Source organism: Amblyomma maculatum, chromosome 1, assembly GCF_055883805.1.
Source record: "Amblyomma maculatum isolate TAMU_Amacu chromosome 1, ASM5588380v1, whole genome shotgun sequence".
NCBI lineage: Eukaryota > Metazoa > Arthropoda > Arachnida > Ixodida > Ixodidae > Amblyomma > Amblyomma maculatum.
The window spans coordinates 465,495,176-465,567,264 of NC_139344.1; positions in this window are offsets into that span (position 1 = coordinate 465,495,176).

Consider the following 72,089-nt stretch of genomic DNA (forward strand, 5'->3'; position numbering starts at 1 on the left):
CAAAAAAGTGGTGGAGAGATAGGAATTGAAGCAATGAAAGGCGGTTGCTTTCTGCAAAAAGGCAATAGCAAGAGGTCCACCGTCTATAAGAATAGGCAATAAAAATAAGGCATATTTAAAGGTGCATGCAGCAGTTACAGTGATGCAGTGCTACCTTTTTTTAGGCAGGCTTTTCCGCTGATGTTCTTCTTCTTTATTGCCCTTCCAACCACAGGACACACATCTTCTGGGGGTTGTCGGTTTTCGCACCAGTGATACCACTCAATCGATCCATTTCTACGTAGAAAACGCTCCCGATGCGCATCTAAAAAAATGAAAGCATGTATGTGCAGGCTAAATCATTCACACATGATAAAACAATATGATTTGAACAATGAAATCAAATGATCACACCCAGAGCAACAAGAAAGCGGTGGAGAGACAGAAATTGAAGCAATGAAAGACGGTTGCTTACTGAACAAAGCCTATAGCAAGAGGTCCTGCGTCTATAAGAATAGGCAATAAATTAAGGCACGTTTATAGGTGCATGCAGCAGTTAAAGCGATGCAGTGTTACCTTTCTTTTTCACTGCAGTGATTGGTATAAATATTACAGCAATTGCTAGGCATCTCAGGTAACCCCATTGAAAACTTCGTCCAAGGTACCGAGGAGCAGTGGCGTGTTATTTGCAGCTGTTAACGGAAAAACAGGCTATCCTATGAGTGCATGCGCATTTCCTCCTTTTTGTACCTTGAATAAAAGCGACTGAACAGTGAGTGTTGTAAGAGGTGCAGCGTACCTAGGAATGGGGAACAAAATTAAGTTTTAGTAAACAGAGGTACAAAAAGAAGCAAATATGCCTTCAATAATAGCATGATGGCCTACCTTTTGATCAACAGCTGTAAACAACCTGTCACTGCCAGTCGGTTCTTTAGATATGCTTATCAATGCCAGAGCTTAAACCTAAGAGCAATATGAGTAATATTTATTGCGGTCACGGCCGTAAACAATTCTAGCGCAACACTCCATTACTGTAACTATTCAACAGTCCATTTATACATATCGTTCATTAAAGAACCATGCACATCATATTAAGTTGCTCTTTTCTACTCCCAAATGATTTCCTATAGAATTAGAATACGTGGATCGCTGCTTCGGTTTCAACACTCTTGCACGATGGCTATGGCGTGCACTTCATGCATACGGTACGGTACGTGAGGTACAAAGAGCTGTAATTGCCGAACAGGCGGACCTGACGGCCTGTCCCATTTCGCCTGAAAGTGCGCGCCGTGATCGAGCGCTTCGCGAGCAACATATTTCGGACGATATGGTTGCCTCATACCGGCCGTCAATGTTTTGCACAATGTGCCCCGCGTGCACGTTGTTTACTTTGCAGTGACAGGGACGCAGTGCACACACTGCTTATGTGCCTTTTTGTTTGTATTGTTATTTTCCCCCGCCTTCGAAGCGCGTCTGCGAAATCGCTCTCCTATTGTCGCCGCTTTCTGATAACGCCCTCACATGAAGGCGCGTGCTCAGAAGGGGGGCGTCGATAAGAATATTTTGAAAAGGGGCTCACTTGCGCTGTTCACGGCTTTCAATTCCTCAATATGATATTAACCATTATAAAAGTCGAGGTTCATTATGACTTGATTATAGCCTAATCATCAAGCGGCATCACGCACACAATGTCCGCCCCACTGTAAAATTCGCTTGTACAGACGGCACGGACAGTTTTCAAAACTTCGTCTGTACATCTGAAAACAAAAAAACTGCCCTTAACTCTTCACAAAATCCAAAAACTGTGCGAACATGGCTTCCTGCGCGCAGAAGAGAGGCTGTCCAAAATATATGTACAAAGCCGGGCGCATAGTATCTGGTTACTAATTGATTGCGGCGCGCTGCACAGTCAAAAAACTTCGCAAATGGCTGCCTGCAGTGTTCTGTCACGTGTTGGTGGCATACACACCTGTTACGCACGGCTCCTCCATTTTCGGCGCAAATGCTATTCATATCGCAGCCAGCAAATAAGTCCACGCACTTGGTTGCATGTAACCCGGACGAAAATTCGCTTAGTTCTTGAAGTCATGCTTCGCGCAGTTGTTTCGAGGAGAATACGGAAAGAGAACATTTGGGACTGGCGGGAGGTTATATAGAACCAATTATGAAGCAATGGCATGCTGCAAAGGTATATACTCACGTTCTAAGATGACGGCGTTCACTGAGTCCGATAATGCCGATGGTATTCCGCCATTGCTGTAATCCGTACTCCGGCGACATATCACAGCTCAGCTATTCACTGATATGTAGCAAGCACAAACCGGAGCACATGGACATGTATAGGCGCAAGAGAAAATTATGCACAGCGCAATGAAAAAGAAAATTAATGAGGGAAGAAATTAAAGAAAGGTTTAAGAAGCTGTCACAAGTTTTGTAGCGTCTTCAACAAGCTCTGAAATGAACGCTTCGGGAGGAGGCCGCACAGCAGCGCCGCTGGGGATGCTTTCTGTTGTGTCTTGCACGTAGACGCGTAGGCGAGGGGCAACAGCGAACCGCTCAACCAGTGCGCGATTCCCGCCGCGGTGTTGTGTTCGCATGGGCTGCGCGTGGGAACGAAGGACCAACGACCCTCTCAACATTCCGTTCCTCCCAGCCCTCTTCTGCTTGCACCGGCCAGCAGTGACTTCGGACCGTGCCGATGAGCGGCCGCCAGCGCGCACCGCTCGAGTCGAGTTCTAAAAAATAGTTTTGTTTTGTGTGTTCGCAAACGCATTGTTTCTTCAAGCCAACCCCGTACATAACATTTTCTAAAAAAAATAGAAAGCCTCCCCATCTACCATCCACATTCTTGCGTAAATCCATACAGTTGGTGCATTGACAAATGCGCGCGTCATTTTTCCCCTCCCGTTCGCCACCTATGATCGAACAAAGGATTGTCGTTCGACTTCTGATATTTACTTCAAAATATTATATATTGTTGCGTGATGACTGATTAATAATGTCGAAGAGGCGGAGTTCCGAGCTTCTCTTCTATTCTGGCCAACTTTGGTTATAGATTAACCAAATTATGTTCAAGTTATCTAGCTGAAAATTATCTGACTAAATATATACGTTTTTATTTGTATTCAGTTGTTCGGTTTTCAGGTATGAGTAGATGTTTTTATAAAAATTTTCAACATCGGCCCAGGAAATGAAAATTTCCTAATTTGCAGGCCTTTATTTCAGAAAAGGTTCATGGTAGAGCAGCAATAATTCCACAATATGTTCTCAGCATAATTATCCGCAAACAGCTAAAACTTATATTTTTATGACATTTGAATACAAAGATACGATCGCGCTAATTTACAGAAAACAGCGAATATTGAAAATTTTTAGGAAAAAAAAAACAGTTTTAAGATTGTTCAAACTTTTTCTACCCATTCTACACTACCTCAGCTTTCAAAACCATTAAAAAACACCTTGCATAATTTTGTAGCGCAAGTAATTATGGCCACTTCGATAAAGCCTTTGTCCAATTATAGCGCACCGCGCAGTTCTGAAGATTCTACGGAATTTGTGAATTGTTCAAGGTTTTTAAATTTTGGCATATAATTTTGTAACAGGGAGAAATATATTTACAAAAGAGGATTAAATATATATACATTGAGGAACAGCCAAGGAGCCAGGCTACGAGGGCCCCCGTTCGACGCACTTCTTTTTCTTAATCTTCCACAAACGAGCGCGCCACTTCGTCCTCATCATTCTCCAGCTATAACAATATTTCTTCGGTCATGTTTTGTCTCGACTTCGCGAATCGACGATGACAGACACAGCAATGAATGATTCAGAATCAATTTTGTGCGCGTCGAGGTTCTGATTCGCTGTAGCATCAGGCAACACACAGACGTTTTTCGCAATCACCTTCACCTTAACGCGGATTGCACAAAAAGACGATAACGTTCAATGAGCAAGCAACGTATTCCAAATCATTTTAGTAGAATGAAAGAATTGGAAAGGGCATGGAAACCTGCCTCATTAAAACAACGTTTCTGGGCTGCATTCGTTTTTTCGAATGACTCGACAGCGCACATTATTTTCATTCCTGTACAGTTTTTTTATTCCTTTGCCACCGCCTAGCGCGGCTGGAATGGTCAAACTCTAAACTAATAGGCGGAACAAACTATTTTTGTTGTTTATTGCCGATATATATGTTGTGCGCCATATAACTGTACCGGGGCCTTCATGCTCGCCGTCTGCGCGAAAAACTGTCATTTTTTTACCACCATGTGAATGCCCAAAACTAAAATGGTAACCTCGCGAGTCTTTCGGCTTTTCATTTCCATGAAAGTGATTGCCAGTGATTGCGTCCAGAAAGTACACACATCATATTCGGTCCTTTCTCCAGGTAAACAGACGATGCTGCGCGTAGTTCCTTATGGATAATACAAAAGCACTAGAACAAAAACATCGCTGAGAAAATGGTCATTTGTTCCTTCAACTTGAGGCAACGTTTCCCTTCTCGGCAATGAAAACGCTACCTTCTAATCACTAATTTAATGTCACATGATCATGCTATGGCGACACGGTTTCGTTTTGTATGCGCGTTCTCACTGACAACTAGATTTGTACTAGAGGTTAAGTAGATGCAGGGATGTAATCGGCGTCCAATACAGGCATATTGGTCGTGAGTGCTAGCCGGCCTGGGGTATACATATGTGGTCGCACGGTCGTGCTATCATCAGATATAATTGTGCGACAAACGTATGCGCCTGCGACAAAATCTGCATGCATGCCAATAGCCTAAAACCGTAAACACATTTAGCTGACCCCCAAAAATGCGCCGCATATGAGCGCACCGAACAGACGAATCCAGACAGCTGCAGCGGTACGTGCTTGAATGCGTTATAGTAATTGTCGTCCCGTACGTGGTACTCTGTGAGGTCTGAACGATCGGCTGAAATGTCGGAATTAAATGCCGCGGTTTGGCGTCCAGCGCACGTGTATTCAACCATAAAAATGTAGAATTTGTTTTAATTGAATGGTCAACGGAAAATATTCACTTCGGTAGCCCATTAAAGCTCCGTTTTTAGGATGGCCATGACAATCGGGAGATCAGGGTGCAAAGTGGTCCATCGTGGGCAGTTTTCATACAGGGATAGCTAATATTGCAAAAACACAAGACAAATTGGTTCACTACAGCCAGTTTAAAGAAAACGGGGCGGTCAACGTCGGAAGAACACAGGACACCTTGTTCCATTGTAGCCAGTTTTAAAAACTGAACGGGCAACGCTGGAAGAACACAGGACAGCATGGTCCATTGTAGCCAGTTTTAAAAAAGGAATGGCCAACGACGGCGGAACAAAGGACAACTTGGTCCATTGTAGCCAGCTTTAAAAAACTGAACTTCCAATACTGGAAGAACAGAGGATAACATTGTCCATTGTAGCCATGTTTAAAAACCGGAACATCCAATGCTGGAACAACGCAGGACAACTTGGTCCATTGTAGCCAGTTTTAAAAAACGGAAAACCCAACGACGGAGGAACGCAGGACAACTTGGCCCATTATAGCCAGTTTTAAAACCCGGTGCGACCATATTGGAGAAACAATGGCAATCTCGGTCCGATATAGACATTCTATATGTACGGCAGCGCCAATATCGGGAACTCACTGTACATCTTGGCCCAAGCTAGCCAGTGCTGGCTATTGGCAGTGCCAACACTGGGAGAGCATTGGCTAGCCTGGGCCATTGTTGGACATGGTGTTGACTGGCATGTCCTATGTTGGGAGCATGCTGGTTAGGCTGGCCCACTGTGGGGCCACTGTTTGCCATCGTACTTACAACATTGGCCCAATGCTTTGTGCTGCCTGGGTAAGTCTCTCTAGCTGAGACATGCGAACTGCCTCTGCGCATTCTTCCCAGTTTTTAACGCGATAGCGTTAAGGAGCTCGTGTCGCAGAAAAGCCCATGTCGTCGGCGTCGGCGGCGTTGGGCGTGAGCGGTAAATCCCGGCATGCACTTCATAAATAAAAAGCAACTTCCAAGATGGGCTGGGTGGGAATCGAACCAGGGTCTCCGGAGTGTGAGCCGGAGACGCTACCACTCAGCCACGAGTTTTTTTTTCTTTATTTCCTGACCGAGGACGTACAGAAAAAAGACACGTGACATCAATAACATGACAAAATAAAAGATCAAGCATTGACTTAAAGCTTCAGCTTTCCTTAGCTGAAGTTGTCGGATTAAAAATCCCTCATATGTGACAACCCTTAAAAACTAACTAACCATTCTGGCTCTAGTTTTAAAGCTTTCTGTTCGTCCACATATGCCCGTATGCTCTCTCTAAAGAGCTGTCTCGCTGAACGTGCATCGACGTCACCGTGCTCTACAGCCATTCTGCTTTTCCATATGCTGTGGAGAGCCAGTAGCATCAAAAGATCCAACGGTGCATCATTGTTCGCTTCTACTGGCAAGAATCGGATACCATGTGGGCTTATGGGTAGTTTCTTTTTAAGCGTCCTCTGGAGCACGTCCCATAAAAATACGGCATCCCAGCATTCGAGAAACACGTGTTCAATCGTCTCCCCTTTCCTGCATATTATGCAGTGGACACCCCAGGGTACAAAAAGCCCTTTCTGTTCCTTCCATTTCTTTATCTCCAATGTTCCAGTGTGCAGCTTAAAAAAGAACGTTTTCACCCCTGCCGGCACCATCATCCTCTTCACTCCTTTAAGAACATTTTTGCCCCCTGTGGACGAGTACACAGCTCTGTACAACGGTTCTGGAAGCACCACATCGCACAAGTCTTTATACAGTTTTTTCCGGTTTACACGCCACAAATAGTCTAAAGTAAACCGCACCATCAAGAACCTGTACGCCAAGACCACTTCCCTTAGATACCCGTGGACATCTCCTGACATGCGGTCAGAAGAAACGACAATTCCCGGGAGAGCTTGACCCAGGCGTAACTGACAGACCGTACGAAGAAATGGATTTTTCACATTCCTCAAAAACATGAAATGATTGACTAACTGGCGCAGAAACAGATGTGCCAAACCAAGCCCGCCGTCCTTCACCCGGCGGAAGAGATTTATCCGACTTGTCCGTTCCCACGAAGACCCCCACACAAAGACGGCAAAGATACGATGCATCTTTTGGACATTAGCTCTTGAACAATATAACACGTGAAGCACATACCAAACTTTTGTCACTAAAAGCAAATTACAAATCGTGGCCTTAGCAAACACCGACCACTGCCATCCATTCCATTTGTCCACTCTATCTTTCAATTTACCGACTTGGTTTTTCCAGTATGGGTCACTGTCCCGATACGATTCAAGAGGGGCACCAAGGTAGCTGACAGGGTTGGTAACAAATTTCATGTTAGCAAAAATGCCTGGGGTCGCTGGCCAGTCACTGTGCCAGAAGCCCAGGCACTTGCCCCAGTTAACAGCAGTGCCGCTTACAGCGCAAAAATCTTTTACAGTTTTCACAACTTCTACGATGCTTTCGTAGTCTACCCAAAACATCGCTACATCATCGGCATAAGCCAAAAGCTTCACTTCTGCTTGATGCAGCTTGAAGCCCCGCATTTTCTCATGCTTGATAATGCTTAAACATAAAGGTTCAAGATAGATACAAAAGAGAAGAGGTGAAAGGGGGCAACCTTGACGAACTGAGCGTTGGACAGCAATACTGTCACCGACAGATTTGTTCACAATTAGCCTAGTTGTACAAGCACTGTAAGCCATAGCCACTCCTTCTCTGATGACGCATCCGACCTTGACATAGTCTAATATACACAAAAGCAAGTCGTGGGGCACTCTATCAAAAGCCTTTTCAAGATCTATTTGGAGCATTGCTACTCCAAGTCCACCAGCATCGCAACATTCAAGAATGGCCCTCGCGATGTGAATGTTCGTAAAAATGGACCTGTCTTTAATACCGCATGTTTGGTGGTCTCCAACAATATCTTTAATAACTGTTTGCAGTCTTTTAGCTAGTATTTTCATAAAAGTTTTATAGCCGACATTGGTTAAACTAATCGACCGGTAAGAGGTAACACTGCGTAATTGACCTCGGTCCTCCGTTTTGGGAATTAGCACAGTATGAGAAGATGCAAAGGACGGCGGCAGCACATTAAGCTCATATGCTTCATTATACACTTTTTCCAGTACCGGCGAGAGGAAATCCTGGAAAGCTTTATAAAATGCGGCGCTAAGTCCATCAGGCCCAGGCGATTTGCCGGGGTTCAAATTCCCAATAGCGCATTTCACTTCGTCCTCCGTGATGGGGGTCTCTAGCACACGTGTCGTCTATTCAAGTTGTGGCATTAAAGGTAAATAAACTCTCTTGAAACTCTCGATATCAACTGCACGCCGTGCGAACTGCTGACGATAATGCTCGAAGAAAGCTTGCTGGATTTCTTTCTTTTCGTTGGTAATGGTCCCTTGGTATTCAATTTCATCTATCTGATTCCTTCGAGCGTGCCACTTTTCTGTGCCTAACGCCCTTTTTGTCGGACCTTCCCCCCTTATCAGCCGCTCGGCTCTAGCTCTGACAAGGGCACCGCGATATCGGTCAGCGTCAAGTAGTTCAAGCTTGCCCTTAAGGGCACCACTCAGCCACGAGTTCGATGCTTGATAGCGGTACAAAAGCGCTTTTAGTGAATGCGGTGTTGCCTTAGAAACGTGCCGTAGAACGTTATACTGCGATGTATATCGGTAATTATGAGCATGTTAATTACAGAAGTCGCAGTTACACGAGTAGCGAAGTACGTTTCCGCTACATTTCTTCTGCGCTCTGCGCACATGCAGAGCCATCTTGCGGCAAACACAGAAGAACCCCTCCTCGCAATGTACGGCGCTGCCCCGACACGTGGCGCGCCACTCGCCCCTGACGTTTCGCCGTGCACCCTCACGGGTTGTGGAATCAAGCGTCTTTCCTTTCTTTAGATCACTATCTTCGCTCACCCGCTTCTCCCCTTCGGGCCGCGCGGGTACCGGTGCGAGGATGCCCGAATACCATTGCGTTTATAAGTTTTCTCGCTCTCTCCCCTTCCAACATCCAGCGTGCGTCACTCGAACAGTAGTGTTTAGGCGACGCGGCTCCTCTTTCCGCTCACAGCGCGATTGCTAGGTGCAGCGTCTTTGTGTGACTCAAGAGCATACCGAGCGAATGAGTGGGCGGTGCGAACGAGGTGCAATAACACTATCGCGTTTCACTCTTGAAGGCGAAGCTTAAGCGTCCTCCAAATTTTTTATGCACCCCCATGTAGAGGCGTTTATCCGTAGAGGTGCACACCGAGAGTCCCCGGGCTCTCTTGATACATCTTTGGATGAGAGTATAATTTCCTCTTTTCATCCTTTCTAAGATTCAGGAAGGGTGTATATGCATGAATCGCCTGGTGACGTCATGACCTGTCGTGATGGCGCTCTTATATTGGGTCAGGTTGACCGGGTGCGAGAAGAGCGCAGGGTATTTGTTGACGCCAAAGTGGTTGAGCAGGTTTTGTTGAACGTGTCCAACTTGGCCAACTGTACCTGCGTGTGCCGCCGCATCAACGTGTCGGCCGCACCGGCGTGCTCAGGCTTCATGGCGTGTAGAAGTTTAGGAGCTTGTAGTGCATGCTGCTGACCACCTGCTCGAAGTTGGACTGATTGAGCTAGAAGACGTTCAGCTGGACAATGACACATATGGCCTCAATCTTCACTCCTGTTAGCGTGGGCGCCGTGTCCGGCACAACCTTTGGCTTCTTGCTCTTGTCCTCGTCCTCCTCTTTACCCTCCTTGCTCGATGAGGAGTCCTCACCCTGGGTCTCCCCTTTCATGGTCTGATCTCCCTGGTCACTCTCACCATTGCTGCCCACTGGGGCCTTTGTCTCGTCCTCGGTCTCTCTCTCTCGGCGCCTTCAGTTTTCGTGTGGTCCTGCATCTAGAGTCGATTCTTTCATCCCGATGGATTCATTGAGCGCCTGGTCTATGTCAGCATATGATACCTTCCATGCGCCACTAGGACGAGAACCAAAACTGCGAACCAAGCCTTCAACGTGAGTACATCGATTCGTTCCAAGCTTCGCTCTCTAGCCACACATCTGTCGAGCCGAATGTTATCTCGGTGAGCAGCTGCAAGCGCTCCACATCTGCAGGGGAGGAACCATCCTCCTGTGCGGAGGGACCGCTAATGTCATTCTGTAGCTGTTGCTTATTGAGCCATTCCCACAGATCCTTCTCAAAGCACACCAGCCAATCTGAGTGGGCCAAACCCCCTGCAGGTTTGTTACCTTCGCTACAGGTAACAAACTCTTCAGCAGCTCCCGCGCCTTCCGCTCAACCTTTGCCAACAACCTCTCTTCCAAGCTCTTGATTTCCTGCGCGTGATGGGTCTTCAGCGTCTCCAGTTTCATGCTCAATGCCTTGGCTTGGGCTTCAGTTTTTCGTTCGTGTGCTCGCATGGCCTCTTTCTTAGCCTTGTTCGCTGACTCCATCTGCCAGTCGACCTCCCGGAGATCAGCCTCGGGCTTCTTGCGAAGCGTAAGGGCTGCCTACCGCTGCTTCCGTTCCTCATCCAGCTCCGCCTCCAGACCCCGAACATGCTGGGGGAGGTCCCGCCGTTTCTCCTCGGCCTTACCGTCGCGCGCCTGAAGGTCGCGCTCGTGCTGGGTGACGTGCCTGCAAGGTGACGTCCGGCTGCAGTTCACCCCCTCCAGCTCATCCAGGCGCGTCTGCTGCGCAGCCAGCTGGTTCTGCAGGAGCTATTAGCCTTTTCCAACTCATTCCAGGGTGCCAGGATGCGGGCCTCCTTCCCTTGCCACTTCCGCTCGGCCGTGTCCCGCTCGGCTGCTAGCCGCTCCGACATGGTCTTCTCCTCTGCTAGCGGCTGGTCAAACTTGCGCTGCTTCTTCTCCTGCTCCGAAACCATGGCCCTCTCCTTTTCAAGATCGATGATGACGTCCACAACCTCGACCTTGAGCTTGTGCGTGGACTTGTCCAACTTATCGTTGAGGGCACGCAGTTCTTGGATGTGCCGCAGCTGGGCCTCCATGTCTTTCTAGAGCAGCTTGCGGGCATCCTCCCTCTGCGTGGCCACCTCTCCCTCCTCGTCCGTCTTCTTGAGCTCGGTTATTTGATGCATGAGGGTGGCGACCTGCTTCTCCAAATTGCGCTTAGCCTCCCCCTCCTTCTCTACCTGCTTCTGGAGGGCCGTGCGCTCGCTCTCCAGCTGGCAAAGACGCGAGCTCAGTGCCAGTTTCAGCTTGGTCTCTACGTGCGGCAATTTCTGTACCTCAGCTTTCCGTGTCTTAAAGGTCTGTGCACTCTCAAGAGCCTGAGAGGCACACAATTCGAGCTCCTCAAGCGCCCCGTTTACCTCTCCGAGATCACATTGCAGCCTCTGACAGCGCACGATAGCATCGCTGAGCGCCTGCTTCAGGTCGGCCAGCTTCCTTTGTAAGTGGGCGTCTTGATCGGAGCGCCGCTTGCGCAACTTGCCGGTCGCCTCGATAGCGAGACTCAAAGCGGCGGGGATAGAATCAGGACGCCTGTCATTGGACCTCGGTATCCCCGATGGTGTCGAGAAAGGCCTCGGTTCCGATCAAAATGAAGGCGTCCTGAGGCGCCCCCGGCAGGAATTGCAACGCCAGCAGCTCGATATCTACGGAGAGGTACTGCAGGCTTTCCCCAGGACCCTGCACAAGTTTGCATAAGCTCTAACTTCTACAAAAAAAAGCAATCCGTCACATAGCAGGTGTCGCGTATGACGCTCACACAAGTGAGGTATTTTCCTCCCTCAATATACTTCCAGTAATGAGTACGAGTGACATGCTTTGTTAAAATATAAATGTTCCTTCGTGTATAATCGCATGCCGTTCTTACGTTTATGTAATTTGTCGAAAGCACAAGAAATATTTTATGGTATCAAGAGAAGGAGGAATGGTTAATGTCATTTTCACGCATGAGTCATGGTAAGAATACGCTGCAGTATCGTATGTCAAAATTGCTCAATAAATGCCACAACTCAAATATAGATATTGTCACCGTATCAAAAAAGCAGCTAAAAGATTTGGTTACTAAAACTTTCTAGATGTTGTATGAAAACAATAAAAAATGTACAGAATTCGTGCTCACCAAATGCTTGCAGATCTGTACAATTGCATTGTATTTTCTGTTGCACATGCAAAACGCCTCGTATTTGTTTGTCTGTGCAAATGCTGAAACAAGCTATATTGGTCGACGTACATATGTCGCCTTTGTACGGGTGTTCAGGTGGTGGCCCTTCTTTCTTGGCCCTGTGGTGGGACACTTGTGGGCTCCTTGTGTTAAGGGGGTATATGGTGGTGGTGGTGGTGACAAACGTTTATTGATCCAAAAGGGGTGGATGTATGCATCGGCCCGGTCTATGAACATTCAGCCCTTACAGATACTGGGTGGGGTCCCTAGTACGGGACCCCAGTGGCGTCGGCCGCTACCCGGGCGCGCTCGACCAAGGCCTTTTGGGCCTGCAGGTCATAGCAGCCGAGCAGGGTCGCCTCCCAGTCCTCCCGAGTGGGGTTGGGGTGAGGAGGAACAGCTGGGTTAGATGGGCAAGCCCACACCATGTGGTAGATGTCCGAAGACTTCTCCGCACAGTGCGGACAACTGCCCGTGAAGGAGGGATTAAAGTGTTTTAGTGCGGCCGGGCACAGCAGAGTGTTGGTATCAAGACGGAGTAGAAGCCGCTCCTCCGTCTTAGATAGACCTTTACCAGGGCGACGGTAAAGGCCATGACAAGATTGATAATAAAGAACAATGTCTTTAAAAGAATACGCGGGTTCGAATTCGAGGTCTAGATCTAGGTTCGAAGTCCGGAAAGAGAGCGCGCGGGCGGCGGCGTCGGCTGCCTCATTCCCCTCGAGACCCATATGAGCAGGAGCCCATACTATATTCCGGTAAGCGGGGTCCCCGGTGTAGGTGAAATTTTGAAGTAGTCGGTAGGCTAAGTATGGCGCCCAGCCTTGCTCGACGTTCCGACAGGCCCCTCGGGAGTCGGAGATAATTGTTTTAGAATCAATGTGGGTAGCTGCCAGCGCAATGGCGACCTCCTCCGCATGGGTTATGTCACGGGCGCGAAATGTAAGCCCATTAGCAGTTTTGGACTGGTGGACCACTGCGGCTGTGTACCATCCCCCATGGTGGGGGCCGGAGGCGTCAACGTAGTAAATGCCGGGTTTCGACCCCTAATGGCGGCTCAGGGCTTCCGCCCGCGCCACTGCCGGCCATTGTGGTCTTCACGTGTCATGTTTTTAGAAAGAGGGCGTACGTAGAGGGTGCCTCTCCACTCGAAAGGGAGGCGTACACGATCTTCCATAAGGGTGGTATGTTGGATGTGTAGCCGGGCAAGGAGGCGGCGACCCGGCAGTGTCTTAGAAAGACGTGTGTATTGGTTGGTTAAGTGAGCCTCTCGGATCTCCCGGAACGTATTCACCACGCCCCGGCCCAGTAGACGCTGGTTGGACGTGTTCACGGGGAGATCGAGGGCTCTCTCAAAAATTTTGCGCAGGACGACTTCGAGTGCATCCTCGTTTTGTTTCGGAAGACTGTACTTGCGGTGCCGGGATGGGTCCGCCATGTGGCCGGCAGGTGCAAGCCTCGCTGTCTGGTTTTCTTTCGTGGGAGTGGTGCATTTGTTACTTTACATGTCCTTGAAAATGTACATAGGGAGCAATTGATCTTAGGTGTTGGTCATTTTATGGTCTCGAATTCATTCATGTAAATTTTATTATTCTCTGAAGGCACTATTTTTTCCTATCGCTTCTTATTGCATTGCACTGTATGTTTATTTAATCTATGTCGCTTTTCATTGTATAACAGCATTCTCGCTGTATGTTCTTTGCTGCAAAATTGTAAAATTTGCAAATTTAATTTTACTGCAGGCATAAACGATCCGTTGCCAGGAGACAGGGCAAGCACATTGTCAAGCTGATCATGTAGCAGCTTTTTGTTCTTTGCCTTGCATTTGTTTCTGTAACGAAAGAAATGCTAAAGAAACTGAATTGCAATTGAGTACGTAAGGGCTGGTTTTGCAGCCTGGGTAGCGGAGACCGAGCACATGTCTCGTATTGCGCTCGACGCTGGGCGGGAGTGAGCGCCGTCCCACCGCTGCCGCCAAAATGTTACGGTTTAGGAATGACACTCAGAAGACACCCATACGGGGTAGGAGTATGCAGACAGAGTCCCAGAGCCATATATGATGGTGAGGCTACCCAAAAGTAAGGGAAATATGCCTCTGCCCATGCATACAGGCACAGTCACTCGTCGAACACCGGCGCCATAGTCTTCTTAATCACGCTCTCCCTTGCACTCCCTTGGCTATATATATATATATATATATATATATATATATATATATATATATATATATATATATATATATATTTATATATTTATATATAGAGTCCCGCCGGGGTTGAGGAGTGGTAAGACGCCCGACTACTGTGCCGGAGTACCCGGGTTGGAACCCGACCTCGCCGGTTGCGTTTCGATGGAGGCGAAACGGAGTGACGTCCTTGTGCTGTGCGATGTCAGTGCACGTTAAAGAACCCCAGGTGGTCGAAATTTCCGGAGTCCTCCACTACTACGTCTCTCATAGCCAAACCAATATATATACATATATATATTGGTTCTCGGTTCTCGAACCAGATACGGGCGCCGTCCTCAAGGCTGAAGTAGACGTTCCTTAGTTTGGCAGCATCGTCCCACTGGTTGAAAGCAGCGACACGTTCAAACTGAAGGAACCAGTCCTCCACATCCTCAAAGAGTTCCCCATGGAAAGATTTCGGTACCCGAGGGGCCTGCAAGGTGTAGTTACAGGCCGGTGCGACGCCCGTTACCTGCTGAGCAGGAGCACTAGATGTCATGGCGGTGGGTGATGGCTGAAACTCCGGAGACAGTCCCTGGAGCCGTCGACTGGAGCGATGCACGGGGGTGTCCAATGGTACAGGGCTGGCGCGACGTCTTGTAGATGGAGATTCTTGCATAGGCGATCGTTTTTCCCAGCAGCTCCACCAGAATGTCACGTACACAGTGACTAAGGATACCAATGATAGCAGGGGGTAGCCCAGACACAACAACACAGCAGCACGTGATGCAAACGTGCAAGCGACACTTTGTCGTCCTCTTCAACTTCGTCCTCCTTTCACACCTCAGTCATGCGCCACCTGGCAACGCTAGGTGGCATTGCCCCCTCCTTCCGAAAAAAAAAGAGAAGGGCTGGTAAAAATGGTGAGAAAAGCAAAAGAGTGGTCACAGCGGGTGGCCGTACGCTATCGGTGGTAGTACGGCTTCAGTCGCACAATGTGCGCAATGTCCGATCTGTGCTTTCGAAGTTTTGGTTGTGTGGCACCGTCTGGGATAACTTCATAACTGAGGTCAGTCACATGGCGCAACACTTTGTACGGCCCGAAGTAGTGGGAAAGGAGTTTCTCTGACAAGCCTGGATGGCGAACTGGTGTCCATACCCAGACTTGGTCTCCAGGCTTGTAGTCAACTTGGCGGTGCCGGAGGTTGTAACGGTGCGCGTCAGTGGTCTGCTGCTGCCCAATGTGCACACGGGCGAGCTGGCGGGCTTCCTTAGCGCGGATGGCATATTGCTGGGAATGTGAGGATAGCTGGTCATCATCTGGGCACGGGAGCATGGAATCGAGCATGCTCTGAACTTCGCGTCCGTAAACAAGTCGAAATGGTGTGAAGCGCGTTGTCTCTTGTAAGGCTGTATTATACGCAAATGTGACGTACGGCAGCACCTCGTCCCAGGTCTTGTGCTGCACATAGACGTACATTGCCAACATGTCCGCAATCGTCTTATTCAATCTTTCTGTAAGGCCATTGCTTTGTGGATGGCACGCTGTGGTCTTGCGATGGGTCGTGCAACTCAGCTCAAGTATGCGGTCGATCAGCTGTGAAGTGAAAGCTGTCCCTCTGTCGGTAATGACGTAGGAAGGGGCGCCATGCCGCAAAACTATGTTGTTCATGAAAAACTCTGCTACTTCGGAAGCTGTGGCATGAGGGATTGCCTTTGTCTCAGCGTATCGAGTCAGGTAGTCAGTAGCGACTACTATCCATTTGTTTCCGGCCTGCGACAAAGGGAAAGGGCCAAGGAGATCCATTCCAATTTGATCGAACGGAATGCGGGGTGCTTTAACGGGCTTGAGAAATCCGGCAGGCTTCTGGGGCGGTGTTTTACGGCGCTAGCATTCGCGACAGCCTCGTACATAGCGTTTCACAGCTGCGGAGAGTCCTGGCCAGTAATACATGTTGCGCACTCGAGCAAGAGTCCGTGAGCAACCCAAATGACCAGACGTTGGTTCATCATGGCAAGCAAGGAGAATATCCTCACGGAGCTCGCATGTCACTACCATAAGGTAAGTTCTGTCTTGGCCCTGGGAGTTTCTTTGATACAAGACACCTTGCCGTATGCAGAAGGAACCAAGGTGCCGAGATAGGTGTCGAGGCAGGGTCGTATCACGCCCTTCCAGATAATCGATGAGTGGAAGGATGTGTGGATCAGCTCTTTGTCGATCCCTGAGCTCAGATGCGCTGAGGGCTCCTAGAAAACCGCTATCGTCATCGGCTGTAGTATCGCCAGTGTCAACGGGTGCTCGTGACAGCGTGTCGGCGTCTTCGTGTTTGCGGCCGGACTTGTAAACAATGGTTATGTCAAACTCCTGAAGCCGTAAACTCCAGCGTGCAAGTCGTCCAGATGGGTCTCGCAAATTTGCCAGCCAGCACAAACAATGATGGTCGGTGACGACTTTAAATGGCCGGCCTTAAAGATAGGGGCGAAACTTCATAGTAGCCCATACGACCGCCAGGCATTCCTTTTGTGAGGTGGAATAGTTCATTTCGGCTCGAGAGAGAGTGCGGCCTGCATAGGCTATTACTCGCTCAAACCCGTCTTGATGCTGAACAAGGGCCGCGCCAAGACCGATACTACTGGCGTCAGTGTGCACCTCAGTGTCAGCGGCTTCATCGAAGTGCGCCAGAACAGGGGATGTTTGAAGGCGCTCACGAAGCAAAGAGAAGGCCATCTGCTGCTCAGAGTTCCACACAAAGGAAGTGTCCTTCCTTGTAAGGCACGTCAGAGGTTCTGCGATCTGAGAAAAGTCCGCAATGAAACGCCGATAATATGCGCACAGGCCGAGGAAGCGCTGAACAGCCTTCTTATTAGCTGGAACGGGAAATCGTGCGACGGCAGCAGTCTTATCGGGATCCGGGCGCACCCCATCAGCGCTTACAACATGGCCGAGGAACTTGAGTTCTGTATACCCGAAGTGACATTTCTGGGGCTTCAGCGTGAGATCAGCAGAACGGAGGGCTTCCAGGACAGCTCGAAGGCGTTCGAGGTGTTGATCAAATGTTTCGGAGAAAACAACTACGTCGTCCAAGTACACAAGACAGATCTGCCACTTGAGGCCAGTGTGGACGGTGTCCATCATCCTTTGAAATGTAGCTGGGGCAGAGCACAATCCAAATGGGAGTACTTTGAACTCATATAGGCCATCTGGAGTGACAAATGCGGTTTTTTCTCGGTCTCTTTCGTCTACTTCGATTTGCCAATAGCCGCTTTTTAAATCAATAGATGAAAAATACTTCGCACGTCGCAATCTGTCCAGTGAGTCATCGATGCGCGGCAACGGGTATACATCTTTCTTTGTCACATTATTCAATTCCCGATAGTCGACGCAAAATCGAAGAGTGCCGTCTTTCTTTTTGACCAGGACTACTGGTGAAGACCACGGACTTTGTGAAGACAATATATATTATATATTGTCACGTATCGATAGAACGCCAAGGAGGGCCCAAAGATAGGCCGAGTTTAATGGTCGACCAGGACGAGTTTTGCGCGGAAAACTTCCTTCTCTTCCAGCCTCACGCTTGTGGTCTCAGTCATCATCTTTGGCATCGTCTTCTACGCGGCATTTGCCCCCCTGCTCAGGAAGCATCGGCCTGATGAGCATAAAAGGAAGTAAGAGGTCAAGGACAGTCCAAGTTGTATGGCTTCATACGTACAACGGGGACGACGTCGGCATGTTGCTGGCGTCGCTTTGATGTCGGCATCCCGTCTGGCACCACTTCATAAGTGACGTCAGTTAAACGCCGCTGAGCATAGGGCCCGAAGTATCGCCGCAATAGTTTTTCAGAGTCCACGGCGGCGAATAGGCGTCCAGACCCACACTTTCTCGCCAGGTTCGTACATGACGTGTCGGTGTCTATGTAGCATCTTGCATCATGCTCTTGCTCATTTTGGATCCGCACACGCGCTAGTTGGCGAGTTTCCTCTGCACGTTGAGTGAATTCCTCGGCGTCCTGATCGAGATCATCGATGTCGGCATTCGAGAGCAACATTGCATTCAACATAGTTGTTATTAGTCGCCCATGAAGGAGGCTGAATGGTGTCATACGAGTGGTGTCTTGGTGTGCCGTATTGTAGGCGAACGTGCCGCAGGGAATTATTTCGTCCTATTCTTGTGGTTCACGTCGACGTACATGCAAAACATGTCTGCGATGGTCTTATTGAGGCGTTCCGTCAACCCGATGGTATAGGGGTGATAGGCTGCAGTTTTACGGTGACTTCTACCACTTAGGCGCAGAATCGTCTCCAAAATTTCGGCCGTAAATGCAGTTCCTCGGTCAGTTATAATTAGTGCCGGAGCGCCATGCTTCAGGACAATGTTGGAGCCAACCCCACCGGACACTCTGCACATCGGCTCCGTCGGCAGGTGCGTTCTTTTCCTGCCACACGTTTCATAGTGGCCTAGAGTTATCTGACAAGCTACATAAGTGCTCTATGATCTCCTGGAAACCGCTCAAGAGCAGCCTAAAACAGACTTTCGCTATTTCTAAACCGGCTTAGTGCAGCGCCGGTGAGCAGCCACGTTAAGCCTAACAATTGCGTATCCCAGTGCACCATCCGGCACAGCCGGCTATAACATGCAGATCACTGTGGAAGGACGACCCATCACGGAACAAGAAACGCAGTCTAAGGAATGGCTTACAGCTCTCCATGACTCGTACGAGACCAGTGCAGCTAACAGAGCAGAAGTCCGACAAGTCTGCGCGCAACAGCTTCATAGCGTGACTGGAGATGTTCACCCTGGCACTCGGAATGCGTCGACAAATTCATCCACGCTGACGGACGGTGCGGCTCCAACTCGTTCACCGCCCGCAACAAAAGCAGCACGCGTCGCTGCCCATCGCAGCAACAACTCCCATCTCTTCCTCCAGAAGCACTGAGAATGCTGAGCTTGATCAGCCGTTTAAGCTCCACGACTTACGGGCAGCCCTGGGCAAAATGAAACGTGGTACTGCACCTGGCCGGGACAAATTCACTGTTAATTTACTAGCTAACCTTCCCGACTCAGCTTATAAAACTTTATTGGACTACATCAATGCAATATGGCGATGAGATATGCCACTCCCCATTGATTGGAAAACCGCTGTGGTCACATTCATAGCAAAGCTGGCAAAACAATAAACACGGACCACCTCCGCCCCATCTCTCTTACCTCTTGTGTGGGCAAACTTATGGAGACGATGGTGCGGGACCGGTTGTCTGAGTACCTTGAGACACAACATGCCTTCGCGAACACCATGTACGGATTTCGCCCACACAGATCCGCACAGGATGTCTTGCTTCAACTACAACGGGAAGTCCTTGACCCCCTCGAGTGCCCTCATAACAACAACAACTCGCCCTGGATCTTAAGGGGGCTTTCGACAATGTAACGCATGATATTATTCTCACTCATTTAAGTCAAACCAACTGTGGCCATCGTGCCTTCCAATATATCCACCAATTCCTCACAGACCTCTTACATCCGCATTCAGGATAACGAACACGGCCCCTTCCCCCTAGGTACCAGGGGAACGCCGCAAGACGCAGTGCTTTCTCCCCTGCTATTCAATTTGGCGATCATGCGCCTGCCGGCCCAGCTGGGTGCTGTCGAGGGCGTGCAGCAGGCTCTGTACGCCGACGACATCACCCTGTGGGCCATACAGGGCTCGCTTGGAGACATTGAGGCCAGCCTGCAGCAGGCGGCGACTATAGTAGACCGCTGTGCTAGCCGCTGCGGCCTTCAATGCTCCCCACAGAAATCGGAATTTGTGCACATCCGCCCCTCTCCCAAATGCACTACTAAAATTCAACTTACTCTTCAATCAGGCCCAATTCCAGAAACACAAGAAGTCCGAGTACTGGGACTCTTCATTCACCAACACCGCAAGCCAGACACCACATTGGCTAAACTCCGCAATGTGGGTGACCAGATGAGCCGCATGGTCCGCCGGGTTTCCAATAAACGCGGGGGGTTACGAAGCAAGGATGCCTTGCGGCTGGCAAACGCCTTCGTAACCAGTCGAATCCTGTATTCGACTCCATATCTCCACCTGCGGAAGCAAGATGAGGATGCCCTCGGGGTCATTCCCCACAAAATCATTAAGCGGTCCCTCGATATTTCGGTGAATACCTCAAACCAGCGCCTCATGGCGCTGGGAATGGTGAACACCTTCAGGGAATTGAGGGAAGCGCACCTCACGCGTTTGTCGCAGACGCAGTCGGGCCGCCGCCTTCTTGCCCGACTCCACATCAAACATACGACACTTATGGAAGAACGGGCACGCATTCCAGCGCCGTGGAGATGCGCCCTCCGCGTACGCCCTCTTCCCGCCAAAATGGCACGCGAAGACCATGATGGCAGACGCCTGGCGCGGGCGGAAGCCCTGGCACGCCATTATGGTTCTAAACCCGGCGTTTTTTATGTGGACGCCTCTGGCCCGCAGCATGGGGGGTGGTACACGGCCGCAGTCGTCCACGAGGCGAAAACAGTCAACGGTCTTAGCTTCAGGGCCCGCAACATAACTCATGCGGAGGAGGTCGCCATAGCATTGGCTGCTTCCCACTCTGACTCGAAATATATAATTTCCGACTCGCGAGAGGTCGGTCGGAACGTCGAACAGGGCTGGACCCCTTATCTAGCCTACCGAATACTTCAACATAGCTCCTACATTGGGGACCCCGTTACCCGATATATTATTTGGGCTCCTGCTCATCAGGGGCTTGCTGGAAACGAGGCTGCCGACGCCGCCGCCCACGCGCTCTCTCTCCGGGAAGTTTCCTCCTCCTCCCCCTCCGACCAGGACGCTGATTCTAATCCGGCTTAAAAATTCAAAGATATCGTAAATTACTACCAATCTAGCCACAACCTTTACCCCCGCCCCTGTAAAGGCCTTTCAATGGCGGATTAGCGGCTCTTACTCCGCCTCTATACCAACACACTGATGTGCCCGGCAGCTCTAAAACACTTCGACCCTGCTTTCTCTGGCAGCTGCCCGCACTGTGGGGTAGTGTCTTCGGACATCTACCACATGGTGTGGGCCTGCCCCTCAAATCCGGCTATCCCCCTCACCCCAACCCAACCAGGGAGGACTGGGAGGCTACCCTGCTCGGCTGCTCCGACCTGAAGGCCCAACGGGCCTTAGTCGGGCGAGTGCGAGCGGCGGCAGACGCCACTGGGGTCCCGAACTTGGGACTTCTACCTAGTTTTTTTGAGGGTTGGCCCCTTCAGGGTCAGCTCATGCATAACCTCCTGTATTTGTATCCTATATGTTTTCCACCACCACCAGAAGCACTTCGTTTGATTTTCCGCTCACGCGGTGAGCTTGAATTAGATCGGATCCCATGCATCAAACTACGAAACGCTATCCAGGAACAGCTGAATCTGCTTCCCTCAGACGCCTTCCTCCGGGTCCACCCTACCAACCACACATTCACGGTGGCCGCATCACAGACAGAACTTGCTCTGCGTCTCTCTCAGATCACCTCCCTTAATATTGGTGGCAAACAGCATCCCTGTGCGGCGTACACAGCCCCCCTCCTGGAGCCACCCGTGGTGTCATCTCACAAACACTGCCAAGAAACGCCCGCGGAAGTCTACCATCATATCGTACAAGGCAACCCTAACTGCAAGATCTTGGCCGCTAGGCGGATGGGGAAGACTACCTCTATACTCATTACATTTGACGAAGATTACGTCCCGTATTCCGTCAACTACATGAGCACAATATGCCGCTGCACGCCCTACAGAGGCAGCCCGGACGCCTGTACGAACTGCAGGCAACCTGGACACAGATATGACGTCTGCCATCTGTCCAAGGCGAACCTCTACCACGATGCGGAAAAATACCCCGTCCAAGACCCCCCCTACCTTCCTAATTGCATCTTGTGTGAAGGCCCACGTCTCACTGGTACCGGGTCATGCAAGGCACGTAAGCTTTCTACATCCCGCAAACCGGCTCAACAAAACAAAGTGTGCAACCCATCGACTCTCAGTTCACAGGACTGGCCCGCATTACCTCCCCGCAAGTCCCTCACTTCCAGTAACAAACCAGGGCCCATGCAGCTGCTCAATCCAACGGGTGCCCTTCGCCACCATCCGCCCACTTTGTTCCAGTTCCGCCACGCCAAGACCTCAGCGCGGAAAACGCCCTACTACGCCAACAGATTGCGCAGTTGGAAGGCCAGATAAGTGCCACTTTTGGTGTAACTTCTCCTTCCCAACCCACCATCTCCACATTACCCAACACAGCTAACGCACCAAATGACCCCCCTTCACTCATTAGTGCTCTTAGCCCATCTGTTTCTTCTGATTCTGCTTCCATGCAAACACAAACAGATTCACCACAATCTCCCTGTTTGTTTAAAACAGCTCGCTCAAACTCACCTTTAACTGCAGCTGACCTGCAAGTCCTTGTTGAAAGGATAGAAGTTACCATAGCATAGAGGCTAGAAAGAAAGATAATCGAACGGTTTGAGACCAATCTGGTAGAACGCTTGGAAACTGTCTTATTCCAACGCATGGAGGGCATGCTAAGAGATGTCGTCAATGAAATCAGCAGGCGCCTCGACGCCACAAAAGAACAAGCACCGTGACGTTTTGAGAATCTAGAGAAGCGTATTACTACTCTCGACACTCACCAGTACAGACGTCGAAAGACAAAAGCCCAGGAGCATCAAAATACACCTCCCACTCCTGCTGCACAAGAGCACCCCATTCCCCTCAAGACATACTCCATGTTCCCACTGTACAGGATCATCCTCCTCCTGTTGCAGTTTCCTTTATGCCTATTATCCATGATGGCGAAACTTAGCTCAATGATAACTGTCTGGCAGTGGAACTGCCGGGGTTTCGCCAAAAACGCAAAGTACTTCAACAACTTCTTTTTGCGCAACCGGCCCTGACGTCGTAGCTCTGCAGGAACCTACCAATCCTATAAACCTCCCAGGTTATGTCCCATTACTTCCTCAATCAGCCACACTATCCAAAGTTGCCTTTCTAATTAGACGCTCGCTCTTTACTATAACTCATACTTTAGCCATACCAGACCTCGACCATCTCCTCCTGGAATCGGTCCCTAGGCATTCACAGGCCAAGAGCCTTTTCATTCTAAATGTATATAGGCACCCAATACATCTACATACCAACTTCGAGCGTCTCTTCACGCTGGCCAAAAGAACTGCCAACAAGTGTCCTCTCCTGATTGTGGGTGATTTTAACGCACCGCATAGAGCATGGGGATACTCATGTTATTCTCCAAATGGCCGCAGAGTATGGCTCGCTGCGCAACAGGCAGGGCTCTCTCTCATCACTGATCCGACTTACCCCACACGTATCGGCAATAGTGTGTGTAAAGACACCATACCGGATCTTACCTTCACTTACCGGCTCCCAGCAGCTACTTGGTGCAACACCAAATAGTGCTTAGGCTGTGATCACTACATCCTTGAAATCCGCCTTAGTACACCTTCCTCACCATTCACCTAGGGGATCCACTCTCACCAAGTGGGATTCATTTCGAAAATGCAGATCTACCAGGACAGCTGCTCCAATCACAGACATCGCTGCTTGGACTACATTATTACAGAAGGATGTCCAGGCAGTCACACGAAAACTTCCGATTGACTGCCCCAGTGACACTGTTGATGCTCGCCTCCTACATCTCTGGGAAGCTGAAGCCAGTCTTGAAATGCGCTGGAAATGTCAAAGTTGGAACAGGACCCTCCGCCGCAGGCTGGGCCGACTAAGCAAAGTCATAGAAACATACGCAGCTACGCTTTCAAGGCAAAACTGGGAATCTCTATGCAATCGTCTTGATGGTAACATGAGCCTGCCTCAAACATGGAACCTCTTCCGACATCTCATTGACCCCTCTCAATCTATGACACCCCAGAGACATAACCTCACAAACCTGATTCACACCTCCCCACACCGCCATCACAGCTACTTGAGGACCTGAAGGATACCTACTTTAGACGTTACCAGCCAATGTTCCATCCGGAATATAAATGGCTTCCTAAGGACCTTTTAAGTCTGCCTATCACTGAAGCAGAAGTAATGGAAGACCTTCAGAACCTAAATACCTCCTCAGCTCCCGGGTTAGACGGTATAACCAATAAAACTCTGCGCAGCTTAGACACCCCCTTCATAACCGCCTTAACCAATTACTTTAATGAATGCTGGCAGCAAGGAACTTTGCCGGCCGAGTAGAAGGAGGCAAAAGTGGTATATATACCAAAACCAGGCAAACCGCTTCTCCCCACCAATCTTCGACCTATTTCCCTCACTTCTTGCGTCGGAAAATTAATGGAGCATGTCATTCACACACGACTAAGCAACTTTCTGGAGAAACGAGAGCTCCTGCCCAATTACATGTTTGGTTTCCGTCCGGGTCTGGCCCCTCAACATGTTTTCCTACAACTTAAGCACCATATCCTTGATTCAAGAACTCGCGATACACACGCAATTATTGGAGTGGACCTCACTAAAGCATTTGATAATGTAACACACTCTGCCATTCTTAATAATCTACAAACGCTACTAGTAAGCAGCCACATTTATAACTATAAAAGGGCCTTCCCCAGCAACCGAACAGCGACTCTCACACTGGGCCCTCATACGCTTCCAAACTTCAAGCTCGGTGCTGGGTGAACACCTCAAGAAGCGGTCCTTTCACCGACACTCTTTAACATTGTCCTTATGCATCTCCCAAAACACTTTCTGAGATTCCAGACATACATTTTGCCCTTTATGCGGATGACACTACTGTTTGGGCATGTCGAGGCAGTGACGCCATCATAGAGACTTACCTCCAAACAACCCTTAATACTATTGACAACTACGTGAAGGAGAGAGGCCTATCATGCTCACCGTCTAAATCTCAACTCTTCCTTTACCGACCCAAACCCACACAGATTGATAGCCCACCTATCACTCTGACTCTCGGAGCACAACCGATTCCCGTAGTAACTAAAATAACAGTACTAGGAATGACTCTCTACTCCCATGGAGCACATGGAGATGTGATCAAAGCAGTCCAGACTCATGCTCATCAAACTACTCGACTCATCCGTCGTGTAGCACCTCGGAAAACAGGCCTTCATGAAAGAAATACACTTCGCCTCACACAAGCATACGTTACCAGCAGAGTCGCATACGCTCTTCTATACTTACCCCTCACTAGCAAGGAATGTGACCGAGTGAATGCTTTACTTCGCAGTTGTACAAACACAGCCCTGCGCCTTCCTCCCAGCACCTCAACACTCCGCTTACTAAAACTTGGGGCCCATAATACGTATGAAGAACTACGTGAAGCCACTCTGACAGCCCAGACGGCCCGCCTTTAGCGTACATCGGCAGGTCGCGCACTGCTCTCTTCTCTAAACATATCCCCAATAGGACTCCCACCTAAAGGCACCCCATTACCTCCTGCAATTCGCTCCAAAATTTTGGTACCCGCTTCCCAAAAACATGAACCCAGAATGGGATGGGAAATGCAAACAACCATCGTAGTGTACTATCAGTTACCATCACGCAAAACATCTCTCTGCTTGCTCAATTCTCCTGAGGAGGCAGCCATTGCGCTAGCCATGACATCCACACCCGCTGCGAAAATAATTTCGGATTCCAAAATAGCTATCCTGAACTTTGCCAATGGTTTAGTGTCATCCAACACCCACTGCCTTTTGCGTTTTTGGCAACCCCGACAATCTGTCACCCTTATTTGGACACCCGCGCATGCGGGCCTTCCCGGTAATGAGGAGGCTCACTCCCTGGCCCGAGCTCTCACTTTCGAGGCTGGGGAGGAACAGTCTTCCTCGGATGCCGGGGAGTGCTTCCTGCTCTTTCGTGACATCCTTATCTATCACCGCGAAAATAGGAGGACTTACGCACCCCCTGTACCGAATCTTGCAATAACACAAGCTGCTTATTGGCGCAAGCTGCAAACGCGCACATCCCCATACCCCATCCTTCTCCACACCCGCTTTCCTGACCAGTTTTCTTCTTCCTGCAAGCTCTTTGGCAAACCAGGCGACTTTCACACATATTACTCACCTGCCCCTCATTCCCTCCTCCCCCTTCACCAGAGGTGGCCCTAGATTACTGGGAGAAGCTACTCACCAGTACCTCCTATAAGGACCAGCGCAAGATTATTGCATGAGATCTCGCTCGGATAGCCCTCCAAGGGTTTTCATTTGTTTTGTAACAAAGCCCTCCATGCATGAAGGGGGCTCTCGAATGCCAAGAAAGGGGAAGCGCCCCCACCCTTGGGAATATTGGCAGTAAATGTTTCTACCACACCACCACCAGGACAATGTTCTCAACCAATAACCGAGCTGCTATGGCGGCGTACCCCTTTGCAGAGCCTTGGTCTCCGCGTAGCGGGTTAGGTAATCGGTGGGGACAATTATCCTATTATTCTCGGCTGTGAACATCGGAAATGGTCCCAGGCGGTCCATGCCGATTTGCTTAAAATGTGTCGTTGGCACTTGAAGAGGGTGGAGTAGGCCAGCTGGTTTTACAGTGGGTGATTTACGGCGCTGGCAGTCTATGCACGTACGTACACAGTGTTTCACTGTCGCCGGCAGTTTTGGCCAGTAGTATCCGTGCTGTATTCTAGCCAAAGTGAGGGTGTAGCCTAGGTGACCGGCGGTTGGCTCGTCGTGATACGCTTGCAAAACGTCACTGCGGAGAGCAGAAGGGACGACGAGTAGATGACTTTCCCCCGGGGTGGAAGTTCTTCTTGTAAAGTACGTTGTTGCGAATAAAGAATGAAGAGATTACTCGGAATAACTGTAGTTCGCTTTTCCGAGAAATCAATAAGAGGGCGAAACTCCTGGTCTTGTCGCTGCATTTGGGAAAGCGTTACGTCATCTATGACACCTAAAAACGCAGTGTCTTCATCGGTCATAGTGGAAGGTTCGACCGGCGCTCGAGAAAGGCAATCAGCATCCGTGTGCTTCTTTCCAGATTTGTAAATAACTGCCATGTCGAATTCTTTTAATCGAAGGCTCCAACGCGCTAGTCACCTTGAAGGGTTCTTTAGGTTCGTCAGCCAACACAGTGATGGCGTTAACGACTTCAAATGGGCGAGCGTACAAATAAGGCCGGAACTTCATAACCGCCCATACCACTGCAAGGCATTGTTTTTCGGTTGCCGAGTAGTTCGCTTCTGCTATATATAGGGTCCTGCTGGCGAAAGCAATTACTTTTTCCACACCATCTTGGCGCTGCACCAGCACAGCACCTAAGCCCACGTTGCTGGCATCCGTATGAAGGAGTGTAGGGGCGTCGTCATCAAAGTGCACCAGGACAGGTGGTGTCTGCAGACGATTCCGCAGTTCATTCAAAGCTTGCTGCTGTTCTTCACCCCAGCGAAAGACAGCGTTTTCACGCGTCAGTGAAGTTAATGGCCAGGCAATTCGTGGAAAGCCAGCAATACCTATTACCTATTTGCGCCTATTACCCGCAGTAATAGGCGCAAAAACCTAAGAAGCGCCGCAATGTCTTTTTGTCCGTAGGTGTTGGGATGTGCCATGGCTTGGGAGACCTGAGGAGCTCGGGCGTTTGAAGAGTCGCTCGGCAGATGGTTGTACTCCAGGGCTAGGCCTTGAAGGCGACGACTAGCGCGATGGACAGGCATGCCGATATCTAGGATCCGCTGTGGAGTGCCGGAAAGAATTTTATGAATACCCAGAACCTCCACCAGTGTCACGTATCGGTAGAACGCCAAGGAGGGCCCAAAGACAGGACGGGTTTAATGGTCGACCAGGACGAGTCTTGCGCTCAAAACTTCCTTCTCTTCCAGCCTCGCGCTTCTGGTTTCAGTCATCATCTTTGGCGTATATATATATATATATATATATATATATATATATATATATATATATATATATATACATATATATATATATATATTATCACGCACTACCAGGGTCCTGTATTGGAGGAAGAGGAGGCTTGGCGGGAGAAGCAGCAGACGAAGAGGAAGCTGGCTCTGCCCGCTCTGGTGTGCTCATCTCCAGCGAAATCCTAACATCAGTGTAAATAAACCTCGTAACAAGTGTGGTGGAGTTTGCGGGCTAAAGATCACCACGGAACCTCTCTTACACCATCGAAGCAGAAGAATTGCTGGGCTACCCCCCCTACGGACGGAGATGGCGCATGCAGATGTTTCAACGCCGCCCATGCCAGCAGCACAACCCACCACCCCACAGCCTTATCGGGAACCCCGACACTTTTATTGCAAGCCTGGGAAGACGTGGATGACTGGCTTACCCGCTACAATCGGGTGAGCAAATACAATCGCTGGGATGCGAATACCAAGCTGGCGAATGCGGTATTCTTTCTTGAAGAAACTGCACTAACATGGTTTGACAATCATGAAGCATCCCTTACCACCTGGGATTGTTTCATGGAAGAAACGAGAGCGGGATTCGGCGATGCCGATGCTTGAAAAAAGAGCGCCGAACAGATGCTGGCTCAGCGAGCGCAAGTACCGGTGGAGACCTGCACAACTCCTATATATAGAAGTCCTCAAGCTGTGCAGAATAGTTGATGCTCGGATGACAGAGGAAGACAAAGTGGGCCACCTCCTCAAAGGAATAGCGCAAGATGTGTACAACGTTCTCATCTGCAAGAAGGATTTGAATACTACCGCTCATGTAACACGACACTACCGCACGTTTGAAGGTTTGAAGCGACGCCGTATCATTCCGAGGTTAGGTCGGTTGCCTAATGTCACAACGGTCGCCAGTGTGGATGTGTCTGAAGCGACGAGCATGGCAGATACAATTAGACAGATCGACAGCGAGGAGCTTCGGAGGCATCAAAATATTGGGGGCCACGTCAGTACCGTCTACAGTGGCACCGCTTCGGCAGACAATAGCCCTTCTACCGGTTATGCTCCCTCTGTTACAATTCCTTCGGACATCCGATGCTCTGCAGCTCATCGCCCGAACATGCAACCTCTCACCATCAACGCCTAGAACAGCAAGCACTCTCGTCCTCCTCGCCGACTACATCCAGAACACGATGCGTTTAATCCAAGCGACGATGAGCCTTATTGATCGAATGAATGTGAGCCGCCAGTGTGCTATGCCTGTGAAATGATTGGCCACATTTCGCATTTTCGCCGCAATCGCCGTCCGTACCAGCAGTATCGGCGGCAGTGGGTGAAATCCCGTGCAAGGTCCCCTGCAGAGAATGATGATTCATACAGAAGAACACCTGGCCGGAATGAGTACAGAGCAACAGCTAGCCGACAAGAACGCAGAATGGCGTTGAACCGAAACAAATCCTCGGCCTCTGACCGTAGCCTGACACCACCATCTAGGCGCCTACGACGCTCCCGTTCTCCCCGACGACGGTTGCCACCTCCGGGAGACTAGTGAGTGCGGCCGATGGAGGTGAGGTCGCAAATTATTCTAGCTTACTTATGCCTCTGCCCGTTTCGATGTTAAAGAACCGAATTGACGCGTTTGTGAGCGGTGTACGTACTATGGCATTGTTGGACACAGGTGCAACCATTTCTATTATAAGGCTCGCTTTTAAAAATTGCTTTGGTCGTAAAATTATGTTTGGTTGGGATAGTGCGGCGACATTGTGTGGTGTTGGTGGCGTACCGCTTAACCCACATAGAGTCTGTTTCGTGAATCTCGTTATCGCCGGCCACACATTCCGAACTGAATTCGCAGTACTTGCTCGATCAACGCATGACATAATTCTAGGACTTGATTTTTTGAAACAATGTGGGGCCACTGTCGACTTTCACAACGGAGACATTTCTCTGAGCACTTGAATCCTATTTGTGTGAAAATTCGCAGACCAATCCCCACACGCTTTCGGTTACGGGCGACATAGTTATTCCTGCAATGTCAGCAGACTTTATACAAATTGTTAGTTCAAGCTGTGCCAGTGGTGAGTTCGGCGCTGTGGTTGAACCACTCACCCTCAACTGCGCGAAGAAAAGTGTTCTTATTCCCCGCTGCGTCATCTCAGTCATGAATGGCCATTCTTCTTTGTGGACGACAAACAGCTCTAACGAACCTGTTGTATTACCACGTGGTCTAAAACTTGCCAACTTTGACGAAGACGCTTTTATATCCGTGGCAGTGCTCAGCACAGACAATTTCCAGCCTACTGCATGCTCAGAAGTAGATAAGACAAAATTTCTTGCCATGATTAACAAGTCCCTGCCAACAAGTGACCGTTACAGTTTAGCAGAAGTTCTGTCTAAACATACTGCGGCTTTCGATTTCTCTCGGGACTCACCACCACGGATTTCTTTTTCCCGTATACAGCACCGAATCAATACTGGGAATGCTGATCCAATCCGTCAGAAACCTTATCGTGTATCCCCATCAGAGCGCCAAACAATCGAAGAACAAGTTCGCGATATGCTGCATAAGGGCATCATTCAGGAATCGTCTAGTCCGTGCGCTGCCCCTGTGATACTAGTAAAAAATAAAGATGGTACATGGCGATTTTGTGTTGATTATCGCCGGCTGAATATTGTTACCAAGAAGGACGTGTATCCCCTGCCACGTATTCATGACGCCATTGATTGTTTACATTCTGCCTCCTATTTTTCCTCAGTTGACCTACGATCAGGCTATTGGAAGATACCCATGCACCCGGAAGATAAAGAAAAGACGGCATTCATCACCCAAGATGGGCTGTATGAATTTAAAGTGATGCCGTTTGGATTATGTAACGCTCCAGCCAGGTTCGAAAGACTCATGGATACAGTTTTGCGCTGACTGAAGTGGCACATTTGTATGTGTTACTTGGACGATGTAGTGATATTGAGGACTACTTTTCGTGAACACAACAGTTGATTAGAGATTGTCGTGGAGTGTATTGAGAAAGCTGGCTTGGTACTCAATTCCAATAATACGGAAAGCTGAGCTAGTTGGTAGATGATTGCAAATTTGCGCCTGTCCTTGTCATTACTCTCTCGTTGTTGTTCTCCGTCGCAGCGCTCGTAATTTGCAATCAATTCCAATAAATGTCGTTTTGGAGAACGCCAGACAGTGGTACTTGGATATCTCGTAGACAAGGATGTAATCAGGCCTGATCCGAAAAAGATCGAAGCTGTCACTTGTTTTAAACCGCCGAAATCGTTAAAACAGCTCAGGAGTATTTTGGGGCTTTGCTCCTATTTCCGGCGCTTTGTTCCGAAGTTTGCTGACCTAGCATATTCCCTTACTTGTCTTCTGCAAAAAGATGTACCTTTCAAGTGAATTGCCGATTGCGACTCCGCCCTTCGTCAGTTAAAAATTATTTTGACATCTGGGCCTGTACTACGCCACTTCTGCCTATCAGCTCCAACAAAACTTAACACTGACGCCAGCGTAGTTGGAGTTGGTGCTGTGCTCGTACAGCGCTACAATGACAATGAACATGTCGTTGCATATGCAAGCCGTTCTTTGAGCAAGGCTGAGAGTAATTACACAGTAACTGAACAGGAATGCTTAGCTGTTGTTTTCGGTGTGCAACGGTTTAGGTCATGTCTTTATGGATGTGCATTTAAGACATACCATCATTCTTTATGTTGCCTTGTAAACCTTCGTGACCCCTGCGGACGTCTTGCGCGGTGGGCTTTGCGCCTGCAAGAATTCAATTTTACTGGTATTTTAAGAGTGGTCTTAAGCACGGCGATGCTGACTGCCTGTCACAGGTGCCGCTTGAAACTACTGATTGGGACAATGAGATCTTGGATGAATATATAGCTGCCATCTCTCCAAGCTTCCCCGATGTTGGTGAATTCAAGATTGTGCAACGGAACGACAAGGAGTTGGCACCGCTTTTTGATGCACCAAGTTGCCGGAACCTTCCGCCCTCATTCTGCATTCGTGACGGTCTACTATACAGGAAGAACTACTCGTCAGTAGGTGCGCGGTTTCTTCTGGTAGTTCCTACAAGTCTTAGGTGTCAGGTTCTTCGGGTAATGCACGACGATGCCACAGCTAGACATTTGGGCTTGGCCAGGACTTTGCACAGGACTAAGGAACGTTTTTATTGGCCGAAGATGCGTCAAACTACTCAACATCATGTCGCCAGCTGCCTCCAGTGCCAGCGTTTCAAGCACCCAACCTGCTCTCCGCCAGGCCATCTTCAGCCTATAACACCATCACGAATCCCATTCGAACAGGCGGGAATTGACCTTCTAGGACCATTTCCCTGACCCTCCAACGAAAACCGCTGGGTTATCGTGTGCGTAGATTACCATTCCACCAGCCACTGCTTCGAATGTCTCGGCTTTTCTCCTACGGTCTATCATTCCTCGACATGGGCCTCCTCGTGTGTTAATAAGCGACCGTGGGCGACAGTTTACGGCAGAAGTTGTAGAGGAACTTCTTCGCCTCTGCTCATCCCATTTTCGCCATTCAACTCCTTACCACCCACAAACAAACTGTCTTACCGAACGCAACAATCGTACGCTAAGCAATATGCTCGCAATGTATGCCGACTCCCTCCACAAAAACTGGGATGAAGTTATTTCGAATATAACGTACGCATTTAACTCTGCTAGGCACGAAACGACAGGCTACAGTCCGTTTTTTCTTCTTTACGCAAGGCCTCCACGAACTACTCTGGACACGTTTTTACCTTTCTCACTCCCTGCTGAAAGTTCACTCGCGCATACTTTATCTTTGGCTGAAGAAGCTCGTCGACTCTCTAGACTTTGTACACTTGCCTCCCAGGAACGCTACAAGCAACGCTACGACAAGCGTCATCAAGATGTTAATTATACCCCTGGTGATCTGGTGTGGCGTTGGACGCCGTTGCGTAAGCGCGGCTTGTCCCAGTAACTGTTTCACCACTATTCTGGTCATTTTGTTGTACTGGAATGCCTCAGCACAGTCAACTTTGTAGTCTTTCGCCTGACTACTCATGGTCGTCGTTCCGTTCTCAGAAGACTCAAGTAGTCCACGTGGCCCGCATGAAGCCCTTCTATCAGCGTGACGAACCTTGACTCGCCCGGTTGGCATCGTCTACGAAGGCGGCAGTCACGCGCTATCGCGGTCCTGTATTGGAGGAAAAGGAGGCTTGGCGGGGGAAGCAAAAGAGGAAGAGGAAGCTGGTTCTGCCCGCTCTGGTGTGCTCATCTTCAGCGCATCCTAACATCAGTGTAAATAAACCTCGTAACAATATATTATGGGCTCATGAAAAGAAAAGGCGCTGTATCTATCACACTTGCTCTTGGACACCTGACCCGCAGCATGGGAGGAAGATTGGAGTGAAAGTGGAAAGGGAGAAGCGGGTGCCGTAGTGGAGGTCTCCGGAGTAATTTCGATCGCCAGTAGATATTTAACGTGCACTGACAACGCACAGTGCAAGGATGCCTCTTCGATTCGCCTCCATCGAAAAGCAGCCGCTGGCGGTCGGGATCGAACCCGGGAACTGTCACCTGAACGCAAGAGGCGCTTTTGTGAACATCTGGAGCTGTCTTGCACTGCGACTAATGAACGCAAAAAATTGGCTGAGAATAATTTTATTGTAGTCTCGATGTTTCAAGGTCGTTTTTTGTCCACAAAGCGCTTTGGTTGCCCATTACACCTCGAAGACAGCAGCTGCTGTGCATCTGGATACTCAGGAAGCAAAGGAGGCATTGAGCACGTTCACATCGCGTCAAGCGCATAGGACCAGCTGACTTGTTTTCAGTGCCACCGTTAAATGTTCTTCTGATGTTACGACATATCAAGCCGGTATTCTCTTCACTTTTTCTTATTCCGCCATTAAGGTGGATAGAACTGAGATAATTCCCTTTTCCTTTCATCGTGATATATTTCGTGGGGTTATGACGCATATGTCCCTCATATTTCGCTGCCGGTTTCTCGGTTTTATGGCACCTGTCAGTTTAATAGCAATGGTATGCGAAACCCAATCTCCCACCGTTTTTTGCTGTCATCAAACAAAAATTATAATGTAATGAAGTAATGCAGCTTTCATATGAAGGCCGTTGAATTACCTCATCTGGTTTTGTTCAGAAACATTTATCGGTTGACGAGCATTTCCTGACGGACATAAGCTCTATAATGCTTGCTGGGAGGGGGGGAGGCTATTTCGTGCATGTCCGTTTGAAACGATGTACCGCCAAAACGAACAACACTCAGTAAGAGACAGACAGGCCAGCTTGTCCTGTCTGTCTCTTTCTGAGTGTTGTCCGTTCTGGCGGTATAGCTTTTCAATGGACAGAATCTGCCTCGGCATGCGAAAGCGAACAATCATAAAGCCATGAACAATCATAAAGCCATACACATCATAAAGCCATGATACTTTTCTCATACAAATATTCACCAACACAGTTCCGAATCGGTCACAACGTGCCCTTTAGTTACGGTGAGGGCAGCAGGCAAATATGTGTGACGATGCTTCTATCCTGTACCCATGCGGACAAAAGCAAATGGAGCACGCTATTTCCTTCCAACATTTTTACACATTAATTAATTGAAACCGACAGTCGTGGTATGTGCGAACTGGTAGTAGGCGCCAGAGCCCTTTCACTTGAACAAATATTGCTCTATTATCAGCACTGAAGAAGGCATGATTTTAATTTTAACGGAAAGGTGTGCTCTGTTTACTTTTGTCCCCACCTGTACATACATCCTTAGATTCCTTAGTGTGAGCTTATTCAAAACGCGATGAAAGGGAGACATGTGGTAGCAGATAGCCATAAGGCGACGACTTTGTGTAAGCACACTTCATTCTTTCGTCATTATTACAGATTGCGTGGAAAGCAACTGTATGTGTTCAGCATGCATATTAAAATTAATGAAGCTAGGAATAATGAGGAACTTAGAGAAATTTCCCTTCAGTCTGGAGACACATGTGGGGAGTTTGAGGGCGTCATAAAAATAGAGTTAAGAATTATATCACTGAGAAACAGCCGGCTAGTAGTGACACAAATATCACCGCCTAGTAGGAACTATAAGACAGCTACAACGAAGTAATGGCGCCAGAAATGGGGCGTGTGTCAACCGCTTCAAAGCAAACGTTTTGGTCCCGAACTTGATCGCAAAGTTTCTGTGTCAACCACAAGGCGATGAATCTAGAACACACGACACCGGATGGCTGGCTACCGGCCGGAGAACTGGATTGTGATGAGCGCACGGCTGTCATCGTCGCGAATCGAAGAAGGACGCTTGAGTGACTTGCGACCCATGAGAACGTCCTTGAGCATCTTCTTCAGCATGTCGTATCCGGACGCGGAACTTGCAGCGGAGAGGCCTTGGTACGGCGATGCAACCGCGCCGTTGACTGCGTCTTGCGTCGCACCGTCCCTGTGGCCAAGGACACTCGCCGAAGAGCTTCGAGGGGTGCCTGCAGCTGGCAAGACCGTAAGCGCGGCGCTGTTGCCTTGGACCTGGAGCCTGGGCTGGCCTCTAGATGAGTACATCTCTATCAGTTCTCCCGGCCGAAGCCGACAGCGGGTGTATGTCTCGCTGCAGGTGCGGGTGCTGCGTGAAGCGTGGCCGATGAAAGCCGCATACTGGAATGGGAAACTGGCCAGCCTGGACTGCGATACTTTGGGCAAGGTCGGCCGGTCCCTGCGTGTCACAAGTTTCAGAATATGAGTGTATGAGCTGAGCTTCAGAGTTGTGCAGCCTATTAATGTTAACCCTACTGAAAAATCCTGTATAAAATTCGTACAGGAAATCGTATACAGGTTTACTCTACAGGATCTGGGATACAGGATTGGGGCTATTCCAGCAAATTCCTGCACTGCCCTGGAAAGTCCGGAATGAAACCGAGCGGAGCTCTGATACCGGAATGGCCTGTATGGTTGATGGCCCTCATTTCCGGAAAGAAACGCGTCGCTAGAGTGAAAAAAGCATGCAACAATATAAAATGAAACGACTACATTTAAAATAATAAATAAAATTAAAAAAAAAATAAAAAGAATTAGGTACCGATTGTGGAAACGAAGGTCCGCATGGTCTTCAGACGGGCACCTTAACCACTACGCTACGGCGGATTATGGTTACAGTGGTTATTGTTAAGTATATGTAGCTACTTTTGCTCTTTCGTACTTTTATATTTTCCTTGGCAGTAGCATTTGTGGGCGTAATTCACCGATCGCCCTTTAAACACGCTGAATATATTTGCAGGCTATCACGAGGGTTCACAAATGGGCCGTGTCTTTATAATGCGTCGCTTTATTGAAGGCAAACCTCAAGATATCATTTACTAGTGCTGATGTGTTTTTCATCGTCTACGGACGCTTATAAGTTTTCCTACATACAGAGATATCCGGTGCACTAATACTTGTAATACTGTGCGTTTTAGCTTCACGTGCTACCAGCGGAGCATCGATGTCAATAAATACACTTCCGACTGAGCGGTTTCAATATGTAAACATTCGAGAACGCGTTGCGCGGTGTGCGGCTATCTGCGCATCTTTCGATGGTCAGCGATGTTTGTTTATTTTTTCTCGAACAGTTTTTTGTCATCGCTAGCGAAACGATACGTTCGTGCTTCTACTTTCGGTTGTAGGCGGCAGATCTTTAGTCGCAGATATGAAGACGCAACGCAAGATCGTACGAGCTGCAGCGACTGTTGTACGCGCAAAAGCGACGCGACGCGCGCACATGCTTGCTAGCGCACACTTCGACGGCTTCGCATTTTCGAGGTATTTGGGAAACGAAGCATGCCCTTTATATACAGAACAGTTGTATATGTTTGGCATCATGCTTATTTAGTGCGCTGGCGTGTCCGGCATGGTCATTCTGGTTGAGCTTTGTCGATCGGCCCGGCTTCTGTTCAGAAGCGGAATACTCTGCCCGGTATCAGTTCCAGAAATGATGCGTTCGTCCGGTTTCTGGTTAAGTGATACAGGCTGAAAACTACATAACACCACTACATTTGAGAAAGAAAAAAAAAGAAAAAAAGAAACAAAAAGAAAATAGAAAGAGAAAAAAAATTTACATGTGATTCGAACATATGTCTTTTCAGCCAGCAAGCACGCACGCACTACACCACGGCAGGACACGGTAATGGTGGTTATATATGGGCTTATGTAGTCGAGATTGCTCTTTTGTAGTTTGTGTATTTTTGTAGGGTGTAGAATTTGTGGTCGTAATTGAACGATCGCCCTTTAAACACGCTGCATCTTTTTCCTGGCTATCACGAAGGGTTATCCGTGTCCCGCACCTTTACAATGTATCGCTTTCTTGCAGACAAACCTCCGAATGTCGCAATTTACTAGTGCTGATGTGTTTTGTCATCGTCTTCGAACACATGCAATTTTTGCTACATATAGATATATGCGGTGCACCAATACTTGTAATACTGCTTGTTTTAGCTTCACCTGCTGCCAGCGGAGCCGCGACGTCAATGAATTTACTTCTGACCAAGTGTTTTGCATGCGTAAACACTCGAGGAAGCGACTCCTGATGTCCGGCTGACCTGTGCATATTTCGATGGTCAGCGATGTTTCATTTTTTCTCAAGCGTACTTTATCCGCGCGAACGAAACGCTATGTTCTTGCTTGCACTTTCGCGTTGAAGGTGGCAGATCTTCAGTCGCAGATTATGAAGATGCACCGCAAGATCGTACAAGCTGCAGCGACTGTTGCACACGCAAAAACAAAACGCGATGCATGTATGTACTTGCTAGCGCACACATCCACGGCTTCATATCTTCCAGGTATGTACGAAAAAACGCGTACTCCACATATACAGAAAAGTTTTAATGTATATTATGTATGGTTTCAAGCTTATTTAGCGTGAAGGCATGTTTCGACGTGGTCATCCTGGCTGAGCTTCACGATCCGCCCGAATTGTACTGAGAAGCGGCAATACTCTGTCCCGTATTAGTTTCATTCATATCGGATTTGTCCGGTTTCTGTTAAACCGGACATGACCTGTCCTGTATATGAGCTCAATACAGGAGTGGTCCGCCCTGTTTCATATCCATACCGGACTGGGATGTCATGTATAAGATGAATACTGGAATTGGTCTGTCCTGTATTAACTCGATACCGGATACCGATACATCGCCTGAATCGTAAATGGCCAAGAGCGCGCTTCACTGCTCTTGTGCCTTATCATTGTTTGCTGAAGGTGTTTAAATTTTATCTCTCTTCTGTCAAACATGAAATGCTGAAGCTGTAACGGTGATAGTATTTATCTGTGGGTTTTTAGGCATTCTTCCAAAACCCCCATTTTATTGTCTTTGGGATATCTGAACATTCATCTTGCTTGAATATCTATTCTGCTAATATTAAACATTTATCGTTCCTCCTCATTACTTCTTATCCGAGTGAAACGTGGCTTTCCCATTTAAAGAATGGACAGTCATCGTGACACACTAGACAGTTCACAGTTCGCAATCAGAGTCCTTTTATTTGCTTCGAATTATCCGTAAAAAGTAAATCACCGCGAAGCTATTGAACAGAGACTAGTTTTTGAACGAAGAGAAGTTAAAGCACACAAAATTACAATACACGCAACAATCTCATTCATTGCATCAATATGCCTAGCATGCGATGGAGGAAATCTTCCAGCCCAATGATATAGGCTATGTTGCTGTTCGTAAACATATAACAATGAGTAAATAGTGTCAGGGAAACCACTTCGGATATTTAAAACATTTTCTTTCTTGAGCATATACCACTAGCTCTCGGAATAAATTAACACATAAAGGAATATACATTTCTTGTTTTCCTGAAGAGCTACACAATTTGGCATAGTAAAAGCTCATCCGATCGACATTTAGGAGACCAAAATTCGCTTTTCAAAACTCTACTGTGAGACATACGAATATTGCACATACTCACTGGCGCGCCGTCTCCCAGTCGTCTGTTCTTCCTTCATAATCGTGAACGTTTGATTTGCTAGCCAACGACAACGAAATTCGTAATCATTTAAGCTAAAGGAGGCATTTATTGACGCTATTGATGACTTCGCAGTTTTTTTTAACGCGCCTACATACAATAGGTGCAAAAAAGTAGTTCTGGGCTCCTTGTTGCATAGCTTTGTTGGTAGTCTCTTCCCACAGTCCAAACATCTTGTCAGAGAGTAGCCACCAGGTGGCGTCGCTTAGCACAGACGGCGGAACATCGAGCTCCGGAATTTACTCTCTTTTTGCCAGACCATCAACCCTGGGACCTCCATCGCCCAACTCACGTCATTCGGCAAGAACCTGGGATCATTCTGACTCCTCATGTGCTGAATTTGATAGCTTTTTGGCTAAGAACCGACCATATATAGGTTTCGATGATGCCCGAGGCTCGCTAAGCCTTGCCACGGATCTCGATTGTGTTACCATGGCAGCGGCACCGCCACCGCCACGTGCCGTCGATGAATTTCCTGGAGACACGCGCCCACGCTGCCGAAGCACGCGCCAATGCCTCAGACGCCAGAGAAGAACGCGCTCATACCTCTGAAGATTTCGATGCGTCTGACTGGATTACCCCAAAGAGGAAACGCAAACAAAAGATTCCGGCGACACATTTCTCAACGTTGAAAACTGTCGTAATCAGGGCACCAAGTACGCTCAATATCTTCCAGGTTAAACCCTACGAAATTCTTCAAGAAATTTTCTCAGCAGCAGACTTGGCGCCACATGAGCGACAGGCTCTGACTCTACAAATCAAATACCACCAGAATGTCATCCTTCTGAAGACCACCAACGAATTCACCACCCGAAAGGTAGCAGCACTTTCCTCGTTATCCATCCGAGCCAAAACTCATAACATCCAATCCTACGTGACGGCCCCGGTGGCATCGTGCCGGGGCGTAATTCATGGAATCGAGAAAGGTCTTTCAGAAGCCGAACTTTTAGAAAGCCTTGAATCGTGGCATGCGACGATCCTGTCCGCTCGTATGATGTGACAGACCGAGTCTGTATTAATAACTTTTGAAGGCACCCATGTACCTCGACAAATTCTGTTCCGCCGCGTCTTGTACAGATGCAAGCCTGAAAGACCAAATGCTTTGAAGTGCAGCAGGTGCCGTGAATATGGTCATCGGCTGCTGAACTGCCCTCACCCTCCGACATATCAACGCTGCCCCACCTGCTCAGCCCAGCTCAGCCAACAGATGAACCACGTCGTTGCTCCGCCTATTGCTACCACTGCGGTGGAACCCACCCAACTTTTGACCTCACCTGCCCTGTACAGAAACAACAAGACCAAAAGAGCCACAAGGCTGCATATGACCGAAGGAAGAGTCTCAGGGAACAGCTGGAACCTACTGTCCAAGAACAGAAAAAGCCATCTAATTCCCAGCGTCCCACTGCAAAGCGACTATTGACTACGCGACAAACAATGTCTCGTCACCCTGGCAAGAATATTACGCCACCCCATCATCCTCCGACTCGCGAGGACTTCCCCCCTCTGTCACAGGCAAATCAAGAGACGGCACCATCCCCTCGGACCAATGTCTGGCATCAAGAAGTTCAAGAACTGCCAGCTGCCCCACGTCCGCTTCTCAAGACAGCTACGCTCCCACCACCGGGTAAGCCGAGCCCGCCACTTCCCATTTCCCCTCCCAAACCTTTCTCTTATACATCTTCCGATTCCACACCAGTTATCACATCTGAGAATTATGCGCCACATAAAAGATCGAAATGACCCTATTATCTGGTACCTTGCAGAAGAAATTTCCGCCATTCGCCAAGCATTCGAACTCATGCATGCCCTCCTTAGCAATCTCCTGCAGGATGACGAACGCATGGATTTCCTAAATCATTCTCTTAAACGGCCCCGTCCATCTACATCCCCTGAAGCAACTGCTGCATCCTCATCTGTCCGTCCCGAGAAGCGCGCTAACGTAGCTTAAGAATGGCAGGGAACAATCACATACACATTGTACAGTGGAATAGCAGAAACCTGCGGAACAATCGAACACTCTTTATCCAATGGCTCCTGACTTTACCCTCGCAGCCCCACGTCATTCTCATTCAAGAATCGCGTGCTCTTAAAAGTATTCCGGGCTACCGTGCCCTGCATGCAGCGCATGACAGCGACTCTGCCCCATTAGTGAGCACTTATATTCGCCGGACATCCGATTTGAGGCCATTGAAGTCCCCAGTCGTCTTGAACGTCACCTTATTGCATTTACAATGTATTCTGATCACTTATCTCGCCCTTTATCCATTCTAAATTTTTATAACCCTCCTACAGAGTACACGCTTTTCAAACCGCTAATGCACTTTACTTCAAGATTGTTTCGAGACTCCGACTTCTTGATAGGTGGGGATTTTAATGCGCCGCACGTTATCTGGGGTTACCCACACACCTTCCGACCTGGCCGTATACTCAACGACGCATTAAACGGAGCTCAATTAACTGTTTATAACACCCCAAACTCCATTACCCGGGAAGGTTACAGGAACCAACATTCCACCATGCCAGACCTCACAGTGGGCCGCGGACTGCGAGAGGTCACCTGGCAAGTTACAGATCAAAAATTGCTCAGCGACCATTACATTATTAACATCACTGTCCCTAGCCGTACCCGTCCGCGTAAACGTAAAATTTCCCACACAAACTGGAATACCTTTCGCACTATACGCGACACCTCTCATACTACTGGCAGTATTCAGAGCTGGACAAAAGTACTCAAACATGCTCAGAAGCAAGCTACGCAGGAGAGTTCCACTTCAGCCCCGTCAGATAATCCGGACCCTCACCTTGTACGCATCTGGAAGAGGCGGAAACGACTCTTGCGCACTCTCCGCATTCAGCCCAACAATGCTCGCCTCTCCGACCGAGTCACCGAATTGACGCGACAGGTTAAAGAACACTGCGTTACACTTGACACCAATCAATGGAACAAAATTTGTAACATCATTAACGGCACACTAAATCAAAAAAGAACCTGGCATTTACTCAGAGAACTACTCGGGCCTCAACCGGCGCCTGTTCCCACTCTCGAGAAGCACTATTCTCAACTAGGCGCGGATGCCTTAACAGCCCAACTCCGCGATCTCTACATTCCTCCTCCCCTACCCAGCCTTTATACTCCGTACACTGGTGCTTCCAATGTAGAACTTGATCAGCCGTTTACCCTCTGGGATCTCGACTGGGCGCTAGAACAGCTAAAGCGGAAGTCAGTCCCAGGTGAAGACCAGATTACATACTCACTCAATCGAAATCTCTCTGACAAGGACTAAGAACATTTTCTAAACATTATAAACTTACATTGGGAAGAAAGCACACTCCCAGCATCTTGGAAACAATCACTTATAAACCTACTTCCAAAGCCAGGCAAAAAAACTGCGCTTCAAAACCTCCGCCCAGTTTCTTTAACATCATGCCTGGGAAAAACCATGGAGCGGATGGTGCTCAATCGGCTCGAGACTCATCTTGAATCCATAGATTTCTTTCCCGCTAGACAAATTGGCTTCCGGAAAGGTGTGTCTACTCAGGACCTATTTTTTCTCCTCATGCACGAGTTTGACCCTCCGCCCACTTCCCAGATCCAAGCCATAGTGGCCCTTGATGTGCGAAAAGCTTTTGATAACCTTGCCCACGATCCCCTATTAAACATGCTTGCCTCTAGTGACTGTGGTCGAAAGATGTATGGCTACCTCACAGCATTTCTCCGCGGCCGTACGGCCAAGTTCTGTCTCCCCGATTCGATATCTGATCCTTTCCCCCTCACACGTGTTACTCCTCAGGGCGCTATTCTGTCACCCACCCTTTTTAACCTTGGAATGGCTACTCTATCTCGTATTTTAGCGTCTATCCCAAACCTAAAACACACATTCTGTGCAGACGACCTTACTCTTTGGTGCACTTCTGGGTCTCCTGGAGCAGTAGAGGAGACCCTACAGCAAGGTATCGATGCAGTCGTTAGTTACCTTGATAAAGTAGGGCTATCTCCCGCACCTGAAAAATCCGAATTGCTGCTGATTGCAAAAACTCGCTATCAACGCCAACATAACCAGCTGATCAATCTCACAATGGCAGGTCACCCCATCCCTCGTGTATCATCCTGCCGGATCCTCGGACTTCATATCCATGAGTCAACCAATCAGGCCAATGTATCTACAACCATTAAAGTTTGCAATCAGCTTACGCATCTAGTTCGCCGCATAGTCAATAACCACGCCGGGCTACGCGAGGGTCAAGTCAGGCAGCTTGTCCACGCATTAGCACTTAGCAAAATTTTATATACGATTCCTTACCTTATACTAACTTGTCGCCAAAGACATCAGATTGAAGTTGCGCTTCACATATTGTACAAGGCCGCCCTTAACGTCCCTGTACATATGTCCACGGAGCGCCTCTACTCTACGGGGCTGTTCTTGCCCCTGGGAGACCTTATACAACAACATCGCGACCGGCAAATGGCACGTCTTTCTAGCACCAAACAAGGACATTGGATACTACAGCAGGTTGCACTCAAACCTATAGACCTCCCTATAATTACCCTTCCTTCTTCGCTCCCGGATAACCTCAGAATAATCCCCATTCAAAAAAACGTTGCACCCGACACTAACACAGGCAGACGTTACGCTCGCGTTTCCAACCATGTTCACCCAACAGATTCCACGATCATCTACACAGATGCATCACGAACTAACGTCGGAGTGGCTGCTTACTCAATTGAGAGCTGTAGCGATGTAGTCACGCATACCCTCGGTTCTTACATAGATCCTCCTCCTACAGCGACTCTCGAGACCCTACCAATAGTTACCAGTATTCAAGACCTCGCAAAAGCACCCCCTAACCCTTCAGGATATACCATATACACTGATTCAATACAAGCTATACGCGCCATTCACACGGATCGCATTCCTGAAGAACTACACGATGATCTACACAGAGCTCTTACCAAACTACGTCCTCACACTGTAACACTGAGGTGGATTCCTGGTCACGCTGGAATCCCAGGCAATGAGGTAGTGCATCGCCTCGCCCGCTAACTTCAACACCGGGCGCCTGGGATTCCCTGGCCTTATCCACCAACGTGGGACACTACTCTTCACTACAAAAAAGAAATCAACGTTCACTACGACAACATTAGAGAAACTCTCCGTACACTTCCTCTTCCTGATAAATCTCTCACTACCACGCAAATCCGCATTCTTAGACGCATACAAGTAAATACACTGCTTACTCCTGCCCGATTTTTCTATACAGAATCATACATTCCCCTGCATGCCCAAATTGCCCAGAACACTATGCAAACTTGGAGCATTGCATCTTTTCATGCCCTGTCGCCCTCCAATCTCCTCACTTTCCACACCCTCCTCCCCCAACGTGGCGGGCTTGGTTAGCCTCTGACCAGCTGCAAGATCAGCTGGCCTTGGTGACCCTGGCCCGGGCATTCTTAACGCTTAATGTAATGCATTAAATAAAGTTGTTTCCTCCTCCTCCTCCTCTTGTCAGATGTTCTGTAGTGGAAGCTCCCAGAGAAGCTTTGACCACTTTGTGCCCTGCAGTGACATCGCGCAGCATAACGGGGATTTTGGTTCTGATTTGTTCTGAAATAAGCAACTTATCCAATTAGGTATAGCTCAAAAAGATGGCTGCTGTGCCGACTTCGCGTGTGGCCACATTGACTCGACGCGATTCTCTGATTACTGCTAAAATTAGAAATGTGACCGGCACTCATAGAGAAAACGAAATAGGCAAAAAAACACTGTTTGCAATGTGGATTGAAACTCGCATTCTGTCCAAGTGAAACACAATAGCAGTCTTTCATTATTTATAGGCAGCGGTGGCGAGCGGTATAACATCCGGCTCGCATGCAAGAGGACCGGGGCACAAATCTCGCTGCCGCGCAATTCTCCACCGGATCTAAAAAAAAGAAAGAAAAGAAAAAGAATTCGCGTGTCGATGGAATTGCATAAACAGGTTTGGGGTGCGGCCTGATGCCGGTGAACACCTCCGGCAACGCAATCCCTCATCAGAATAGGAGTTGGCCACCCTGGTGCAGTAATTGGCCGCAACCTCTCATGATAAGCTCCATAAAACCCCGGCCCTCAGTAACCAGCGGCTGCGGAACAACTGACCACAGCGGTAGCCAGACCTGTGAAGCAGCAGGGGGTACTACACTTCTGGCTCCGCTGGACGGGCCGCCATTGGAAACTGACCCTGGCGACATTTAGCGTTAGAACCATAGCTAACGAAGCTAGTTCAGTAGTGCTGTTAGAAGAACTAGGAGGTACGAAATGGCATGTCGTAGGGCTTAGTGAGGTTAGGAGGCCAAATGAGGCATATACAGTACTGGAGGATGGGCATGTACTGTGTTATCGAGGCTTACTAGAGAGGCGACAACTAGGAGCAGGCTCCCTTGTTAATAAGTATATAGCGGGTAATATAGATGAATTCTATAGCAATAATGAGAGGGTGGCAATCATCGTAATTAGGCTTAATAAGCGGTATAAACAGAAGGTTGTACAGGCCTATGCACCTACATGTAGATATGATGACCAGGCAGTTGAAAGCTTCTACGAAGATGTAGAATCGGCTATGTGAAAGGTAAAGACGCAGTATGCTATACTAATGGGCGACTTCAATGCCAAGGTAGGGAAAAAGCAGGCGGGAGACCAGGCATTAGGTGACTATGGCATTGGTTCTAGGAATAGCATGGGGGAGTTACTAGTTGAGTTTGCAGAGCGCAATAACTTAAGAATCATGAATACCTTCTTCAGCAAACGGAAGAACCGGAAATGGACATGGAAAGGTCCTAACGGAGAGACTAAAAATTAAATTGACTTGATAATGTGTTCAAACTCCGCCATTGAGCAAGATGTAGAGATAATCGGGAAAGTGCGATGCAGTGACCACAGGATGGTGCGGTCTCGAATTAGCCTAAATCTGAAGAGTGAACGCAACAGATTAGTAAGAGAGAAACCATTCAAAGAATTAGCGGTGAGGGGGAGGGCAGAAGAATTCACGATCTCGTTACAGAATAGATATTCAGCTCTAACCGAGGATGGCGACATTACCCTAAAAGCAGTGAACGATAATTTCGGAGATATCATTACAGAGTGTGCGGTAGAAGTAGGCGATAGGATAGTTAGAGAAGATACTGGTAAGCTGTCTAAGGAGACGAAAGATTGGATTAAGTAACGTCAGAGTATGAAAGCTTCCAATCCAACAGACCAGATAGAATTGGCCGAGATATCAAAGCTTATCAATAAGCGCAAGGTGGCCGATATAAGCAAGTATAACATGTAGAAAATTGAGCATGCTGTAGAGAACGGGGGAAGCCTTAAAGCGGTAAAGAAGAAATTGGGCCAAGGCAAAAACCAGATGTATGCGATAAGGGACAAGGCGGGCAACGTCACCACGAATATGGACAAGATACTCAAAGTAGCCGAGGAGTTCTATACAGATCTCTACAATCTCTACGAGATTGGCGGCAGGGAAAAACAGTCAGACGTTCCACCAGTGATGAAGGACGAGATCAAGAAAACATTAGAAACTATGAAAAGCGGGAAATCAGCTGGAGAGGATCAGATAACTACAGATTTCCTAAAGGACGGGAGGGATATTGTGCTAGAAAAACTGGCCACCCTGTATACGCAGTGCCTGGTATCTTCGACGGTACCGGAACCATGAAAGAATGCAAACATTATCCTCATTCATAGGAAAGGGGACTTTAAGGACCTTAAAAATTACAGACCTATCAGTTTACTGTGTGTTACGTATAAGGTATTTACTAAGGTAATCGCTAATAGAATCAGGACAACCTTAGGCTGCGATCAAGCAAAGGATCAAGCAGGTTTTTGGAAACGGTACTCTACTATCGATCATATCCATACCATCAATCAGGTGATAGAAAAATGCTAGGAATATAACCAGCCCTTATACATAGCATTCATTGATTACGAAAAAGCATTTGACTCAGTTGAAACATCGACGGTGATTCAGGCATTGCGAAATCAGGTGGTAGACGAGCCGTACGTGAAAGTGCTGAAAGATATATATAGTGGCTGACCAGCAACCATAGTTCTACATAAAGAAAGTAACAAAATTACAAAAAAGAAAGGTGTTAGGCAAGGAGACACAATCTCCTCAGTACTATTCACAGCTTGCTTAGAGGAGGTATTCAGAGATTTGGAATGGGAGAAGTAAGGAATAATGATAGATGGAGAATACCTTAGTAATCTGCGATTTTCTGATGATATTGCCTTGCTAAGCAACTCGGGGGATGAACTGCAAATAATGATTGGTGACCCAGACAGGAAAAGTAAAAAGGTAGGCTTGCAAATCAATATGCAGGAGACTAAGGTAATGTTCAACAGCCTCGGGATGGAACAGCAGTTTACATTAGGTAGCGAAGTACTGAAAGTAGTAGGAGATTAGGTCTACTTAGGACAGGTAGTAACCGCCGATCCGGACCATGAAAAGAAAATAACAAGAAGAATAAGATTGGGATGGAGCGCAATTGGCAAGCACTCGCAGATTATGACTAGCAGCTTACCGGTATCACTCAAGAGGAAAGTATACAACAGTTGCATCTTACATGTTCTCACCTATGGGGCAGAAAAGTGGAGGCTAACCAAGAGAGTTCTACTTAAGTTGAGGACAACCCAGAGGGCTATGGAACGAAAAATGGTAGGGGTAACATTAAAAGATAGGAATCGTGCAGATTGGGTCAGAGAAATATCTTAAGTTACCGACAGTCTAGTGGAAATTAAGAAGAAGAAATGGGCATGGGCAGGACATGTAGTGCGAAGAGAGGATAACCGATGGTCGCTAAGGGTAACAAACTGGATACCAAGAGAAGGAAAGCGTACCAGGGAGCGGCAGAAAGTTAGGTGGGCAGATGAGGTTAAGAAGTTCGCGGGGGACAAGTGGATGCAGCTAGCATAGAACGGAGTTAAGTGGAGAAATATGGGAGAGGCCTTCGCCCTGCAGTGGGTATAGTCAGATCAATGATTATTATTATTATTATTATTATTATTATTATTATTATTATTATTATTATTATTATTATTATTATTATTATTATTATTATTATTATTATTATTTAACTTTTTCGAATGGCGTCTCTGTTACAATGGATTCATTATAGTGTAAGTATTTGTTTCATTCGTCATCTTGTCTGATTGAATGCATAGCCGCCGGCACCCGTGCTTTTTTGTAGCGAAAGCTATATTTCGCTAGCAGAAGCGGACTTCGCGGTGACCAGGCAAAGTCACAACTGTGAATGAGCCGTTACCATGACGTACAGTTGTGCCAAGCCGCACCGGTCTCTACTCGGAGCTCACGCATGACGTCCCGCTCCGCTATGTATGCTCATGCCCATCATCATCTTCAGCGTCATCATCATGCGCGATTATCGGGATCGTAAACATCTCGCTTCGTGTGCGCTCTTTAGATAGACGGGCAACGTAGAGCCAGACAGCTAGCGCACGTACTGTAAACGGCATCAGCAGAGGCTATGCGAAGAAGCGCCGACAAATCCAGAAGGCATCGCATGGCGCGAGGTATCCGACAGCTTGCGAATAAGGTAAGCAAGGAAGTCTAAGCAGGCGTCCGAGACGCCTGAAGAGCAACAAGAACTTCTCGCTAAGCAGCGACATGAAGTCTCGGATCACCAAAGACGCCGAGTCGCTGCCGAACTACAAGGAGAAAACTGTGCAGCGATACAGCAAGAAGTCGAATCTCGGCGAATGTATGAAGATAAAGTTTGATTATAATTTTGGCACCGAATCTTCCCGGAACAGCCATTTATCTTGCGTACCAATGGGAAACCGTCACGTCTAGGTGTTGTGTATCTAAACTTTAGACCGTGGCAAACTACTTTAGTGACCAGCGATCGGCATTCGTGTCGATGAAGTCTAACATTGAATAAATATTGTTACGTGGCAGGAGGCGTACACACGTCGAACACTGGTACACTCACAATTAACACGACACTATCACAAGGCGCACCGATCGTCAAAACATGGACCGCTGCTAAGGATTCGGATCCCGAGCTTGCACCATTCGCACACACAGTTCGTCTGCCTCAGCTTCGATGAGTCGACACGTAGCATGGCCCCCGGGCGCAGAAACACCGTCGCGGTGCTTCTTATAGGGTGTGTTCGAGGAAGGTAGGTTGTAGGGCATAAGGCACGAGACGTAGACAATATGTAAGGTTACGGTAAGGGAAGTGTACTCGGGGAAGGCAAGTTCAATCTCGTAAGTGATGGCGATTACTCGGCGCAGCACACGATGAGTGCCTACATAGCGAGAAAGAAGCTTTCTTAAGCCCAATAGGGCCAGAAGGCACCCAGAGCAACACAAGGGACTAGGTAAGCAGGGGCTGTCGAGGTCGCCGCTGTTGTAGTGCTATTTCTGAGAAGCTTGGGAGGCTTGCAAACGGGAACGGGCGACGTGGCGAGCACGGTTGGTACAGGCAATGGCTTCACAGGCGTATTTAGAATGGGGCAGCCAGATGTTTTAAACATTGTGTTAAGCGGCAGTCGAGGCTTACGGTCGTACAAGAGGTAAAACAGACAGTAGCTGGCAGTATCGTGACTGGATGAATTGTACGCAAATGTAACCCATGGGAGGCGACGTCCCAGTCACAGTGATCAGAGGAGACTAACAGGGGGGAGTCAAAAATTCCCAGGCCACAGGGTCTGCTTCTGAGCAGTATAGTCAGGCACCTACGACGGCCTCAAATCTCAAAATACACGTCGAAGATAGACGAGGCGTTATTCTAACCTCTGAGATCATTTATAGCGTTAATGGGGTCTCACGTGCCTGAACATGCTGCTGACCAGAAGCAAAACCTTCGGCCTGGGAATTTTTGACCCCCCTCCCCTGTACATAGCGAGCATATCAGTAAGAGCGCACTTGAGCCGCTCAGTGAGGCTATTAGTTTGTGCGTGGTAAGCGGTCGTCAACTTGTGCTTAGGGGAGCACACGCGAAGAATGTCGTCCCCAACTGCTGAAAGGAAGGTGTGGCCACGGTCCGTCAGCAGTTGGCGGGGAGTTCCATGATGAAGAATGAGGTCGTTAAGAAGAAAGTGGGTGACATCAGCGGCAGTTCTCGTGGGAAGCGCGCGTGTTATCGCGTACCATGTGACCTAATACATGGCTACTGCAACCCATCTATTGCGAGAAGTGGACTCTGGAAAACAGCCCAGAAGGTCCAAGCCGGTGCGGAAGAATGGCTTCGGGGGGATATAGATGGGCTGAAGAAAGCCAGCGGGAGCAGGCGCAGGCCGCTTGCAAAGCTGACACTCATCGCAAGCACCATCGTAACGGCGCATTGAGCGGTAGAGGCCAGACCAGAAGGAGCGATGACGGAAGCAGTCGTAAGAGCAAGTAATGCTTAGATGGCCAGCAGTCGGGAGATCGTGGAGTTCGTGAAGAATGACTGTTCGTAAGTGCTTCGGGAGGACAAGGAGAAGGTCAGGACCAGTGGGCTCACGATTCCGGAGTATAAAATGCCAAAGAGAGCAAAGCTGTTCAGTAAAGGATCGGTTTGGACGGTCGTAAGGCGAATAATGATAGTGAAAAGCTCCACATTCCGATGCTGTTCTTTGCGACTAGTTGTAAATGGTGATAGAGAGAACAGGACGATGGCGCATGCACTCGTGGTTGGGTCTGCCTAGGCAACAGGATGACGGGAGAGGCAGTCGGCATCTTTTTGCAAGCGGCCGGACTTCTAGTGTTGTCAAATTCTTGAAGTCGTAGCTCCCAACTATCGAGGCGACCAATAGAATCTTTTAGAGAAGAAAGCCAGCACAGTGCGTGATCTGTGACAACTGTGAATGGCCTGCCATATAGGTAGGGTCCAAATTTTCTAACTGCTCGGACGAGAACCAAGCGCTCTCATTCGATAATGGAGTAGTTCTTCTCTGAAGGGGAGAGGAGGCGGCTGTCATAGGAAATTACACGATGAGTGCCGGATTGCCGCTGAGCATAGATGGCCCCGATTCCATGGCCAGTAGTATCAGTATGAAATTCAGTAAGAGCTGACACATCGAAGTGTGCCACAACTGGTGCGGTGGTAAGCTTTCTTACGAGCTAGGCAAAGGCTTGGTCTTGAGACGACCCTTAGAAAAAAAATTATGTCCTTTTTAATAAGATCTGTCAGCGGCTGAGCAATGTCGGCAAAGTCATGAATGAACGTACGAAAGCAGGAACAAAGACCCAAAAATATTTGGAAGTCATTGCTCGAACGGGGCACCGGGAAGTTTTTTGCTGCTCGGGTCTTTTCTGGATCGGGAAAAACCTCCGTAGCATCGACATGACCTAGTATATTGAGATGGCGGTAGAAATGGAATTTTAAAGGGTTGAGTTGCAGCCAGCCTGGCGGAAGAGTGAATTACTTTTAAGAGGTCTGCCATATGTGGGATGAAAACGTGGGTGAAAACAGAATTACGTCGTCTATATATTGCAGGCATGTGGGCCATTTAAAGGAGTCCATTCTGCTTTAGAAAGTGGCTGGTGGGGCGTTACATAAGCTGAAAGGCATAACCTTAAGCGGATATAGACCATCCTGATTGTTGACAAACGCAGTCTTCTGCCTGTTCTGGCCATCCACAGCAATTTTCCAATAGCCATATCATAGGTCAATGGAGAAGATTTTGGCTCCGCAGAGGCAATCCAAGGCATCGTCGTATCATGGGAGTGGACAGACATCTTTTTAGTGGTCTTATGCAGGTGATGTTAAATCACGAAGTAGTGCCACAAGCCATCTTTCTTCTTCACCAGGACGACCGGCGAAGCCCAGGTAGTGTGAGAGGGGTCAGTAATGTTCCAGCATATCTGCCACATCCGCCTGGATTACCTGTCGTCCTGCATGGGAGACCCGGCATGGTCGCGGCAGATAGGAGGAGCGTCGCCGTTGTCGATGCGGTGCGTGACGGTAAGAGCTTGGCCGAGGGTGCTGCTATGCAGGTCGAAGAGGTCAGTATAGGACTCTAGGAGCGCGAGCAGCTCACACGATTTGGCAAGGAGCAAATCGGAGGACATCATTGTCATGATCGCATAAGTTGGAGTAGGATCATGGGCAGGTTCTGAAGAAGCTGGGGCATGGTCAGTGTCCAATGGGGCAACTTGACAGGAGCCAAGAGGTGAGAAAGTCGCCACGCATATGCGAGGTGTAAGCACATGGGCCGAATTGTTGAAATTGATCGACATCAGTGGCACTGTGTTTCCCTTGATTGTAGTGACGGTATCGGACAGTGCAACGTTGCGGCGCAGCAGAGATTCAAAATAGGCCCACGTTAGTAGTCTCCACCGGGGACAAATGAGGAAGGACGCAAGGTAACGAATGAGGCGGCTAGTGAAAGCAGAGAAACTTAGTCGGACGAATACAGGAGGGAAAGAGAATGATCGATGATCGGCAATCAGTATCGATGATTGAGAGATCTCGGTGCAGGACGCCTTGCGAGCAGTTGATCAGAGCAGTGTTCTAATAGGAAATTGAGGCCGAGGATGAGATTATGGGCAGAAAGGTTGAAAACAGTGAACTGCACCAGAAAGTCATGGCCAGCAATACTAACGCGAGCAATGCAGAGGCAGTCAACAGCTCCGTTCCAGGGGGCGGCGGAGACCGAAAACGACGGGTTCGTGGAGATGGAGAGCGGGAAGAAAAACGCGGTCGGGAGCTGGCAATATCGTTAGCCGTGTCTGACTGGTCATGGTTGTGGTCAGGGAAGAAAACGACGGGGCATATCTTGAAGGTAGTCATAGGGGAACTCGGTGCGAAGAATCGGAGACCTTCGAATGAGGCAATGTAGGTAAATATGACCAACGCAGGAACACTTAAATGCGGGGACACATGTCCGAAAAGCGAGTGCGATCCGCTCCGGCGCGCCGCGTCCGGACGAGTCCGATCCGGCAAACCGGCGCTCGCCGTCCGCGTCCAAACGGGCAGATGTCTCCGGCAGTCCGCATGCGAAGCCTGGCGAAGCGACGCTCCGGCGGGTGGCTGCAGCCAATGCGAGCGCGAACAGCGGCGACGTCACGGTGACGTAGGGGTGCTGTGCGGTGGAGCGCCTCTCGGCTCCACCGTCGATGTGCTGCCGAGCGGACGACGCGGACGCGCCAGCCGCTAAAAAACCCTTCAGTATTATTTCTTCGTGTACATACAAAGTCACTAAATAGAGGTCTGTCAGCTACAAGTAAATTGTGAAGATCGCCGGCCAATACTGAACTGCTGCTACGAGTGACGACTGCGACACAAGCGAGTTCGCACAACAACTGTGGCTGCCCGGTCGATCGCCAAACTTCTGCTCGCTCGATCCGCTGCCGAATGCGCCGCTCAAATTGAGCATATGTTCATTCTATTATAAGATGGCTTTCTCAGTACGCTGGTGATGAAATTCGAACCTTTATTACAGTGTTAGCCCGTTCCGAAGCGCGGTCCGCTGCCTCTTCGGTACGACACCGGCTAGGCCTAGCGACTACTAGGGCAAGCACGAATCGGTGGAGTTCGTCGCCCAGCGCGTCCGCGGTTGGCATCGTTGCCGAAAGCTTCGTACTACGTGTGTAGGCATGCTGTTTTTGCATGAGTACAGTAGACAATCCTTCTGATAATATCGCTGTTTTTTTATTTCTTGTACGAGCGTGAATTCATGTGAAGTTTATCAAGCCAAGCAGCCTTCGGTCTCCGCTGCGCGGTGACACCGGCTGTGGGCGGAGCTTGAGGGAGCTCGCTCGCCGGACGCACGGTGCTCCATGTGTCCCGGCTGGCACTGCGGCGGCAGTTCCCATGCGGCGTTCGCTGCGGCATGTCGGTCACGCTTTCACCCATGTGTCTCCTGCTTAAAACATATATGGGGCGATCATCAGGCGTTCGCTTCTCTTCTGGATTTTGGTAGCAACGAAAGTACGGGACCCGGAGACGGGAATTTTTGTGCTTGGTTGCCGGACGGTTGGGTTTATGATGGAACAGACAGCAGGCGAGAGGTCCAAGTTTGCAAGTTCCTCTCGCACAACGGCCTGAATAAGGGAGACATCAGGCAAGGGGTAGCCGGGTACGGTGGGTTGGGTTGGTGCGGGTGCACAGGCTTCCATTTCGCGGTGAACAATTCGAGTGATAGTGTCAGTGATGTTAAAAGGAGAGAACACTGGAATTTAGGTCTCAATTGTTTTTCGCCGCAGTAGAAAGATTGATGTCTAAAATGTTCAATTCTATAACGGTTTTGTTAGAAACGCTCTAGAAAAATTTTACCGGGAATTTTTCGATCAATGCGTGCGCCCGTTTTTATGTACTCCGATGCTGGAAACCATGAGCAGCGACCGCGATGACGACTGGTGGTCGATAAAAAAGACGTACCGAAAAGAAATATAACTTTCACTTGCCAGACAGTAATCAGACATTTTTTTTTGCGTAGAGTGACGTCCTTTTCTGTTTCACGCCCAATGCTGTTACTGCGCAATAACGAACACCCTCGTCGACGAACGTTTTAGTGGACACTCATTGCTTCATTCACGAAATTGTAAACACTGTGGCGCCATCTAGTGGCAAAACCTGAAAGCATACCTCTGGCGGTGCGAAAGCAGGAGTCATTTTTATTTAAGGACGCACTGGAGAGAGCGCAAAATATATTAAATTAGGGCAAGCACTCCTAGAAGAAAAAAGAAGAACGTGGAGTTACGAAAATCAGCGATATTTTGCTGACATGTCACGTGGGGGGCTACACTGAAAGTACTAGGGTTTCTCCGCTAGATAGTACGTCGGTTGTTTTTATGAGATTTTCAATGACAAATTAAAATTGTAAAGCCTCTTTTCTTTAATATTGTAGTGCTCAATATATGAGGCAGGATATTTTCATCTCCACCATAATCTCATGACATATTTTGGCCGGTATTCTGTCTCTTTAAGGCGGGAAGCGTAAGGTGTGCTAGCTGGTGTCTGCTGCATAACACACGAAGGGGGGCCGCCATGGGGAAGTCGTTGAAACTGGAAATATGCACCGGCTCTTCACTTGCTCGAAGAGACGGCACTCCTTGATGAGGGCATACACGGCATCAGAGCCGTCGCCGAGGAGGAAACGGAAAGAGTCGTCCTCAATGTCTTTAAGGCGTGGCCCATTTTTGCAGATTCCGTCACAGCGGTATGGACCTGGTGGCATAAGGCTAGCTCGTATTGAATGTATAGGTGACGTAGCTTTCAGTGGGGGACTGGGCACATGAGTCAAAGTGTTTTCTGGCTGCTAGTTTTAAAGCGTCTGGTGGTTCAAAAGAGAGCGCGAAGCTTTTCCTTGAAGATCTCAACAACTCAATAATTTGTCCTCATGGGTATCACACCATTGCCTCACTGTGCCAGACAAATAGAAACTTACGTTTGCCAGCATGACGGCGGGTTCCCACCTGTTATGAGTACTGACACGTTCGTACATCGTAGATAAATTTATCCACGTTATCACTTGAGGCACAGGAAAAGATGTCGGGATCACGGGGATGAGCCATGACCATAAGTGTAAGGGCAGTGGTAATTCGGGAGTCGCCGGGTTGAGTGATGTGGCATTGCCAGTGTAGCGACCGCTGCGAAGCTCCGAGGTACAAGCCAGGACGCGGATGATGAAAAAATCCGCACCTCCACCAAAATGTTTCGTGGCAGCAAGCGTACACACCACGTAGAACACTGGAACTCTCACACCCAACACGACACAAGTACAGGGTGTACCGGTCATCAAAACACAGACCGCTGGCAAGGATCGGGCCCCGAGTACACCCCAATCGCACACACAGTTCGTCTGCCCCAGCTTCAAGAGTCGACCCGTAACAATACGTGTTTTACACGCGTCGAAAACCAACCGCGACAGTGTCTCAAATTCTTAACCAGCGTAGCATAACATACCGGATAATCATTCTCACCTAGGCCAAATCCGGTCTTTCGCTACATATATCCTCGCCTAGCTGAGCTAAGCGACTGCAAAAATGTTTTAGCGCTGAAATTGTGTGCTCTCGTTTTCAGAGCAATGAGTGGTGGGCGGCTTTAGTGACTCGCGTTATTCGTAACTCGCCCGCTTTGAACGGTGTGGGCAGCAGCCGCTTATGTTTTGTGTGCTTTTTATAGTGCGGTATTCGAGTACTTTGAAGGAAGAAGTAAAGAAGCGTTAATTGGCAAGGGGTGACGCTGTTCGGTTACCTGCTGCTGTTCGAACGATGCCTCACGACGCTCACCGGTCATGCATTGTGCGCTGGTGCAAAATCACTTCGAAGATGAAGTCTCCATGTAAAGACAACAGGTGGGCATACAGCTTGAGTCCTGATGTTCATTGGTGCTCATTAGCGTAGACATGAAAATGTCGGCCATGTCCTCTTCTATGCGTTTTCTGAGCATGTATCATTAGCACATTAATAGACCGAATCTAGTCAGGTTCTGTTGTAATAGGACTACATAGTTTTTGTTTTTGGTCGTGGCTCATGATGGCATCATAGGCAGTATCGCACGCACGTACAAGAAAACATGTACGCTCGGCAGTGAAAAGAAAGGAGAGGAGCAGATCGAACCGGCATACAAAGGATAATAGAGAGATTTGGCTTACCGTGATCCGCGACCCGCCACCGTGACTCTCTACCGCGCGTGGGTAGAGAGTCACTCAGCGTTCGAGCCGATTGTTCCCGACGCAGCAGGTCTGTGTGCCGACATCCAATATGTGGCGCCATCTATCGGCGTCAAGGGGGCTCCGGGCATGCGCAGTGGAGCGCGCGGTGGCGGATCACGGTAGCGGATTGCGGATCACGGTAAGCTAAAACTCTCTAACATCGAGACAGGGTGGAGGTGGTACGCGGCTGCCGCTTCACAGTTATGAATTTAAGTAAGCCGGTGAGCCGTTCAAATGAGTCTGATCATTACATGAGCTCACCGTTCCAAGCCGCTCTCTAAAGTAAGCCGTTTTGCCCATTTCTAGGTCACTTCATGCATATTGGAGCATGTACGTGTCATGGAATATAAATTACTCCGACTGAACAGATCATTGCTATTTTCCTGCATATGAAGAGAGCATAGGGAGCTGTGCAACATTCGTATATACCTTTAAGCTTTACCACGAAAAGACGCTTTATCGTGGCAGCTCACCCGAAGAGTCCCACAAAGAAATTCTCGAGATCGCTGAGGTCGCGCTGGTGCTTTGCTGCTTCGAGCTGGCAGATGGCGCGCTTGAAGCAGTCGCTCGGGTCGTTGGCCTCGAGGACTTCGAAGAGCTGCTCGATGTGTGCGTCAGCCTCGTCGTGCCGAAGAGTCACGGTTCGAGGCTTAGCGGCGGGAGACGAGAGCTCGCGCTTTCTCCGGAACAGGCTTGTCAGGAACGCCAGCTGCATGCCCGCCATGGTGAGAGACAAGACCCTTTGGTAATTCAGTAAGAACCACAGTGACAAGATTACAGACTATACGCATGCTCTATCCATGGAAGTGGTTTAGAGGGTAAAGTAGCTCAAAGTGGTGAGAAAGATTTTACGAGCACATTGCTTACCAGCATAGTATTTCATGTTTCAATGTACGTAAGCTTTCCTTTCGGAAACAGCCATTGCGACATATCTCCCCAGTATATGCATGTACATCTTCTCCACATGCAATATATATCTGAAGATGAACTGCATATCATATACATAGAAGCTCAGGATTGTCTCAATTCGTGTTCAATTCCATGTGCTCTGACATTATCAAATTAACGTTGTCCTATATTGCAGGCCAAAAGGGGTGATGGGTAAAATGATATTCTCCTTTCAGTACCTCGGTACGCCGATCGACGTCAATATAAAGTTTTTTTCCCTGTAAAGTGCAGAAAAAGCATTTGGTAAAAAGCATGATTCCTGGCATGGCATCTTGCGAGCAATGCGCAAATAGCTTTGATTCTAAAAACAAGCTATTAGTTGTTGAGGGGCTTTTTGTACTCCGACGTAGTGGGGTCGTAATGCAGTAACGCTGCGTGCGAAAATATTTTGGAAGTTATAGCGACGCATATCGGCACTGCAAATAAAAAGACAATAGACTAAAGTGCGTGGTATGAGTGTGGCGGTTCAGATATCTTAAGTTGCGCGAACAAAGACACACAAGAGGCAGGGTACAGGACGAGCGTCCTGTACCCTGTCTTGTGTGTGTCTTTGTTCACGCAGCTTAAGATGTCTGAAGTAAGCACCAACTAGGCCAACAACACATCTTATTGAAGGAGTGTGGTGGTGTTCTTCGACTTTTTATTTAATGTTCTTTTTAACAATTTTTAGTATAATATTATTTGCTAATCATGATGAGAGGAAAACGTATGGTGTACTAAAAGAAATGAGTGAATAAATAAAATGATTTGGCTTGGTTTATGGGGTTTAACATTCCAAAGTGATTCAGGTAATGGGAGGCGGCGTAGTGGACGGCCCTAGAAATTTCAACCACCAAGGGTTCTTCAACGTGCGCTGACATCGCACAGCACACGAGCACCTTGCTTTTCTTCTCCATAGAAAAACCAGCTGCCGCGACCAGGATTCGATCCCGCATACTTGGACACAGTAGTCGAGCGCCCTAACCACTGCAACACCACGGCGAGGCTAAATAAAATGGCCTTTGCGTTATATCGTCGGTGGGGGCTCAAATTCTGGCGGCGAAGCTTGAAAATACTCCCCAAGTTTTTTTTTTTCCTTTTCAAGCATACTACCACACTATGTGCGGGCGTTTATAATATTTTCAGCAATTGCAGGTGACCCCCAATTTAAGCAAAGCTAGAGGTGAGGAACTTTCTACTGACGTCTCACAGGAGCGAGTGCAAACGCGTTTGAGGGCAATGCCCTCCACTTGCCTTGGCGTACTTGACGGCTTTGAACGTGAAGAGCGCGGTGAGCGGTATCCCCAGACGAAAAGGCTTGATGATCTTAGGCACGATGATCTTGATGGTGATGGGAAGGATGACGGCATCCACGGCCAGCAGGCACAGCAGCAGCAGCGGCACCAGACGCATGGCTCGCTCTCTTCAGCGTCCACTTTCAGGCCACCTCCTGTCTGCAGTGTGACCGCGTAATGAATGTAGGTAACGGAGGATACGGCGTGGTCAGCTTCTTAAGCGCACTGCGTACAGCTCGATTGCTGTTTTTTTTTTCCGTAATAAGATGGTGTCGGCGTATTTACTGCCGCGGAGAAATGCCAAATGGCTCCAAAAAGTATGAAAAAGTGTCAAAGGCTACCCAAGTTAACTTCGTTGATAAAACCTTTAGCACACGGCGGAAACCTCGAGCAGAAATTTAGAAATGGGGAGGCGAAAGAAAAGTTCTCTACGTAAGCTTAATGCAGCGCAGAGAGCTGTGGATCGGAAAGCGAGGAAATTGGGTAACTTAAAGAATTTGAAATAATGACATTCTAGTCGTATTCAAAGAGGCGAAATGGAAATGACCAGGAGATATAATATGAAGGGAAGATAACAGAGGGTCGCTAAGGGCAACAATTTTGATCCCAAGGTAGGCTGACATTTAGGTGAGCGGATGTGATTAGTAAATTTCCAGGCGTCAAGACGAAGCACAGTACCGGGTTAATTGCAGAGATAAGGGGGAGGCTTTTTTCATGCAGTTAATATAGTCTGAGTAATGGTGATCACGCTCAGTAATTTCTTACGAAAAAAGAAAGTAGAAATTGCTTGATAAATTAAACATTTTATGGTGCCCTTTCTTTTTCAATATCTTGATCTACAATAAATGCACGACCTATTTTTCAATCCTAATCGAACATATCCGTATCCCCTATGATGCAGAGAAGTAGTGCGGTAGTTAGCCTATTAAGCACTGAGTCACTTAATATGTTTCCAGGAGTCACCTGAAAAAGTTCGTATCCGCTGGCTTTGTTTAACTCGCACTGTGTTTAGTGTACACGTGGGTTTCTCGATGAAATAAATCTCCACTATCTTTAGGATAGCTGAAACTATGTCTCCGGACCTGACTAGAAGCATTCAGCTGGAGTCACATCAGTAACAAAAAACCAGAAGATAGAATCCTCAGATGGCCTGGGTTCTCTACAAGCGGCATTCTTGTATTGACGAGACCAAAAAAGGCATAAAGGATTTCCTGCAGATGGCTAATGAGGAAACGCAAATAAAGAATTTGAGCATTCACTTGGCAGATGCAGTAGATGAATGGTGAAGAGATTGCAACTTAAAGGGCTTGGCTGAACGTGCCCAGCCGTTTCCTAGAAGTCCACATTGCAAGCATTCAAATATATATTTATTCGCAATGAATTCGTACGGCCGTACGCAACAGCCAATTGTGGGCAAACCCGCAATATTGCGTCTGTAATGAGGGTGCCGGAAGTCACAAAAGACTACATTACTATGCTAAGACTGATGAAATCAGCTCGTAAACTTTCTTGTATCATTGCGCGTTTTCTTTACCACTCAGAAATATCAAAGGTGCCCACTGCTCTTTTACGTGTTTTATTCTTGGAATAGACTTACCTGAGACGTCCTTTTATGACTAATATTTTGTTTAGGTTCATGTCGAATTATCTGGGAATAAATTGTTTTCTTTTACAGAGCCCGAACTCTAACCAGAATATGTCATGAGGTTTTGATGTAAATGATCTTGTTTCATCTATTTCATATCGAGCACTGCAATATTCAATAAACGATCATTTACGATAATTTGCACCTGAAAATTGCATAACTCATTTAAGTAACCCAACGTAGCCCCAACTGGAAAACAATTACAAAATTGCACTTTTCTTCCTTTAAGATCTTAATGACGAAAACCTTTACTCCTTTTCTTCTGCCTCTTCTTTTCTGTTGTTATATTGTGGGTTTGGGTACCTGTTAAACTTTCCTTTCTTGCTTTTTCTCGGTTTAGTTGTCGGCGAAATCGGCATCTCAGGGCCTCCTCTCCGCGACATGCGAGACTGAACTGACTGAACTACGTGGCTTTATATATAGGCTAGGGCTAACTAGCCAGGCCTAGAGAAACTAACGTATTTCCTATCCCATCCTTCATTATTAGCCTAGAAAGGTTTTCGGCTTAAGATATCAGTGATTCCCTTATGTGCAGTTTTCTTTGTCCTATTAGGAGCTATAATAATATTTTAAACCTTTCGCGCTTCCTAGTCTACCCTTCAGTAAGTTCGTTTCTTTATTTGCATCGCCTAAGTAAGCTTTTAGCATTTGTCACTAACAGCACAGTGTTTCGAATTACTAAGTGGAGCAGTGACCACGGCCCAATAAAACTTTCATCGCAGAGACATATACATCACCATGCCTTAACAGCCCTGTGTGCGGAAACAAAAATGTACACACTCTGCACTATAATTATCTAATGACTGTCTGACATGATAGACATTAGTTTTCGGTACTTTTGCCTACGCTTAACTGTCATCGTGGTCCCTACTCACGTTTCGAGCATATCGTTCAACATCAAATCGGTAAACACAGGTCCATGACTATTACTAAACAAACAAAATAGCTATTCAATCGACCACGTTAAGCGTGAAGATTGTTTTCATACACCTAAAAAATTGATGCTTAAATCGCGATGTCTGTCTCTGTTATTATTTCTGCACTGCTGAACCTTTTTGCAGTAAATTATGCTTCACAAGTGCTGCTCTGACAGCATTTAGTTTACAGATGGTAAATATCGTCCTCAGTGCCCTTGACCTGTATTGCTATCATCACAAAACTTCAGACGCCTATTGCACTACAAGGAGATATATGAGCAATTAATTACCTGCAACTGACACCTTGCAAGTAAAACATTTTCTGGCAAATTTGTAGTATAACAGATTACTTTTTCAAACAGTAACGTTCTGTGCTGCTCAATTCGCATTTTTTTTTCGCAATTGAATAGCAGTTATCAATTACTTCTATGCAGAAAAGGGTACAGGGTGCAAAGCCTCTGTGACGATGTGATTGCGTGAAAGGTTTCGGCAGTACGAAGGTGTGCAAGGATCACAGGCGTGTCGCACTCTCCATGGTCTTCTTGCTTGGTTTATAATTCTGCTGTCACCTGTTGCTCGATTTAAGGCAAATTGCTGTCTAAAGAAGGAAGGCGTAAGGATCCCCAACAGCGTTTGGAAGCAGAATTGAATCTGTCTTGCTCTATTTATTCATAATTGTATTTAGAAAATTACGGCTGTCATGAGACGCAGGCTTTAGGCAGGAGTGGGCGTACGATTCATACAAAGTATCATAGCAAAAAATAAAAATAAATACACGGAACTGCAATTATTCATCATAAAACCAAACCAGCGTTAGGCCAGCGATCATAAATTAAATTGCAGAAAAGAAAAACTATTGTAGCACTCTTGATGTTTCCACGTAAAGCAACGTTACTACAGAAGAACATGTTGCAACAGAACTGAAAGGCAATGCAACCTGACGACAAAACATGAATACCTGTCAGTATAAAAGCAATGCAGCAAGCGTATTCAATGTTCAGAACAGCGCGGAATAGAATGGTAATACGCTTGTACTCTGAAGAACATTAGCATAAAAAGTATTCATTTGATGACCGTTTCAGGAAAGAATGATTCTTTGAAAGTGTTTGTCTTACAGCAGTATTCCTTTAACCTTTTAGGGTGATAGAAACGCGTTGCGCCTGGATTAGCGGCTTCAATGTAAAGTGTTTTGTCAATTCCTAATTGCGATGGTAAAGCATATAGAAGGTTTTCCTCATATCCTGGTAACATCTTGAAGACAGGCTTGCTAATCTGGTGTCTGATAGAAGCAGAATTTGGGATGTGTGCCACGTATATCAATAATAAATAAAACTTAATTATTTACGTTGTACTTATTCCAGTTTGCAGTTGACAGTTTATGTGTAGGGGTCCCAAATAACGGCAGTGTATTTCAATATCAGTCTGATGTGCGTCTATGCCAAATGTTTATGTCGGGCGTTGATTTTACCAATGTCCTCATAGGTAACCGATTTTTTTCATTGCCTTTTTTTTTCAACATATCCTACGTACTCATTCAATCTAAAGTCGCTAGTAATAATTGTTCCTAAATATTTATAACTGCCAACCAAGATCCGTATAACTCGTGCTATGGTCTTTCCAGTTGTGATGTATGGATGCGAGAGTTGGACTGTGAAGAAGGCTGACCGCCGAAGAATTGACGCGCTTGAATTGTGGTGCTGGCGGAGAATCTTCAGATATTCCTTGGACTGCTAGAAGATCAAATCAGTCGATATTGTCCACCAGAAACCCTGACTGCTCATCGGAGGGTCAAATTCTAAAGTTAAAGCTCAGCTACTTTGGTCACCTGATGAGAAGAGAGGAGTCGCTGGAGAAAGCTTTGATGTTGGGAAAGGTTGAGGGTCGCCGGAGAAGGGGTAGGCAGCGAACGCGATGGTTAGATAGCATCCTCGAGGCGCTGCAGATGAAGTTATGTGATGTTAGGAATATAGTGAGAGACCGGAAAGTGTGGCGTGACATGGTCCCTAGGGTCACGAAGAGTCGGACACGACTGAACGACTGAACTGAACTGAACTGTAGGTAAACCATGGTTGCCAATACAATATGCGAAACGTTAAAGGTCCACTGATATGGATCACCAAGAAGGGTAAACAACGCCATAACACTGATAAATATTGAACCACCTATCATTCTCCCGCAAAAATTTTCGATCTAGCTTCTGCAACACCAGAGATATCGGCGATTAAAAATGATCCTTCCAATTTTCCCTCTCAACTCGTACGCCGAAGGGAGCCACAAAAAAACAAAGAATACAAGCAAGTTCAAAGCTCCGCCCAGAAATGCGTCACTTCGACGAACTTCCGGTTGCCGCGCGCTCGCTCGCTGGCGTACTCGCGTCAACCCGTCCTCGCTCGCACACGCCTGAGGAGTTCGCCAGTTCGCGCAGCGACAGTTAGTGTAACCGCGAACCCATGGTTATCCTATGTTACACGGCGGACGAAACCATGGTTACACCACTAACCGCGGTTATCGCAAACCGAGCTTGGCGACCTCGGTTTGCGATAACCGAGGTTATGACGGCGTCTGTTAACGGAGGCTACTCGTCGGCGCCCGACTGCGCGGAACGTACGAGCGGGTCTGCTTCACAAAGGTATTCATTTGCCCACTGTGTCACGTTTAAAGATCGATGAATAAAATATGGTGCCGCCCGACGTCTTCGATTACGGCCGACAGCGCAGCGACTGCGTACTGAAGCGTTGTCTTGCCTACAGTATCGTTTGAACGGCTTGTTGCTGAGGAGAACGTCAAAAAGTGCGCGCCTTAGCTATGAAAGTACACGAGTTTGCAACGCTTGCAGCACGGGATGCCGCGAGCAGGCTGAGGTACGTTGCACAATTACCGCGGTGGTGGGGCGCGCGAGCGCGGCGAACGACGGCGCCATGCGTGACCGTCCCTAGTCGTCGATAGGCCTAAATTGTTTTGCTTCGAGTTGCGGCGGTCGGCGCTATGGAACTGATCAACGCTGTCGTAAATCGCCTACTTATGACACTGCCTTATAGTGAATCTTATCCTACCATAGTAAAATAATTATAGGATCAACTCTGCCGACGCATTAATCGCAGAGCTAGTACGAGCAGATGGGATCAGCCGAAATACACCAGCGGCAGCTGGCTTGAGCAGAAACTTGCTTGTATCACGGCTATCGCTCTTACCAGCAATTTGCTGCTGGTCAGCGATCCTCACGAGGGCTTCATACTTGATATTCGGCTCAGTATTCCTGACGCCAACAAATTTTAGCACACTTTATTTTGGACATCGGTGCTAACGATACGTCGTGTCATTCGCGTACGGTATGCGGTAGGAGGGGCCACAGCGGCGGTCGAGGAGTTGCTGCCATCGTGCGATTCTTGACCGTGCTGTTGACGCCTCGTCGGACGACACTCCGGTACTTCTGAAACCACGTTATATAAATAAAGATATTTGTAAATGCAGCTTCGTTCTGCCGATCACTGCGTCGGTTCGGTTGTCGTACTTGATGGGCAATGGCCGCCTAACTGATAAAGGCGGCGGGCTGTGTAACAGCCCGCACAGAGTTCGAGCCATGGTTCGAGCAGCGCACGAGCAGACGACTTTCGCAGCTACCGGAAGTGTGTCCGTGACGTCATGGCTGCAGTGGCCGCAGCGAATGGCAGTTTCTAGCAAGCCTTGCCAGTCAGCTTACCCGTTACGTCACGATTTAAGGAAATAGTTCCATGTGACACCACCAAGGGACGACTTCCCTGCCCGCGAATTTCAAAAATCGCTGTTTTTAAAAAATAATAAATCGCTGGCTTTGTTCCAAGGAGTTGTACTTTGGGTTAATGCTCAAAAGGATTTGTTCTACACACTGAACACGTTTATCAGTGGCTTCTTGGGGGTCGTTTCCGTGGACCTTTAAGACTGCTTTTTGGGAGTGAAGGTCACTGTGACTGACTTGGTGTTTTATAGCCCTTTGCCACGTGGTGCATCATTCTTGTATTTTTTTCTAGAGATGTGTTTAAATCTACTTGATCTTTAGGGCTACTGATTTCATTACACATGCCCAAGTCATCTGCAAAAAGTTTCATTTTTCGCAGGAATTTCACATGCAGTGTCGTTGATAAAGATCAGAGAGAACAGGTGCCTAGGTACCGATCCCTGAGAAACTCCTGATTCAACTAAGACAGGTCTAGAGGACACATTACCAACCGTAACATTCTGATGACGACCCGACACATCAGTTTTATTTCATGCAAGCAGGGAGTCATTTTTAGTCGCGCTTTTAGCTTCAATAATGGTTTACAACTCAATACGCAATCGAAAGCTTTTCGAAGTCTAAAAAGATAATGGCGACCTGGTTATGATTAGCTAAGGCTGAAGCGAAATCGTTAATTGTTTCGAGCAGCTGGGTTAGTGGACAGGCCTTTCCGGAAACTGTGCTCATGTGTCAATTATTTTGTGATTGTAAAGAAAGACAGAGATGTGCTTTAAAGTGATATTATCCGTGGTGTTTGCGCATGTGCACACAATTAAATTGGTCTAAAACATGCCAGTTGCGAATGGTCGTTGGTTTTAGTGTAAGGGTGATTGGGCCTATTTTCAGTGGGCTGGGAAGTCGGCGCATGTCACAGATTTGTTAAATATTGATGGTCAGGCATTTGGCACAACATCCGGCATACCTTATTGGAAAACAGTTCGGTATTCCATCTACCCCAGATGACATCCTGGTATATAAGTTGAGTAATAGTGAAAGTACGCCTTCCTCTCCTACGCAAACGTTACCAACAGCCGTGGTTTCTTCATACTGGTTAAAGCGTGGTGTTGAGGCTTCATCACGTGCACGTAAAAACAGAGTAAAAATAATCCTTCAGGGTATTTGCAATTTCAGATTTTTCAGTTGTGACGAAATTATTCAGGCACGTGCTTTCTAATCACACGAGAAGCCTCCTCTGATATCGTCCTAAGAAAATGTGCACAAAAGTCTATCATATTTTAGCTAACTTAAAATACAGTGCCTGTTCACAGCGCCCACAACTAAGAATGAAACTTCATAGACGATCTTTGATTTTGGTTTGCAGGGAATAACGTTCGAAAGGAGCTTAGGCCATGAGAAAGCTCGAAGTGGAGGGCTCCGGAAATTTTGACCACTGATGCATCGCACAGTACTTGGGAGTCTTGCTTCCTGCCTCCCCTAGAAAGCAGACGCCATGACCGCTATTCGATTCCACGTCCTTTGGATCGGTAATCGAGCGCTCTAATCACTGAACCACTGCTGCGGGTGATAGAGGATGTAGAAACTGCCACGGAACCACTGCGCAACTAATGCCGCCCTACCTTTTAGGGCCCATTTGCAGAGGAGTCTTCAAAGGAGCGGATGATGTCTTCACAATTAATTGTTGCAAAATCAGTGAAGACAAATTTGATAAATTTATTCGCATGAAACTATCCGAATTACTGTACGATGAATAGAATGCGTCATAGCCGTGGAACGAATGTCTAAGAAAATAAAGCCAATAAATCCACGTGTGTTGTCTGTTGGAACGCGTTTCGCGAGCTAGCCTGCCATTTTACTACGAAACGTATATAGTGTGAAACACGAAGCGGATGTCACCATTTTGAATCTCAGAAAAAATTGTTTCATAATTTTGTTACTAATGTCGAGGAAGGCGCACAGTTTGAGTTATAGTATAAGAATTTTTTGATCATTGGTTGAAATCGCTTTCTGAATCTAGACTTTAACTTGACTTAAATATATGAAATGGGCAGCGAGAAATTGTATGATACCAACGACATCATCCGAGATGTTATGCGAGAAATGAACACGTCCCAATTTGGCGCAGAAGCTCGAAAACTGGCACCCTCTGGAGGCCTGCTTTTCAGCAGTAGCAAATGGGTATTGATGGTTGGGGAAGGAGTGGGCCTGACGATGGCAGCTTCTGGTCTTGTGAGGATTGGAATGCAGCATCCTTCGCAGGTTATGATGGGAACTCATTGTGACAGGCACCCGATTGTGGATGCTCGGCCCTTTCGCGCTCGTCGCTTGGGTTGCTAGGCGAAATACGAAACAATGGCAGCCACCGATGGAGTTTCGCCTAATGTGGAAAGAGGCCGACGGCGAACACGAACCAGCGTTTCACATGCAGTCCGCCTGAAGCGTACCTTTCGCGTGAATTAAATCTTCTTTACGTTGTATTTTATAGTCTTCTTGTATTCCGCATGTCTTTCTGACATTTTAGGCGGAATGCTTTTATGCGTCGTTGGCAGAAAAGGCGGGGGTTCAATAAACACGAAAATCCCAAGCAAGACTCTGGCAGGTGGCATTTGGCCGGTGACCCGAATTGAGGCGTGCTAGTGGCCTTGTCACCTGGATTCTAACCCTGGTCTGAGGAGGACGCACTGAGAAGGAAGGCTGTATTTTCTCTTTGCTTAATTTCTTATGTAGACTATATCTCAGCTTTCCCCTCAAAATTGTTCTTCTGCTTTTTCCTCTCACAACAAGACGACGCTTTCACTTGATGTGGATACTACTGCAACACGCTTGACTTGCGCTACCTCCGCGCTAAAAAGAGTCAAAGCCAAGAAGCGGATGACAGCCTAGTGAGGAGCGGTCTAGCTCGGCATGAATGCTATGAAAAACTCGGCCATTCCGAGGTTCTCCTGTACGTCTGTGACTGCAATCCTTACTGTCCCTGACAATATCGCGGTATATACTGATGTCCTGAATTCTAGCTGTTTGAGACATCACTACTATTTAAATCAACTCTATTATATTATTACAAGCTGTTGCGCGAATGCAGTTGAGAAAATTCAAGCTTCTAAAGTCTAGTACTTTGCTTACGATGTTTTTCTGCCCTTGCACCTAGCATATAGCGGAAACAAAATGCTGCGTTTCTGGAAATACTTGTGAGCCATTGGGGAATATTCTAGGACAATTTTGAGAACATGATGATGGAAATGGTGTAAGCTTCCGATGCCTAGCAAAATCATTTGAAGTTTCTCCCGGTGTCACAACGAGTAATCAAGGCTTCTTGTGAGAGAAACATTAGTTTAAAATTCTGAAAATAAATGACAAAGAAAGAAAAAAAAAAGTCTTACAGTGAAGTCTTAGTGAAAATATGAAACAAAATTACGTTTAAAAATTGCTTCCAACACTAGTTCAACATTTCAGGGCATGTATACTCTGAAACGCTGGCGTCTGCGATCGTGGCGCAAATAAGCAGAAAGCAAACTCGTGGTGTAAACGTTATAGCAATGTTATTGCTGGCCGTCCCTAACTACGAAACAGCGCAAGAATGATAATCTTTAGTAAATACGGTTATCAATTGCAAACCACCTGGCTACCAATGTGAGAAATCGGCTCATGGAGGATTACCTGTTACACGGTTCACGACATATATATATATATTGCCACCTAGCGTTGCCAGGTGGCGCATGACTGAGTGAAGAACGACGAAGTGTCGCTTGCGGGTTTTGCGTCTGGGCTGCTCACCGCTGTTGTATCGGAGCTAACCCCTTTGCTATTCTTTATATCCTCAATCACCTTGTACGTGACATTCTGGTGGAGGTGCTGGGTAAGGTCACCTATGCAAGAGTCTCCATCTGAAAGACGTCGCGCCAGCCCTGTGCCATTGGACACCCCCGTGCATCGCTGCAGTCGACGGCTCCAGGGACTGTCTCCGGAGTTTCAGCCATCACCCGCCGCCATGACATCTAGTGCTTCTGCTCAGCAGGTAACGGGCGTCGCACCGGCCTGTAACTACACCTTGCAGGCCCCTCGAGTACCGAAGCCTTTTCATGGTGACCTCTTTGAGGATGTGGAGGACTGGTTCCTTCAGTTTGAGCATGTCGCTGCTTTGAACCAGTGGGACGATACTGCCAAACTAAGGAACGTCTACTTCAGCCTTGAGGATGGCGCCCGGATCTGGTTCGAGAACCGAGAGCAAATGTTAACATCGTGGCAGGAATTCCGTCGTCAACTGCTCGAGGCCTGCACTAGCGCGGATCGTCGCGAACATGCAGAACGTGCCATTCACTCCCGCATCCAGATGCCGAATGAGAGTGTCCAAGCATACGTCGAGGACATGACGCGCCTCTTCAGGCGAGCCGATCCCGCCATGTCCGAGGACAAAAAGGTCAGGCACTTAATGCATGGTTTGAAAGAGCAACTGTTCGCAGGACTTGTGCGCAGCCCACCGTCGACTGTAAATGAATTTCTTGCGGAGGCCGCCACAATGGAAAGGGTGCTCCAACAACGTGCCGCGGCTTATAACCGACCTCTCCATACTGGCACAACTGCGGAGTCATTTGCATCTTCCGAGCGGCATCCTGATGCTTTGCGCGAACTAATTCGCAGTGTCGTGCGCGAAGAACTGAGAAAATTCTGGAACCCCCTGCAGCAATCGCCAGCTTCCGTTTCTGCTATAGTGCAAGAGGAGGTACGACAGGCGCTCAAGAGCCCTCTTTCGCCTCTAGTTACGAGCCCGCCATTGCTGTCGGGGACCGAAAACCGTCCCACATATGCGGAAGTTCTGCAGAGTCAGGCTCCTCCTTCACCGCCACCCATTCCCGCGCCGCCTACAGTTCCGCTGCCCTCGGTGCAACCAGTGCAGTACTTCAACGAACGTCCCCTGCCCCGACGCAAAGCCGACATTTGGCACACGCCTGACCGCCGTCCACTCTGCTTCCACTGCGGTGAACCAGGCCATCTCTACCGGGATTGTCCTTATCGACGCCTCGGTCTTCAAGGCTTCCGCATCGACTCGCCTCCTCCCCGGTTTGGTCAACGACCCCGCGTTATTGAAGAGTACCTGGCGGAACAGCGTTCATCTCGTTCGCAGCGTCAGTCCCGCTCCCCTTCACCAAGGCGCTCATCGACGTCCACCCAAGGCTCCTCGCAAGAGGGGCAAGGCCGCTCGTCTAGCCCTGGTCGGGAAAACTGAAAACAGCGACCTTCGGGGGCGAGGCCGCTGGTAGTCGCTGCGTTGAAGACCTCCCGTCGTCGCCGCTTCGATCCGACCGCGAGCTGCTGGTACCGTCCCCTAGGGAAGCCAAAAGCGTTTCTCTGGACATTCCTGTTATTTTAGACGGTCGCACTCCAGTCAATGCATTAGTGGACACCGGTGCGGATTATTCGATTTTGAGTGGTCGCATGGCGACAGTTTTGAGGAAGGTGCTCACTGCTTGGCCAGGTGTGTACCTGCGAACCGCCGGCGGTCATATAGTTACCCCAAAGGGGATGTGCACGGCTCGTATTCAGATTAACAGATATACGTTCATCGTTAGTTGCGTCGTTTTGAGTGACTGTTCCCGTGACCTTATCCTCGGCATTGACTTTCTGCGAGAATACGGAGCAGTTATCGACCTGCGAAATAGACGTGTCACATTTTCGATGGGACAATCTGCCGAACGAGATAGTAACAGTCCTTGCAGTGCCGCACTTCGCGTTTCCGCCGAGAGCGTCTCGCTGCCGCCGCGAAGCAGTGTTCTTGTGGAAGTCACCTGTGACGATTTCCGTGCCGGCGATGCTGTAGCGGAAGCGAACCATTCACTCCTGCTTGCTCAAGGCATCTGCGCTGCTCGAAGTTTATTGTCGCTTCACAATGGCCGGGCTGCACTCCTTGTCACAAATTTTTCTAATGAGCACCGGCACTTGTTTCCGGGAACTGCTATCGCTTTCGCTGACCCTGTTACGCACGATCCGGTCTGTTTTACATCCACGGCAGTCGAAACTAATGAGCCATCTCTTGACAACATCGACATTAACTGCCTTTTGTCGAAGGAGAAACGGCGGGCCTTAGAGCTACTGTTGCTGGACTTCAAGCACTGTTTTGCTTCTTCCTCGAAGGTTCGTCAAACGCCCATCACGCAACATCGCATCATTACTTACGAAGACGCTCGCCCTATACGACAGCAGCCTTATCGTGTGTCTGCCAAAGAACGAGAAGTGATCCAGACGCAGGTGCAGGAGATGCTGGATGATGGTGTTGTGCAGCCATCACAAAGCCCGTGGTCCTCACCAGTAGTCCTAGTCAAGAAGAAAGACGGCACTCTTCGATTTTGCGTCGACTATCGGAAATTGAATAATCTGACAAAGAAAGATGTATACCCGTTGCCGCGCATCGATGACTCACTGGACAGATTGCGACGTGCGAAGTATTTTTCATCTATTGATTTGAAAAGCGGCTATTGGCAAATCGAAGTAGACGAAAGAGACCGAGAAAAAACCGCATTTCTAACTCCAGATGGCCTATATGAATTCAAAGTACTCCCATTTGGATTGTGCTCTGCCCCAGCTACATTCCAAAGGATGATGGACACCGTCCTCACTGGCCTCAAGTGGCAGATCTGTCTTGTGTACTTGGACGACGTAGTTGTTTTTTCCGAAACATTTGACCAACACCTCGAACGCCTTCGAGCTGTACTGGAAGCGCTCCGTTCTGCTGATCTCACGCTGAAGCCCGAGAAATGCCACTTCGGGTATACACAACTCAAGTTCCTTGGCCAT